This window comes from Lactuca virosa, chromosome 4 (assembly GCF_052849685.1).
Source record: "Lactuca virosa cultivar CGN04683 chromosome 4, Lactuca_virosa_CGN04683_v6, whole genome shotgun sequence".
Taxonomy (NCBI): domain Eukaryota; kingdom Viridiplantae; phylum Streptophyta; class Magnoliopsida; order Asterales; family Asteraceae; genus Lactuca; species Lactuca virosa.
The window spans coordinates 452516372-452588460 of NC_136429.1; the positions used below are offsets into that span (position 1 = coordinate 452516372).

Consider the following 72089-nt stretch of genomic DNA (forward strand, 5'->3'; position numbering starts at 1 on the left):
CGGTGTGGCTGATATGTCGTTGGCTGAGTTTGTTCGACGTTTCGATCTGGAGTTTGCACCGCCTATTGAGGTGCAACGGATGGTGAGGGAGTTTCATGATCTGCAACAGACCACTGAGACTGTGGCGGAGATCACCGCCAAGTTTCGAGAGCGAGCTTTGTTGATTCCTCAGTATGCTACGGATGAGGACATGAGGAGGACCCGATATCATTCTATGCTGAGGGATGATATTCGGGAATTTGTGAGCTTTACAGGGTGCAAAACCCTGAACGAGATAGTGGAGAAGGCCCGTGAGAGGGAGATGGGGTTGGAGTCCCCCACGAAGCGGAAGACTAAGCAGGTACAGGCAGCGGGGGATCAGGCTAAGAAGTATAAGACCTCTGATTCTTCGAGTAAGGGCCAGCAGGGTCGGGGCCGGTGTGCCAAGTGTGGGAGGTTTCATAGTGGGGCTTGTCGGACAGCCGGGACGTCAGGATGCTACTCTTGTGGCCAGCAGGGCCACATGAGTAAGGATTGCCCCAAGAAGGGCTTGATATGTTTTCACTGCAACCAGACAGGCCATAAAAAGGCCGATTGTCCGAAGTTGCAGGGAGGAGGAGGAGGACCGGTGGTGGCGCCCACGCCCGCCACTATGAGGACTACCGATGGCCGCCCTGGCAAGGCGGAAGCCCCAGCGGTGAAGAGCCGCACATTTCAGCTGACTACCGAGGAGGCTCGGGCAACGCCAGACGTCGTGGCTGGTACGTGTTCATTCTTCTCTTTCTTATTTATGTTAAATGCTTATATATGTGCGTATTATGCCTTGTATAGGGACCTTTCTGGTCAATGGTATGTCGGCCCATGTCTTGTTCGATTCGGGAGCTACCCGATCTTTTGTGTCTCTTGCACTTAGCAAGAAGTTTCGAGACGCACCGGAGACTCTGGATATCCTGCTCGAGGTGGAGATTGCAGATGACCGCACTGTGAGTGCTGCGAGGGTATGTCCGGACTGTGTCCTGAATGTGAATGGCGAGAGGTTTCGCGTTGATTTAGTTCCCATACCGTTGCGGGGATTGAAGGTGATTATTGGGATGGACTGGCTGGGGGCCAATGGGGCCATGATCGATTGTGAGCGGCAGTTGGTTCGGGTTCGAACCCCAAGGGGAGGAGAGCTGGTTATCCACGGCGAGAGGGCCTCGCAGGGCCCGACTCTTTGTTCAGCTGCGAGGGCGAGGTGTTTTTTGCAGCAGGGCTGCACAGGATTTTTGGCTTATGTTTCAGATACGCGAGTGGAGGCAGTGACGGATATTGACAGTGTGCCAGTAGTACGGGACTTTCGGGACGTTTTTCCCCAAGATTTATCCGGAGTGCCTCCGGAACGGCAAGTGGAGTTTCGCATCGATTTGGTGCCAGGTGCCGCCCCGATAGCGAAGGCACCATATCGGTTGGCGCCACCCGAGATGCAAGAATTATCTGCACAGCTCCAAGAGCTACTAGACCGAGGGTTCATCCATCCGAGTAGTTCTCCATGGGGGGCTCCGATTCTTTTCGTGAAAAAGAAGGACGGGTTGCACAGGATGTGCATCGATTATAGGGAGTTGAATAAGCTGACGGTGAAGAACCGCTATCCCTTGCCTAGGATCGACGATTTGTTTGAACAGCTTCAGGGTGCATCTTGGTTCTCCAAGATTGATCTTCGGTCCGGGTATCATCAGATGAGGATTCGGGATGAGGATATACCGAAGACAGCTTTCAGGACTCGTTATGGGCATTACGAGTTCGTGGTGATGCCATTCGGGCTCACCAATGCTCCGGCAGCATTCATGGACCTCATGAACCGGGTGTGCAGGCCGATGCTAGATCATTCAGTAATCGTCTTTATTGATGATATCCTGGTTTACTCCAAGACCAGGGAACAGCACGAGCAACATTTAAGAGGGGTGCTGGAGACCTTGAGGACGGAGAAGCTTTATGCGAAGTTCTCCAAGTGTGAATTTTGGTTGCGAGAAGTGCAGTTTTTGGGGCATGTCATCAATCAAGAGGGTATTTCGGTTGACCCAACGAATGTGGAGGTTGTGATGCGATGGGAAGTACCGAGGAATGCCTCAGAGATTCGTAGCTTCTTGGGTTTAGCGGGTTATTATCGGAGATTCATCCAGGATTTCTCCAAGATTGCTGTGCCCTTGACCCGTTTGACCATGAAGAATGTGGCTTTTCGATGGGATGTGGATCAGCAGAGGGCTTTTGAGACCCTGAGGCAGAGGTTATGCGAGGCTCCAATCTTAGTACTGCCCGAGGGGTTGGATGATTTCGTGGTATATTGTACTATATACACGGATGTACTATATACACGGATCACAAGAGTTTGAGGCACATCATGGATCAGCCGAACCTGAATATGAGGCAGCGCAGGTGGCTGGATGTAGTCAAGGACTATGATTGTGAGATCCTTTACCATCCTGGTAAAGCGAATGTGGTTGCGGACGCTTTGAGCCGCAAGTCAGCTGAGTCTTCTACCCCGACAAGGTGTATGAGGATAGCGGTGGATTCCCCGCTTATGAGCTTGATTAGGGATGCTCAGGTCTAGGGCATGAGACCAGAGAACTGGAAGATGGAGCGGATTAAGGGCGAGAACGCCCGGTTTGTTCAGGATAGCCGCAGATTATTGACCCGACACGGTCGGGTTTGGGTCCCGATGTCCGGAGGAATCCAGCAGACAGTGATGGATGAGGCTCATAAGTCTCACTTTTCTATACACCCGGGGGCCACCAAGATGTACCAGGATTTGAGTTTGAGCTACTAGTGGCCGTGCATGAAGCGAGAAATCGCTTGGTACGTTGAGAGGTGCTTGACTTGTAGGATGGTCAAGGTCGAGCATCAGAGGCCGCATGGTAAACTGCAGCCCCTGGAGATTCCCATGTGGAATCGGAACAGATCATGATGGACTTTATTACCAAGTTGCCGAGAACGGCGAAGGGGATTGATGCTATATGGGTCATCGTGGATCGATTGACCAAGAGTGCCCATTTCTTGGCCATACGGGAGAGTTCGTCGGCTGAGAAATTGGCCGATATGTACGTCAGCGAGATTGTCTCTCACCATGGGGTTCCAGTCTCCATTGTCTTCGATCGGGATGTCAGGTTTACTTCCCGTTTTTGGCAGAAGTTCCACGAGGAACTGGGTACGCGGCTGCACTTTAGTACGGCTTTCCATCCGCAGACCGACGGTCAGAGCGAGCGGACCATTCAGACCCTCGAGGATATGTTGAGGGCGTGTGTTATTGATTTCGGTGGGAGCTGGGATTCTCACCTACCGCTGGCAGAGTTTGCCTACAACAACAGCTATCATTCCAGTATTAGCGCCGCGCCTTTTGAGCTGTTGTATGGTCGGAGATGTAGAACCCCGGTCTGTTGGGGTGAAGTTGGACACAAAGTGATGGGTCGAACAGAGGTAGTCTTGCATACTACCGAAAAGATCCAGCAGATCAGACAGCGGTTGCAGACCGCTCAGAGTCGGCAAAAAGAGTTACGCTGATAGACGCCGATCGGATTTAGAGTTTCAGGTTGGTGACATGGTACTTCTGAAGGTTTCGCCCTGGAAGGGTGTGATCCGTTTCAGGAAGAGGGGAAAATTGGGTCCCCGTTATATTGGGCCATTCAGGATTATTGCCAGGGTTGGCAAGGTGGCTTATAGGCTTGAGCTATCGGAGGAGCTCGGCCGAATTCATAGCACATTCCATGTTTCTCAATTGCGGAAGTGTATTATGGACCAGGAGGCAGTAGTATCGATGGATGATATCCAGGTCGATGAGCGCCTGAATTACGTGGAGAGGCCGGTAGCCATCTTGGAAAGGAAGAAGAAGATTTTGCAGAATAAAGAGGTACCTTTGGTAAAAGTGCAGTGGGAGCATCGGAGAGGATCCGAGTGGACGTGGGAGCCGGAGGCGGAAATGCGGGAGCATTACCCGGCATTGTTTAGTCCTACGGACTTCGAGGGCGAAGTCTAGTTCAAGTGAAGGAGAATTGTAACGCCCCAATTCCCAGGTATTGTTTAAATAAGAATTTAATTGGTTTCAAAGCCTACTCGATGAGTTGGTTGCCCTACTCGTCGAGTAGCAACAGGTTTGATACGCGTGTTTAGTGACCTACTCGCCGGGTCCATGAAGGGAATCGACGAGTAGGAGCTGGCAGAGGAAATCCTAAATCCCAAGGTTTTGCACCCTATTTAAGGAAGCATAAGCCTCCTTTGGCCTCTTTGCAGTTCTAGAGAGCTCTTGAGAAACCCTAATTCGTGTGGTGCTCTTTTGTGTGTATATTAAGCTTGGGAGGAAGATCTTTGGGGAAGAGGAACTTGGAAGGCAAGGGAATTGGAGCAAGGAAAGTGTGGGGATCAGAATCTACCTCAGTTAGCATCTTCCAGAGGTATCAAGTCGCCACCTTTACTTCTTTTCCCTTCTAGATCTCTTTTTGGTTAAGTTTGGGGCTTTTATGGATCTTTGAGTTGATAAGGTGGACTATGGGCTAGATCTGAAGTTGTAACTTCAGATCTGGACCCTTCCTAAGTCCTAGAGTCATAAAGTTTCTGGTTTGGGCGTGAATGAAACCTCTTTGAACATGAAACCCCCCATTGTAAGCTTGGATTTGACATTAAGAGCCTTTGTAGCTATGCATGCATGTAAAGTTTGCAACTTTACGTGAAAAGCATGCCTTAGAAGCTTAGATCTGTAGTTTGGAGCCGCTGCATGGCTCAAATGAGTCTGTATGGCAAAAAGGACTGAAGGGACTCGATGAGTCGCATGGTCGACTTGGCGAGTCATATGAAGATAGCCATTAACTCGGCGAGTTGGAAGAACAACTCGGCGAGTCCAATGAATATTGTCGTAGACTCGACGAGTGGACGAACAACTCGGCGAGTCGGATGAGGTTACCCCAACTTATGTATGCGCGGGTAACTGTCGAGTTGCAAGAAGGAAGCTCGACGAGTGGCCTTGAATTTCGATCAAACTTTAGCCATGCATGCACGTAAAGTTTGCAACTTTACGTGAAAAGTATGCCTTAAAAGCTTGGATCTGTAATTTGGAGCCACTGCATGGCTTAAAAGAGTCTGTATGGCTTAAGGACTGTGGGGACTCGGCGAGTCATATGAAGATAGGCCTGGACTCGACGAGTTGGATGAACAACTCAACGGGTCCGATGAAGATTGTCGTAGACTCGACGAGTTGCAGGAACAACTCGGCGAGTCGGTTAAAGTTTTCCCCATCTGAGGATGCATGTGATCTTGTCGAGTTGCAAGGAGGGAAAACTCGACTGGTGGTCTTGAATTTCGATCAAACCTTAGGAACTCGACGAGTCACCTCGGTGACTCGGCGAGTGGGCAATATTCCGAGAAACTCGGCGAGTCACTAGAAGTACTCGGCGAGTTAGGGTCAACATGGACTGTTGACTTGACCTTGACTGAGGTTGACTGTAACGCCCCGATTCCCAGGTATTGCCCTACTCGTCGCGTAGCAACGGGTTTGATACGCGTGTTTAGTGACCTACTCGCCGAGTCCATGAAGGGACTCGACGAGTAGGAGCTGGCAGAGGAAACCCTAAATCCTGGGGTTTTGCACCCTATTTAAGGAAGCATAAGCCTCCTTTGGCCTCTTTGCAGTTCTAGAGAGCTCTTGAGAAACCCTAATTCGTGTGGTGCTCTTTTGTGTGTATATTAAGCTTGGGAGGAAGATCTTTGGGGAAGAGGAACTTGGAAGGCAAGGGATATGGAGCAAGGAAAGTGTGGGAATCAGAATCTACCTCAGATAGCATCTTCCAGAGGTATCAAGTCGCCAACTTTACTTCTTTTCCCTTCTAGGTCTATTTTTGGTTAAGTTTGGGGCTTTTATGGATCTTTGAGTTGATAAGGTGGACTATGGGCTAGATCTGAAGTTGTAACTTCAGATCTGGACCCTTCCTAAGTCCTAGAGTCAAAAGTTTCTGGTTTGGGCGTGAATGAAACCTCTTTGAACATGAAACCCCCCATTGTAAGCTTGGATTTGACATTAAGAGCCTTTGTAGCTATGCATGCACGTAAAGTTTGCAACTTTACGTGAAAAGCATGCCTTAGAAGCTTAGATCTGTAGTTTGGAGCCGCTGCATGGCTCAAATGAGTCTGTATGGCAAAAAGGACTGAAGGGACTCGATGAGTCGCATGGTCGACTTGGCGAGTCATATGAAGATAGCCATTAACTCGGCGAGTTGGAAGAACAACTCGGCGAGTCCAATGAATATTGTCGTAGACTCGACGAGTGGACGAACAACTCGGCGAGTCGGATGAGGTTACCCCAACTTATGTATGCGCGGGTAACTGTCGAGTTGCAAGAAGGAAGCTCGACGAGTGGCCTTAGGGTCTCGATCGTAAACCAAAGGAACTCGACGAGTCACTCAGGTGACTCGGCGAGTGGGTTAGTACTTCAAGGAACTCAGCGAGTAGCCGGGGGTACTCGGCGAGTCAAGGTCAACATGGACTGTTGACCTTGACTGATGACTTTGACTTTGACCAGGGTTTGATTAGTTGGCTTAAGGGGTACCTTGAAGGGTTGGGAACTTATGGGTATGATTATACTATGGTAATAGGTGGTGGAGTTTGTGGCAGTGATCCGAGGGTTGAGGTTTATCTACCGAGTCGACATCTGCAAGGTGAGTTATCCTCACTATACCGATAGGGTCTAAGGCACCAAGGCCGGCCCTTTTAGTTGTTATCGTCATGGTATGCTACATGTGGATATGATCTGTTAGATCGGAATCAGGATAGACAGTATGTTATGCTCTTATGATCCGTACGGATTGATATGTTAGTGACCTACTAGGTCAGTGCTCTAGTTATGAGAGATTGCTATGTTTGGTAATCAGTGAGATAGATATGCTCGATGTTTGTATATGCCAGTAAATGTTAGTTATGCGCACATGGTTATTTGCTTGTTGCTTGGGTTGAGGCGGTCCTGCTTTGTGCTGAAGGCCAACACACCCTATGAGCGGTCCTGGAAGACTGTAGGCCCACGTGGCGGTCCAGTCATGCCGAAGGCTCGGTATAGATTCAGTTGGACTGTAGGCCCTGTAGGGCGGTCCAGTCAGGCCGATGGCTCAGTATGCATGTTGATTGATTGATTATTACAGATATGGTATTATCAGTGTGGTATTGGTATTTTGGGGGTAGCTCACTAAGCCCTCGGGCTTACAGTTTTCAGTCTATTGTTTCAGGTACTTCAGGAGTTCATGGCAAGGCGAAGGCGTGACCGTACCGCTCCTCATCCTTATGATCTGGCTTTTGGGACACTCTGATTGAATAATGAGTTGAAAACACTTTTGTACACAATTACTATTTGGTTTTATTTATGCTTGAAAAGTTTAAATTTGGCGTAAAATTTATGGATGTTACATTGACCAGGGTTGACTTTGGGGGTAATGACTGGTTATTGTATGGCACTTTTAGGCAGTTGAGTTGGAGCAGCACGTGGGGCATATTTGGTCGCAAAGTGTCAGTTCAGCATTCGTGACAGGTGAGTCTTCTCACCATGCCTATGGGTCTAAGGCACCAAGGCCGGCTCATTATGTGATTATGTTATATGTGCTAGTCCTTCTGTGATTTGATATGATTTGTGATTGTATGTTTTGCATGAAAGACCTCGGGGGAGCCCGTGGCATTGGATATAAGACCATGTGGGGTAGCCCATGGCATTCCTAGATGAAGACCATCTGGGGTAGCCCATGGCATTGGACATAAGACCATGTGGGGTAGCCCATGGCAGTCCTAGGTAAAGACCATGTGGGGGTAGCCCATGACATTCTTGTTGAATCGTATTACATGATATATGTGGTATGTTCATAGCTTTATCTGCTATCAGAATATGTGTATATGATTGTGTGTGGTATGCTCTGGGAAACTCACTAAGCATTTCGCTTACAGGCTGTTGATTTGTTTCAGGTACTTCTGAGCCCAAGGGCAAGGGCAAGGCGTGATGACGTGGCGTACACTCTATCTCTTTTTTGATTGTTTGGGACCCTCTGATGTTTTCAAAAAAAGAAAAGCAATGATGTAATAAATGTGATTTGGAAAACAAATGTTTTGGGAATCTATGGTTTATGAGGATGGTTTGGTTAATTGAAAATGAAAAAAAAATTCTTTGTAAAAATTGGGTCGTTACAAGTCAAGGAGTCAACTCGTCGAGTCCAGGGAGGAACTGGACGAGTAGGAGCGAGTTTCCGTGTCGCGGATTAAGTGGCCGACTCGGCGAGTCGGGGGACTGACTCGGCGAGTCTGGTCTGGATTGGGAAACCCTAAAATCGGGAGTTGGTACCCTATTTAAGCATCTCATTCTCATTCTATCAGCCTCATTTGTAGCCTTCATTGTCTAGATCCTAACCCACGAAACCCTAATGCATCTTATGAGTGTTTGAGCCATTTTTGGGGTGGATTGTGTACTCTTGAAGAGGAAGAAGGTGAAGAAGGAAGTTGGAGGTGCAAGAAGGAGGAAGTAGATCCAGAAGATACACTCATTTGGCTGCATTTATTGGTAATCGAGTCTTCATCTTGACTTCTAGTTTGTTTGATCTCTTTATGGCCCCTTTTTATGAAGTTTATGGACCAAGAATGATTTCTTGTGGGATTTGGACGTCCCCATGCTAGATCCTTTCAGATCTGGGAGTATTTGGAGTAGGTAAGGCATAAAGGTGGAAGATTTATGCCAATAGAACTCGCCATGCAAAGTTTAAGAGGTTGTTATGGCCTTTTGAGCAAAAAGGTCCATGCATGGACACAAAGGTATTAGCTTTGCATGTTATTCCGACCCTAGGAGGCTAGATCTGGGTCTTGGATGCCTTGTGCTTGACTAAAATCGTCTGAATAGAGTTGGACATAGAGGGACTCGGCGAGTCAGGCCATTTTCTTGCCCCAAAACCCTTCTGTTAAGGGTATGAGTTGAGTTGGTAAGGTCTCAGCCAGTTTGGGTCCATAGTGGACACGAAGTTCACCGTACTCGACGAGTTCAAGGAGGAACTCGGCGAGTCCAAGGCAATCTCCAAACCCATGAAGATGAACTCGACGAGTTGTTCATACAACTCGGCGAGTCACAGACTGGACACATTTATTTGAGGAAGATGAACTCGACGAGTTCAAGGATGAACTCCGCGAGTCGGTTGAAGATGGTCCCGATTGTATGGTTGAAGGAGGACCCGTCGAGTCCTTGCTAGACTCGACGAGTAGAGTCGGGGGTTGTATTGGGTAGTAGGAGTATGGACTCGACGAGTTGGCAGACCAACTCGGCGAGTCAAGTCAACTGGAGGTTGACTTTGACCAAGCTTGACCAGTGTTGACTTTTGGATTATTATGGTCTAAATGTTATTTTGGGTATTGATAGTTCGGGAAGCCGAAGGGTCAGCGGTTCAGAAGTTGTCAGTTAGCAGTCAGAAGTATTCAGCTAGTCTTCAGCAGTGTGAGGTGAGTCTCCTCACTGTGTGCATGGGTCTACGGCCACAATGTCGGCCCATTATGTTTATGTTTATGTTTACGTATAGGAGGAAGACCCGGGGTTAGCCCTAGGCAATTATTGTTACATGTTCTGGGTTATGACCTGTGCTGGGCGAGGTTCGAGGAATGTAGTATGCTAAAGGTGGTTGTAATTCTCGTATGTGTCAGATTTGATAGGTTTCGGACCAAGGTCCGATGCCGGGGAAAGCCTAAGGAAGGTTTATATGTTGAATGTTAGATTATACTTGTTGTCTTTGTGACACTTGTATGTGCCTGGTAGGGAGGTGAGTGTGGGCGAGGTCCCGTATCTCATCATAGCCGAGTATGGACGGGGTTCCGCATCTCATTAGTAGCAGAGCAGGGGTGAGGCCCGAGTTAGGAAGGAGGTGAGTGTGGGCGGGGGCCCGTATCTCACTATCAGCAGGAGCGTGGACGGGGTTCCATGACTCATCAGTAGCAGGACAGGGGCGAGGCCCAAGTTAGGCGAGGCCTTAGATCAAGAGTATGGTAGAGTATGTTTAGCTATTTGTTATGTGTGATGTTTGTATGTGTTTAGCGGGCGAGGCCCAGAGACAGGCGGGGCCTAAGAGAAACAGATCTGTATACCGAGCGGGGCTCGATGCTAGGCGGGGCCTGATGTCGGACGGGGTCCGATGCCGGGCGAGGCCCGATGCGTCGGGCGGGGGCCCAGTATGTGGTTATGTGTTCAGGGTTATGTATGGCATGTATGGATCAGTTGATATGTATGGTATGTGGTAGGTTGGGGAACTCACTAAGCTTCGTGCTTACGGTTTTCAGTTTTGGTTTCAGGTACTTCCGGTAGCAGAGGGAAGAGCTCGAGATGATCGCATGGCACACAACAAAGAAGTTTAGCATGGGATGTTTACTCTGATAAAATGAACAAGTGTCTTGAAAAGATACTCTGATTTGTTATAGAACCCTTTTAGTATGTTTGAAATGATTTAATACTGTGGTTTAGTAATGTTTTAAAAAGAAATTTTTGGTCATGATTTTTGGGATGTTACATGACCTAAATCTCGACTTCGCTGCCGACAACCCTAACTTGAAGGCTTTTTGTTATCGTCGATTTCATTGATCAAAACAAGTTATTTACTTTTTGTGTTGATTTCATGGATTGTTAACAGTTAACAATGGAAAAAATGCTTACGTTGGATGGGTCCATTGAAAATGAATCAGAGATAGAGTATGTGTGTTATGGATGTTCTTTCTTCGGAATCAATAGGATCCCCTGGACTCGATTTGCTTTCAGCAAACTAACTTACCATCTGCTTTTCGTATCCGGTAGGTTTTAATTTTGTCTATTTTCAGCCTTATTGGATGTTTATAGAGTGAATTTTGAGTTTTTATGAAATATTTATGCTGTTTTGAGAGGAATTTTTAATTTAATCATACAAGACAGAAATAATTGATTTGTGGTTGTAGAACATATCCTGGTCAGATTCAATTCATTTGGATTTGCATTGGCTATTGTTTTTCTATTGAATTGTATATGTGAGGTTTGATTAAATTGAGATAATTAAACATAGTAGAAAAAAAAGACTGAATTAACATAAACACTTTGATTTTCTTGTTCCTAAACTAACATTGAGCTTCCAATTCAGAATGTATCTGATTTAGTGTTGGAATTAATGGAAAGCAATTAAGTAAAATTTGTTTTGTGAGCAATCTTGGATTGGATCAGATTATGATAGCAGGTTAAGTGTGTTTTTGTATGTGTAGTTTCTATATGTTTAATGTGTTTTGTGTGTGTAGTTTAAATTCATCAACTATTTTCCTTTCTATGTTAGTACCTTCTTTGTTTCTGTACACAGGGCTTTGCTTTAACTCTTGATGTCATTTATCTACATCTAGAATGTAGATGGCTATCTATCAGTTTGTTAATATTCTAGATATTTTTTTGTTTCAGGCTGTGATACAGCAATTCAGTGTGTGGGTTAGTGTGGGAAGCTGAGACCGAAAATTACATATTCTGCAAGGGTGCATTTCTGCATTTCTGACAACAATTCTGCCGGAATGGAATCTCAAATTCCAATTCCGTCAGAATGGAAGAACTATTCGTCGTTATATTCTGATAGAATAGTCTACAACAGAATGATAGGACTATATGTAATAATATACTCCGCTAGAATATTCAGGTGGAATAATATACATGTTTTTGTTTGTCATAGAATATTATATAAAGTTTTTATTTTTTAAGAAGGTAATGAAAAATTTAAGTTGTATCCAAAAATTTGTTATTAGTCAGTGTTGACATTCTCATAGAATTTCATTATATACAGAAATATGTATCCTGACATTCCTAGAGAATATGATTCTAACAGAATGTTATTCCGACAGAATAAAATCAGGTTTAATTAAAAATTAAAAATTATGTTATAGTTAAAATTGAATTAATTAAAAAAATCAGAATTTTAAAATCAAGAGAATTAATTATCCCGATAAATATGGAAATTTCATTTTTTTAAATTGATCTCAATTGTCTAAAATACCCTTATAGTGAAAATACATGCTATTTTTTTTATTATTTTTAATTTAATAATGTGTATTAATCACTTTCTTAAAATAAGTAAAATGATAGGCTCAGAATCAATCCTACATCCACACAATAGTTAGTTAGAATAGAATAACCTAAGCCTATATATATATATATATATATATATATATATATATATATATATATATATATATATATATATATATATATATACACTCTAAATTTAAACAAACATATTTTCAATCCTTCTTTCAAACAAACTTTCAAATATAAATATGAATAATTTTGCGGGTTCGATTTCTTCTTCATCCGATGATGATGATTCTGATGATGACTTGGTGTTGCACACGTTGTTGTTTGCGGCACGCGAAAGGGTGCGACAGAGAAGCGAAAGTTCAAATGTGGAGAAGAAGCATAGAATTTCAATAAATCGGGATCATATCGCGACACACGAGCTTTTGGTACGTGATTACTTTGCCCCTGATAGTTTGTACGACCTATCAAAATTTGAAGACCGATTCCGTATTTGTAGAAATTTATTTTTACGTATAGCTAGAGATTTGGAAAACAATTATGAGTTTTTCCAACTGAGATGAGATGCTAGAGGTAAACGTGGTTTTAGCATAATACATAAATGCACAGCAGCTCTTAGGCAATTGGCATACGGTATAGCCGCAGACGCGTCAGATGAGTATTTGAAAATGTCTGAGATGACTGGTCGAGAATGTGCTTATCTTTTTTGTGAGTATGTTATAGAGCTTTATGGTGACATATACTTGTGACGTCCAACTAGAAATGATGTCGAACAGTTGTATGTTGCACATGAAGCTAAACATGGCTTTCTAGGAATGCTTGGCAACATTGATTGTACGCATTGGGAGTGGGTCAATTATCCTAATGCATTGCAAGGTCAATTCACACGAGGTGATCATGGTGTGTCAACTATTATACTAGAGGCCGTTGTTTCACATGCCCTATGGGTTTGGCATGCATTCTTTGGTATGGCGGCCATTAACAGGTGTTTGGGTCAAGGGATGATGTTTGGGTCATGATGTCGGCCAATAATCTAAGGGTCTAGAATATAGGATTGAAATGCAATCAATGGCTCTGATTTCTTAAGTGTAGAATTAATTGGGTTCGCTTTTAATAATATTTAGAGATATGTGAGTTTGTCATATTTATGGTAAAAAAAATAATTTAAGGAAAATTTTATGTTATAATGGTCGTTTAAAACGATTGAATTTTATGAAATTCGAACATGAAACCCTTATATTTTAAAATGTTTAAATTACAAATATCTTCATGTATATATATTAAAGATGATCAAAGTTAGGAATAGTAAAGTTGTATGTTTTTTTGTCAATTTTACCCCTTCTTTTTTTGCTATTTTGACACTTTTGGTCCTTCCAATCAAAATTTTTACATTTTTTTGGAACTTTTTAAAAATTAAAGTTTGGCCACAAAACTTTAAGGAATTGACAACTTTGGTCCCTTTTCTAAAAACTTGCTAATTCCAACCCCTTTAATTCTTTAGCCATTTTGACACTTTTGGTCCTTACAGTCAAAACTTTTACATCATGTTTTTTTGTCAACTTTGCCCCTCAATCTTTAGCCATTTTGACACTTTTGGTCCTTGCAATCAAAATTTTTACATTTTTAGAAATTTTTAATATTCAAAGTTTGGCTACAAAACTTTAAGGAATTGAAAACTTTGGTTCCTTTTCTAAAAACTTGCTAATTCCAACCCCTTTAATTCTTTAGCAATTTTGACACGTTTGGTCCTTGCAGTCAAAACTTTTACATTTTTTCATAAAAAACACAAAAAATGGTCTGGGGCAAAGCCCGGGTTTTTTCGCTAAAAGAGTCAACAACGAGTTAGGAATAGCGAAACTCACGTTTTTTTGACTATTTTCATCCTTGCATTTTCCGTGTCTGTCATTTTCTTCTTTTTGTATATTTTTTGTATATTGGTTCTCGTATTTAACTTTTTTTTCCTGTCTTCTATCTATCCATCTGCGACTGTTTATCCGTATGAAAATAATCCAAAGTCAATTAAAAGAATCAATAACGACGCCTATTAATCTATAAACAAAAAGGACATTCAAATCAGACGCACACGACCCATACGGTGCATGGGCAACATATCTAGTTACACATTATATGTATCTTTAAGCAGTGGATTTAATGACAAGAGTGAGAATTATTTTTTCATTGTTTGGGTTTAAAAATTGGATCAATTAATTACTTTAGTTGGCCCTTAAGCTCATGTTAGTCTAAAATAGAAAAAAGAACAACCCAAATCCACTAATATAGTAATATCTATAATTATTTACTTTATGTTTGAAGGTTTTTTAATTAATATCATGGTTGCAGAAATCGGGATTAATCGGCGATTAATCGTGGATTAATCGTTTGACGTTCTCCAACCGTCGAGGATTAGGGTATTAATCGGAAATTTATGATTAATCGAGTTTGGCGGGATTAATTGGTCTTGGTTGGATTAATCGGTCAACAAAAATCAAAAAAATCGAAAAAAGTCAAAAAAAATAATAATAAGGTCTAAAAAATTTTAAAATTTAAAAAAAAAAATCAAAAAATCAACTTTTTTTTACTCCAAAAATTTCAAAATTTCAAATATTACACCGAAATGTTCATATTTTTGTATTTTCAGATTTTAAAATTACAAAATTTCTTATTTTCTAATTTTGAAGTACTTCTTTTTCTTAAGATATATTAATATTTGGTTAATTTTAATATTTTTTTAATAATCTATGGTTCCCGATTAATCAACGCCAAGACCAATTAATCATTTAACACCAGTCGACTGTCGAACTACCGTTGAACGATTTTTACAACCTTGATTAATACTAATTAACTGTGAGTTTGAATTTTAAATCTGTGAGTTTTTCAAATTTTATTTGGAACACGATAACATATTAGTTTATAAATTGATTTATTTTTTATTTTTTAGTTTATTATTTGTTAGATACCTAATTTTATGTAGTTTGTTAATGTTTAATTAGTTGACTAGTTATACACTCATGCAATGTAACGGGACAGAAATTCTTATGTAAATAATTATGTTGATATGGCATGTACTTGTCATTAGTCATGCATGGTGTTAACGGATTGAGATATTTGTTAATCTACCGTAAAAACAAACCAGATGCATTTGTTGTTAGTGGAATTTTAAAACAATATATTGGAAAAAACATAGTTCTTTTTTTAATTTATTTATTAGTAATCATATTAAGAAAACTATAGTGTTTAGAGAACTTGATTCTCTATTAGTATATATTGTTAACATATATGCGTTGATTTTCTATTTATAAGGTTTTTGCGGTATGGGTTGGAGGTGGCTACGCGTAGAGCCTACGTGGCAAGGCCACCTACGCGTTAACACCTCCCCAGGTGTGTGCAGGTGCCTTGTGGCATGGGTGCGGCTACGGGCGAAGACGTGTGTTTCGATTGGTTAATTCATTTTTTGACCGTTTCCTATTTCCTTTTGACCGTTGCGAAAATAAATAAAAAAATCCAAACCAAATGTTAACACACACACACACACACACACACACACATATATATATATATATATATATATATATATATATATATATATATATATATATATATATATATATATATATACTCTAAATTTAAAAAAACATATTTTCAATCCCTCTTTCAAACAAACTTTCAAATATAAATATGAATAATTTTGCGGGTTCAATTTCTTCTTCATCCGATGATGATGATTCTGATGATGACTTGGTGTTGCACACGTTGTTGTCTGTGGCACGGGAAATGGTTCGACAAAGAGGTGAAAGTTCAAATGTGGAGAAAAAGCATAGAATTTCGATAAATCGGGATCGTATCGCGGCACATGAGCTTTTGGTACGTGATTACTTTGCCCCTGATAGTTTGTACGACCTATCAAAATTTGAAGAACGATTATGTATTAGTAGAAATTTATTTTTACGTATAGCTAGAGATTTGGAAAACAATTATGATTTTTTCCAACTGAGATGGGATGCTAGAGGTAAACGTGGTTTTAGCATAATACAAAAATGCACATCAACTCTTAGGCAATTGGCATACGGCATAGCCGCAGACGCGTCAGATGAGTATTTGAAAATGTTTGAGATGACTGGTCGAGAATGTGCTTATCTTTCTTGTGAGTATGTTATAGAGCTTTATGGTGACATATACTTGTGACGTCCAACTAGAAATGATGTCGAACAATTGTATGTTGCACATGAAGCTAAACATGGCTTTCCAGGAATGCTTGGCAGCATTGATTGTACACATTGGGAGCGGGCCAATTGTCCTAATGCATGGCGAGATCAATTCACACGAGGTGACCATGGTGTGCCGACTATTATACTAGAGGTCGTTGTTTCACATGACCTATGGTTTTGGCATGCATTCTTTGCTTTGTTGGGGTCAAACAATGACCTGAATGTGCTTGGAGCGTCTCCGATATTTAACTATATTTTGCAGGGTAAAGCACCAAACATGTCGTTCATTGTGAATGAACATCAATATAATTATGGGTATTACCTTGGTTATATGATATATCCAAAGTATGCTACGTTTTTCAAGTCGTACTCATTTCCAGCCGATGAAAAACGAAAATTGTTCAAGTTAGCACAAGAATCGGCAAGGAAGGATGTGGAACAGGCGTTTGGGGTCCTCAAACAAAAGTGGCACATTATCAAACATCCGACACGGTCATGGGATAATTGACGAAGGTGTTGACTGCTTGTGTTATTTTACATAACATGATAATAGAAGAAGAGGGTAGGGCTATTTGTATGTATACTCCGGAAGATATTCTTAACCCACCTGCAGTCAAGGTTGTAGAACTCGTTACTCGGTATCTGTTCAGCCGATTACCGAGTAGCGAGTACCCGGGAGTACTCGGGGAGTACTCGGATTTGGTAATTCATGTAGAAATATTTTTAGGGAAATTATATATGTCAAAATCATAAGTTGATTGAAATATATAACAAAAATAGATACATGTGAATACACAAAAGCTAAAAAACACATAATGGTTTCACTTTGTGAATAATTACTGAAAGTTTAAAATATATATACATATATATATATATATATATATATATATATATATATATATATATATATATATAGTAATAATCACATGTGTGTGTTAAATAATAAATCATTCAGTATATTATACATATTAACCACCGAGTTGACCGTGTTTTACAACACTACTCAGTTTAGTAACGGACGGACTGATCAAGGAGTACTCGGGATTCTGTAACTCGCATCGGTAAGTTGCCGAGTAGCGAGTACTCGGAGGAGTAATCGGCCAACTCGACGAGTTTTACAACACTGCCTGCAGTAATACAAGTCGGCAGCCCTGCATACTTCACACGATTTTTGGAAATACAAAACAATGAAACACATCACAATCTACGTTATGATTTGACTGAACATATATGGCAAAAGCCATTCCAGCAACACAGTGGCAATGACGACGACGAGGAGGACGACGAGTAATATTTTCTATGTTTTTTTTAGTAATTTAGATTTTAAATGATTATGTTTTTTTAAGTAATTTAGATTTTAAATTTATGTTTTTTAAATTAATGTAAAATGTTTTAATTAATATTTATGTTTTTATTTTTGTTTAATAATTATTTTTTAAATCATTCTAATGTAAAAAAAATAAAAAAAGAAAAAGAAAAAATGATGTGGAGTGGTAACCATTTACAATGGTTGGTGGGTTGGTAGTAGGTTTGTAGTGGAGCTTACATGGCGATGAGGTGACATCACTTTTTCGGTAGGTTTGATGTGACCATACCCCTTAGCCTAAGTAATAACCAATCATGTTCATGTTCATATTAAGCTGTAATTATTTGTTTTTCGTTGTTTTGATTCTCCTCCTTATTTTGATAACAATATATTTATGTTTTAGCTCTCAAAAAAGTTCTACTTACAAATGAAATTTTATGTGTTTGCCTTTAACCGTATAAGATGCATGATAAGTGTTTAGATTTAGATTTTTATCAATTATGTAACTTTTAGATCTCTAGTTTTATTAAGTTAATGGGAAGCTTCTAGATTTTGGATTACAATTATTTATTAATGATGTCAAATTTTGGATTACAATTAGTTATTAATGATACATCGAAGAGTGGGAGTGAAACTATAGCTACACAAACATTACACTTACCATTACATATATGTGGAAACAACAAAATGTAGTGAGCTTGCTTTGTGTTTGAATGAAATTGCTATGATTTGGTAGATTTTCTCAGTGTAATGTTGTAATGTCATGGAATGAAAGTTTGACGTTAAATTAAACAAATCAATGAACAAAAGTTGCTTTAATTTGTCACATTGGATGATTGCATGGTTAAATATTTGATGTACTCACGTTTCACCCTTGAGAATTAATAACGACTTCACGAAAACCAAATTTTCCATCTATTGTCTTGTAACCAATAACATAGCATTATAAATAGTATATTGTTAGCAATGAATTATGCACGTGCAATGCAAAAAAATCACTAACACTAGCTAAGTTTGCAATAACATTCAACATAATATGTGCAACATGTATAACCTATAGTTTTTATGAAAAAAAAAATTATTGTATGTACTTTTTCCTAAATAAGGATAAATGGCAAATCCAGAATAGAAATATCTAAAATAAACAACAAATCTATTGATTCACGTGAGAAACTAAATACAACAAAGAGGGTCAAAGAAATATAAGAGTCCATGAGAATCATCAAGGGACTTCATGTCCATCAGGCACAAACGAACTCCAAATATATATATATATATATATATATATATATATATATATATATATATATATATATATATATATATATATATATGAATACAAAAACAATTATTTTCACTTTTTCAGGAATAACCACATCACTTATGTGCATAAATAACTGACCTCATAATTTTGTCTATTTGTCTTCACCGCATATGCAGAACAGGAAAATGTATCTTAGTTATTATTTTGTTTATTTATAAAAATGTTAGTAAATAAATAATTTTCTAAACTACGATGTGAGTGTGGTTTTGAATTCTAAACATTATGCTAAAAAGTATCATTATTTTTATTTTATATGTTCAACCAATATCATTTTGATTTCTAGAAATATATTTTTAAAATATTCCCTCGTCTAATTTTAGATGACACATATTTATTTCTTTTAAAATAAATATAATAACTTATTTTGATTATCTAAAACAAATACAACTTTTTATCTTTTTGTGTAGAGCTTTAGTATTATGCTATTACTTTGTTCCATTAGATAAATCTTGAACATTATGTCATTTAAAAAATAAAAATTAGTAAAATGATGTTTTTATATTTTATTCTTTTAGATGAAAAATAAAAAACAAAAATAGATGTATTGTAGTTTGAATATTTTATATAAAGTTTGGACAACAAAATAAATAAATATATATATATATATATATATATATATATATATATATATATATATATATATATATATATATATTAAATAAAGTATATTTTACATGATCATTCAAATATGTAAGTTTTAATTTTTTTATTTATATAAATACTATATTTTCTATGTTTTAATTTTTTTTACTTGTTATTTAATTTATAGTAATTAATATTATATTTAATAGACTTCTTTAAAAATTTTACAAATGTTCCTTAGACAAAGTTTCACGAAATGACAGAAATAAATGATATTTATCCAAATTTCTTTCAACTTAACGGATTAATTGTAATGGACATCCATCTGAATGACCATTTGTGCGAAAGATTTGCTCCGTAGGACTATCTATACCAAAAAAAAATCATAAAACTATTTTAAGAACAAAATTAAAGGCTTAAAGACCATTTATAAAAAAAAAATTGTAAAAATGAGCCAAAATTTGATTGTAAATTTTTGAGACGTATGCCTAAACCGTGAGACGGTGAGAAGAGGGGAGAGCAACCCATAATTTCCTTTTTCCCATCATTTTTCTGTTATTCACAAAGAATTAAAAAGATGGAAATTGAATCCGACTTTTTTTTTTTGTATCAATGTCAAACAAACAAGGAAACAGGAAAATGGAAACAAGTCTGTTTCCTATTTTATATATACCAAACATGCCATAAGGGAATTCATTCGTTTTGCCCAAATCCGTAACCCTAGATTCATAAATCAATACCATCGATCTCGTGCAATTTCTGTGTGTGGTAATAAGAATCGATGATCGTAAAAATGTGTTGTGGAAGGTTATTTCTAGGGACCATGGTTTGTATACGGATGTAGAAGAAACGTTAAAGGCGTTTGGTCAATGGATATGTGCTAATTGTATAAATATTCATGTATTGAGTCGCTATTGCCACCACCCTAATGGCCTTGTACAATTTACTGGTGGGGTCGACTGCATGAGTGGACACATTATTGGCATTTCAAAGCCATCTTCCATAGGGCATGAAACCATAGTACTTAAAGGGATGGCTTTGGATGTTGTGCTGCTTGATCATGTTTTCAAGTCACCTATCCCGATCGTCAAAAGTATCCCTCATAGTTGTCGTATGGCTTTCTCTCAAGCGTTGCAAACAGCTCTTAACAAGGTGGTCGCTCACCCTGGTTCTGTTGAATCATGGGTTAGGCTATTGCTGCTCCTCCGATGTACTTTGCAGGTGTTCAGGCTTAAGAACAGACAAGAACGTAGGTCTGGGAACAGGAAATCGTCACAAAATCATTGTATTTTGAATTCTTTAACTACATGGGGGAAAGAGGACGGTATTGTCACATTAATTGAAAATATGTTCGACAATGCATGTCTTGGCTCATCGGGCCAAAGTGCTTATCACTTTCAGGATGGAAGAACAAAGGGAAAATCCAATGTCAGACAATGTCTCCGTAAGGTTGCTGATAGGCATTTTACAGCAGCAGTGAAAGTGTTATGCTCATCGGGTGTTGCTTCACATGACAGTGACACTATCAAAGCTTTAGAGGCTAAGCATCCATACAAGCCACCCCCATCCATGTCGAGCACCATTTATTCTGAGCCTACCCTTATTGTAGATATTGGCAATGTCCTTGGCTGTATTAAATCGTTTCCTAAAGGAACTTCGTGTGGGAGAGACGGCTTGAGAGCTCAATACATTTTGGATGCTTTATGCGGGGAGGGGTCTGCTATAGCCACAAATCTCTTACATGCCATCACCGCAGTGGTTAACCTGTGGCTAGGGGAAGATGTTTGTCATGTCTGGCAGAATTTGTAGCGTCTGCACCTCTTACTCCGCTCCTAAAACCTGAAAATGGAATCTGTCCTATTGCTGTGGGCACTATATAGAGGCGTTTGGTATCAAAGGTTGTTATGAAAGGAGTTGGTAAAGAAATGGCACAATACCTTAGTGACTTTCAATTTGGAGTAGGTGTCGGGTGGTGCTGAAGTTGTACTTCATAGTATCAATAGGGTGTTGAGTGCACGTCATGATGATGGATCTCTTGCAATGCTTACTGTGGATTTCTCAAATGCCTTCAATTTAGTGGATAGATCTACCTTACTTCACGAGGTCAGGATGAGGTGCCCTTCCATTTCCTTATGGGTCGAATTCTTATATGGCCATGCAGCAAGGTTGTATTTGGGAGATAAGCATATTTGGTCCACTACTGGGGTCCAGCAAGGCGACCCTTTGGGACCACTTCTTTTTGCTCTTGTATTGCACCCACTTATACATCAAATTAGAGACAATTGTAAGCTTCTTCTTCGTGCTTGGTACCTTGATGATAGGACAATCATTGGAGATTCAGAGGAGGTGGCCAGAGTATTGGACATCATTAGGGTGGCAGGCCCAGGATTGGGGCTTGAGCTGAATATCAAGAAAACTGAGCTATTTTGGTCTTCATGCGATTGTAGGAAGCTTCATTCAGGTTTATTCCCTGCTGACATTGGGCGACCGTCAGTGAGGGTGAAGCTTCTTGGGGGGATGCTAGTAGAGATGCGAGTTTTATTAGTGGGTTAGCCATAAAGAGGGATGCCAAAGCTGTTGACTTGATGCGCCTTCCACCACAGTTACATGACCCCCAGAGTGAGCTCATTTTGCTTTGATCTTGCATGGGCATCGCCAAACTTTTCTTTGGCCTGAGAACGTGCCAACCCGTTCACATGGAAGAGGCTGCTTTGTGTTTTGATAAACGGTTATGTGGGTCGATTGAAGACATTGTGGTTTGCGGGGGTCCTTTCTTTGGGGACCTTCAATGGCGACTGGCTTCGTTACCAATTAGGTTTGGTGGTTTGGGGTTGTACTCAGCAGTAGAGGCTTCCTCCTATGCTTTTGTGGCCTCGCGAGCTCAATCGTAGGTGTTACAAGACCACATCTTACAAAATAGAGGCATATGTGGTATGGATTCAGATTATGTTTGTGCTTTGGCATGTCTTCGTGATACGATTCTGGGTTTTGACTTCAGCGGTTTCACTAATAAGGACACCGTCCCTCCAAAAGCCCAACATTCATTGGCGAGTGCCATTTTCAGTAAAATTGTCCAAGACATGGAAGTTCACTTCGACATGACGATTAGGCAGAAAATAATTTTTGAGTGTCCAAGGGCCCCACATGCTCAGGATTTTCTTATGACTATTCCTATTGACGGTCTTGGCTAGTATATGTCGCCAGTGAAGTATCGGGTCATCCTCAAGTATCGCCTTATGATCCCTTTATTTCCAGCTGACGAGACTTGCCCTGTTTGTCACAAGGTGTGCTTGGACTCCTTTGGGGAGCATGCAGTTCATTGTAAAGAGCTCTCGGGTTTCAAGTACCGACACGATCTAGTTAGGGATGTTCTTTTCGACATATTTAGGTGCGTTGGGATTTCTGCCAAGAAAGAGGCCCCTGTGAACTTTCTGACTGACCCATTGGAAGGAAGATCAATACTTAGACCAGCTGATGTTTTAGTATTTGGATGGTCTGGAGGAAAACATGCATGCGTGGATCTAACAGGGGTTTCCCCTCTTGTGGGCTCGGGGAGTGGTGTTTTCACCGTGGGGCAAGCTGCTTTAAAAGCTGCATCAAGCAAAGTGGCAAAACATGAGAAAGCGTGCATGAAAAATCAACACATGTTTATACCCTTTGCATTTGATACTTTCGGTTTCCTTATGCCAGAAGCTGTGGAGCTACTCAATAGAGTCCAACGGGTCATGCATAGTAATGTTATGACTCCAAGATCTATAGATGTTGTTTTTAAAAGAATTAGTTTTGTCATCCAAAAAGGGGTTGCGGCACAGCTTGTTGCTCGTTTACCCGCAACGTCTATGTAAATCTTTCTTATGAATTTGGTAATGAAAAATAGTATTTTGAAGATCTTGATATGTTCTTCATTCCTTTTCGATTTGATAATCCCAAAATCTTCGTTCTGTTTCATATGTATTTGATTATCCCTAATTCTTCGTTTTCTCACATTTACTTGGTGGATCTGATTTGTTGTGTGTCTCAAACTTCCGATCAATCTTTTGATCAGAAGTTTCACGAATTCTTTTGATGATCCCTTCTACTTGCATAATTCCCTGATAGTCCTGCTGCAATTTTTGTTAATTACGCCTGGTGGTCTCGATCCATGACTGTCTTTCAGTCAAGAACAAGCATGAATTTGTTGATGGATCTTGAATTCAATTTCAAAAGATTTTTTTTAATATGTTGCATTGAATATTGAAAATAATATATACAAGACTAAGAAATAAGAATATGTTGTCTCTACACTATCATACGCCTAATTACTTGAGTGAACTCACTCAAAAAGCACTACCTATGAATAACAATATAAATATAATTATTTTTATTTATTATTTTATTTTTGCAGAGTCATGATTTTGATGGACGCTAGCGATTTCTGGGACGTAATGGACACCAATGAAGTTAGTAGAGAGGAGATTGTGTTGTGAGTCATTTAATTTTTACAAATTTACTTTTGTATTTTGCATATCAGTTACTTGTTTAATTTGTGATTTTGACATTATTTTGATTTATTTTTTTAGGGTGACAAGCTACCTTGTTGCTCAGTGGAGGAGACTTGGATTTAATATACTTGCTGATACTTTTCTCGAGGAAGCAAAAAGTTGTGAAAGTAAAAGGTATTTTATATATATATATATATATATATATATATATATATATATATATATATATATATATATATATATATATATATATATTGCATCCAAGAAAGTTGATATACAAACTCTTTTTTTGTTATTTTATTAAAATATATAGTTATACATACTAATTTTTGGTTTTTGTTTTTTTATTTAATAGAGCTTGATTTTGGATCAGACGTGACGTATGAGGATGTGTTTAAGAAAGGTGAAACGGGTATGGATCGTTGGACCTTTTTCTGTCATGAAAAGTTAATGCTGGAGAGGCTCAAAGCAAAAGACACTTTAAAGCTGGAGAGACTCAAACTAGAAGACACTTCTCATGTTGATGAAGAATTGAAGATAAATACCTCTTTCCCTTTCCAAAAATAGATACATTATTCAAGTCAGTCTTATTATTATTATTGCATAAAAAATAAATATAATACTTGGTTTTGAAGTTTAAATGGATATGAATGAAAATGGTAATTAGTTATTATGTGATTTTGTTTTTGACAGGTTGGCAAGATACGTTTCTCAATACACCTCGGCAAAAATCCATTTATATTATGAGCGTGTTCGGCAAAACTAGCTGGTAGCGAGTAGCGGGTAGCGGTTAGCGGGTAGCTGGTAGCAGGTAGTGTTTGATTTTGGAGCGTTTTGTTTAGGTTAAAAGTTAAACGCTCCTGTCGCCGAACGAGATTTTTTCTTTTTTACTAGCGTTTTCTTAAAAACTAGAAGCCAGAAGCTACCAAACGTTGTGTGCCGAACACACTCTATGGCTGAGAGTTTTGTTGTAAATGGAGTCCGCCCATTGGCATATATCTTGACACATTTTTTTATAATTAATTAATTATTGGTCTTTTTGGGTTGGTTTATTATGAATTTGCAATTTTAGGAAGTATCAGTTTTTTTAACCTTGTATTTTATTTTCAGTTGGATAAAGAAAAGATAAAAAAACATCCCACCGATCAACCTGACAGAAATCTACAAAAGCAAGCCAAGCTCTTCACACTTCCTCCTGTCGTCAAAACCAATCAAGGGCTCTTCAAAACTGTTTCAAACAATTATGTTCATGTTATTATTGTTCGAGTCTTGTGTTTTTTTATCTAAAATTTGAACATTTTTTAATGTTCTTGATTGAATGAATTCTTGAGTACTAGATTTTGGGATTTCGTTCATTTGGTTATATACAACATCCCGCTTTTGTTTATTCCTATTAGTTTAGTACAACGTTTTAGTTTGAAATTTATCTAATTGTAGCAATGTTGTAGTCATCTTCATTGATATAACTGTGTATATTTTTTTGTGGAAATATATAGGAAAATAATAATTTTGCGAAAATTTTGATAAAGTTCTAAAAAAAATTGAACAGAAAAGTCCCTTTATTTTTATTTTAATTGGAAATGATAGATTATCGTGTAAAATTAAATAATCGTGACTTTTCTGTTCAAATTTTTTTTAGAACTTTATCAAAAATTTTCCTAAAATAATAAGACTTTTTAGTATATTTCTTATATATTTTTAGAAAATGCAATACCTTAATTAGTAATACAAAAATAAAGTTAGCTTTTTTATTTTGTTTTAATTCTAGTTGAAAAATAAGAAGTGTCATGTTGTAATAGAAGTTACTAAGGGTAGGATGTTAATATACCAATTGTCATTTTGAGAAATTAAATATCCCTACTTATACTTTTAGACAATGATAAATGTAATAAAAATTTATTAATTTTATTAACTATGAAAAATGATAAATGTCACAGTCTTATGTGTAGAAGATGGTATGAGATAAAAAAAATAAAGGGATATTTGATTTCTCATTTTAAAGTTAAGAAATAAAAATTAGTAATATTTTTAGTATGCTTGAAGCTTTATTATATTCCAAAATCTAAAATTAGGAAAGGAATATATCCCTTCCCCTTTGCTCGCTCCAAGTTACTGATAAAGTTTATGGGGTTTTTTATTAAAAAAAAGGACGAAAATTGAAATGAATATTTATTTGGAGGTTAACTTTTGGGAAACGTTAAAAATTCATTGAAATTTGAAATATTTTGATATATGTGAGTTTGTCATATTTACGGTCAATAAAAAAAATAATTTAAGGAAAATTTTGTATGTTTTTTTTAAATATTTTAAAATGTTTAAATTACAAATACCTTCCTTACGCATATTATATTTTTAAATTATCTTTACCCATGTTTAAATTATCTTTACGCAGTGGATTTAATCACAAGAGTGAGAATTATTTTTCCATTGTTTGGGCTTAAAAATTGGATCAATTATTTACTTTAGTAGTCCCTTAAGATCATGAGTTAGGCTAAAGTAGAAAAAAGAACAACCCAATCCCACTAATATCTATAACTATTTTTCTCATGAGTCATGACATCATGAAAATCCAATATAGCAACAAGATAAAATCAACAAACATATGTTTATGTTTGAGGTACCTTTAATCTATTAATTGTGATTAAAATATTAAATTTGTGAGTTTTTCAGTTTTTATTTGGAGCACGGTGAAATATAAGTTTGTAAAAAGATTTAATTTTTATTTTTTCGTTTGTTATTTGTTAGATACCTAATTTTATGTAGTTTAGTAATGCTTAATTAGTTGATTAATTATTATTGTGTGGATTTTGATTTTGGATCAAAAAATTAAAAGATTCTACAAAAAGGTACATTCTTACAAAAGTTTGGCGATAACGGGTTCGGAGATCTTCTGGATAGACTATGTTTTTTATGAAAAGCATGATATTGAAAAATTGGACAATGTGGAAAATTACGTAAGAAACCAACGACATTAGACTGATATCAACAATGTACATTGTTATAAAGTTGATATATTTTGTAATGTGCATGGAATGATAATAATGAAAGAGTCGACGATATTATCTAGTAGTGTGCATGGAATGATGATACTTCAGCGAAAATGCATGTGTTTGTATCACTTGTTTTATTTATAATCATAAGTACAAGTAGTTCTTGTATCTATGGTTAATTGAACTATTTGGTATGTTATCATGTGGATCTTATTGTTGCCTTGTTTGTATGCATATGATGTCTTTCTTTATTTTAGAAAATCTTTGATATTCTTTTATCGGGTTTGACTCGGTCATATTTAAACCGTTTATTACCATAATTAGATGTTTATGACTCATTTCTATAGTCTCTTACTACGTCTAGTAAGAAGTTGAGTTTGACTCAGTTTTGAGAATGTTTTTTGAACTCTAAAAGTGTTTTTAGATAAAAAAAAAATGTTTATCGCCTTATAGTGATGGTAAAATGAGTTTTTTTAAAAGTGTTTGGATTAACTTTTATGGTGAAAAACCAATAAGTCAATAAGTTAAAAAGTGTTTGCCTTAAAAACTTATTTTGGTTAAAAAGCCAAAAACAGTTTTACATGTTTTTTAAAAAGTGTTTTTTGAAGCTAATGGAAAAACTATTTTGAAAAGTGTTTTTGAGTTTGTGAAACATTTTTTTTGACTTATTAGTTTTTCAAAAAACCAATAAGCTGATTAGAAAAGCAATCCCAAACACCCCCTTATATTAGCTTACAATTATTGTTATAACTAGACGAATTGTCGCGCGTTGCGCAGAGAAGATTAAAAATATATTGGTAAAATATTGAAAAATATATGTTTAAAATGGTTATGTTATTGACATTAACGTTAAGATATTATTTTTACACTATTATATATATATATATATATATATATATATATATATATATATATATATATATATATATATATATATAATCTCAATTATTTTGAAAAATAATATTCATTAACATCAACCCACATTCTTCATTAATAGAATTAAATATAATTATCTATTTAGTATTATTTTTAACAATTATTATAATTGATTAATTATATTTTTACTTATGCGATCATTTTCTAATTTCAGTAATGATGTTAATTTAAAATACAATTTATTTATAGCTAAATGTAATTTATAATTTGATGTTATTATAATTTAAAATTGTTATTCATTAATTTTAAACCACTTATTATTAATAATAAGTTAAAGAAGACTTTTAAGAAACACTTAATATTATTATTAAAATGTGAAACATACACTAAATAATAAAGTGATAAGATACACAATTTGCATTTCAAAAGAGACTTGCATTGATAATATGACATATCCATGTAATTTGATTTTATTATTTATAATTATTGCTTATTAATTTTAAAACCACTTGTTATTATTAATAAGTGAAAAAAACTTTTAAAAAGCACTTATTATTATAGTTAAAATGTTAAACATATACTAAAATATAAAGTGATAAGATTGACAATTTGCATTTTAAAAAAAGCTTACATGGATAATATGGATAATATGACATATCCATGATTTTTAATTAATTATTGTTTTGAAGCAACATGAACATACAAACATGTATACAATAGTTAATTAAATATTATATATATATATATATATATATATATATATATATATATATATATATATATATATATATCACCTTCCATAACATATGATCGATAACATGAATCTAATCTAATTTACATTAAAATTTCAACCACAACATACAATGGTATTCTTAAAAGCATACATAAATCAAGAAAATACAAAAAAAAGAATTAGTATATAACAAACTTACAAATTAAAAACTTCAACATAATAACATGGCTCGAAAAATTGTTCAAAGCCCTCAAACCAACACAAAAAACTTTAAACTTGTTTTCTTTGTGAATTTTGTATGTGATTTGTATTTGTGTGTCTGCTCAAAAAGATTGACCTTTTTATAGTAGAGTATCCATTAATTGTTTATTAAATATATTATATAAGTTATAAAACCTTTGAATTGTTAATAATTATTAAGAGACTTTTGAGTGGTATTCATTAAAATAAGAGGTTTCAAATGCATGAGGTGTTTGTAAATTTTTATGTGGGGTTTCAAATGCATGAGGTTCAAGGAAAAATGCTAGCTTTATAAGTATGTATGATATGATGTATGTCTCACACACTAATGGTGAATGCAAGGAATATTCTACACAATGAATGATGTGTGTAGACCTAGAAGAAGTTTGTCTTTGTAGTTTTTGTTGTATTACAATGTAACAACCGATTTAGATATAGGTTTGTAACAACTATGGGTTGTATAATATGATTTGTACCCTTTTCTTAATATAAAAAATACACCAACTTATGTAAATAATACTTTAGATATGAATATTGTTAATAAAATTTGTATTAGTTTTGTGGGTGTTATAGTTAGCTTGGTCTTTCTAGACTCTAGTTGTGAATTTCACCTAATTATTTATTCTATTGACGACGGTGAGTGGAAAAAACGTCGTCCAAATCCTAGCCGTTCAAACTCCCCAAACTTTCAATCACAGCCGTAATAACTCAACATTTACAGTGGCGGTTCCCTTCGCTTCATGTCGATGACTCCCCTACCTCCCACGTTCCGCTTCTCTGTAACTCCTCCCACGATCTCCCCCTTATTTCTCTCTTAGCTACACGATTGTGTGTGAAGGTTTCTTTGATTGGAGTACAAGAAAGACCCTCAACTCCCTCGATCCTTTTCTTCTCCACGTTCTTCAATCATCTTCATTCACCTTGATTTCCCACGTTCGTCCTTCTTCGACGCTTAACCTAAACCGCAGAAGCCATCATCCGACTACTTCTTCAACCTCCCAGCACGCCATTTACAGTTTTTTTTTTCAGTTATTGGAGCCGCACAGTCGTCTTCAACCTCGCAGCACGTTCTTAACCTCCCACTTCATTGCAGTTTTTTTACATTTACAGTTACCTACATAAAACCCCACGACTCATTTGTCTGCCTTTATTTTTTCTTCCCGCTTCTTCTCTTCACTCTTCATTAATCGGTTTCTTTGGGTTCTTGGAGCACAAATCGACCGAAAACGTTTCTCATCCTTGATCCACATCAATTTTATTGCTTATAAATATGTGAACCTCCACCTACTTGTATTGTTGATCTTGATGGCGATTGTGGGTTGGGAAATTCGACTAAAGGGCAATTCAAATGATCTAATGTGATATCAAGTTAATTTTTAGGGTTCTATGATTAAAATATGTTTGTTTATAGCATCAGTGGAATTGATTTAGTGAATGGAAGTTTTGATTGTGGTTTTTTCTTGTGTTGTTTGTAGCTAACAGTTCCAGCTTTTTCATTGAACTCAAGAACGAACTGGGCACAACCTTTATCTATTTCTCCTGCATCCAATTAGGTATCAATTTCTCTTTTTCTAACATTACGATCAATTTATTCTTCAGCTGACTGATGTGTTCCTTCATCATATCGAAAGCCTCACTCTCTCTTTCTTTCAGTATTGTACTTTATGAACCGATTCCAACTATACACCTGTCACCACCAAATATGAACTTCTCTCAGGTACATACTCCTATTAATAGTTTTTCTTATCACAATGCATTTTGAGTTTTGAGGATGTTTTCAATGGGATTGAAGAGATACAGAGAAGAGTTTGTGTTATATGTGCACTTATTTTGTCCCACCAAGTGTTGGATAAAAATCAATATTCATTTACTTCCTATGATGCTCCATATTAAGCGTTATATTATTTGATTAAATATGCAGTTGGCATATAATTGAAGTTGGGCTATCTTTTTTTTTTTGCATAAAGTGTAAAATCTAAGCTCAATGTTTATTTGTAATGCTGTTACAGGACCAACATCGTTTGCCTACTATCGTTGAAAAAAGTGGTAGCTAATATCATGCATTATTAATTAATGCAGACGGGCGTGTAATTTTTTATTAATTTTGATAATTTATTTTGTTACATATGTCACAATTAATCTTTAATTGTATTTTAAGCTAACAAGAAGTGTTGATACTAAATTTGGTCATTCGAGTTTAGAGGAATAGAGAATTGTACATGCCATTGTTGAAGCAAGGTGATTATATAACAAAGTATTATAATTTATAAGGAGGATGAAAAAGAGCAGCTGGTGTTTGAAGTTTTGTTGATAAATCCTCATTTTATTCTCTCTATCAAGCAGAATACCATTCTCACACTAATTATGGTTCCCTCTTATAGTCCGATGTGATAATTGTTGATGTTAAAGTAAGTAATTGTCTTCCCTGCATTTCTTCTTTTACTTTTGTTATTGATAATTATTCAATTAAATGAGGATATGATCTACTACACACTCATTTTCTCCTTATTCTATACATCTAAAAACAGAATAGATAGCTTTTCAAAGAAGGGATGTCTTTTATGAAAGATGGTTTTGTCGGGGTAATGAATTTCTAATTCATATGTAACAGCCCAATTTTCACGCCCAAAAATTTCATTTTTATAAATTACTTTAATTAAAACATTCGGAGGAAAACATTGTCAAATCATAACATCTCATAAAACTATGTATAATGTCTGAAAATCCAAATCATAAATAGTGATAATGTCAGAGCACAATCCCAAGGAAACTCATAGTGCGGAATCTGGAGTGTGTGTATGATGTGCAGCTACCGCGCCGGCTCCTTCCCCTTCGATGAAGAGGTACCTGAAACAAAACTGAAAATTATAAGCACAAAGCTTAGTGAGCTCCCCCATCGTACCACATACCATACAATCACATAGCATACATACTGCCGGGCAATTCTGGGGTGCCCGACCTACCCGATACGACCATTCTGGGGTGCCGACCTACCCGTGTCAAGCCATTCTGGGGTGCTGACCTACCCATGTCAAGCCATTCTGGGGTGCTGACCTACCCATGTCAAGCCATTCTGGCGTGCTAACCTACCCGTCGGTCCTAACAACCGACCCTCGGGGACTATTCCACCCCCTACTGCTACTATCACATATATCATAACATAAACATACTATCGGGCATATCTGGGGTGTCCGAACTACCCTTCGGTCCTAACAACCGAACTTGGGGACTATTTCCCCTCCTACTACCACTATCACATATAATATATCATGCCAGCATATAAACATATAAGCACATACTGTCAGACATATTTGGGGTGTCTGACCTACCCTTCGGTCCTAACAACCGAACTCTACTACTATCACATATAACATATCATGCCAGCATATAACATATCAGGTCGTAGCAAAACTAGATGATATCACAAAGACAATCATCTATCATACAACTCCTACTGGTGGGCCGGCATTGTGGCCGTAGACCCACCGCTACTGGAAGGTAACTCACCTCAAACGAGTGGCTGCTGATAATCTATGCGGGGAATCTCTGACTACTGCTGCTCCGGAAATCCTCCGGCTATAATTCCCACAAAACACTTAATCAGAATATGATACCTACCCTTAGGGTAAAATGACTATTTTACCCCAGACCAAGTCTAAGTCAAAGTCAAAGTCAAAGTCAACTTCCAGTTGACCCGACTCGCCGAGTTGGGTCGTCAACTCGTCGAGTCCCTATCTCTTCAACTGTTCCTCCTCCACGTCCCTACTCGTCGAGTTTAGCAACGACTCGACGAGTTCTCCTTCTCACACAACCTCAGATGAATCTTCATCCGACTCGCCGAGCGGTATGAACACTCGTCGAGTCCATCTTCATCCTAAGAACACGTCATGTCCTCGACTTGCCGAGTTGTATGAACAACTCGTCGAGTTCATCTTCAAGGGTGGGAGATTGCCTTGGACTCGCCGAGTCTGTTCTAGCACTCGCCGAGTCCTATGAACTCCAGGTCTAAAACTAAGTCCAATGCGTTGGGTCACTCTTACTGTCCTGCTACAACCCTTCTAACATCCAACTGAGTTCTTTTGACCCTTAACAGATATGTACAATTCATGACCAAAAGATAGATCTAGGCTCCTACAATCATTCTAGCACGTAAAGTTACAAACTTTACGTGCATACATGGGACTTTGAGTCCAAAAGGTCCTAAAACAAGCTCTTGGGTTGCATGGAGTCTTTCTTGGGTGTAAAAGCACCCACTTTCTGCCTTGTGACCCCTCAAAGGACCTAGATCCGAAGCCTTGTCCCCAACCATGCTTGCATTCATGGTTGGCTACCTAAAATGGCTTATAAAAGCCCTAAATCTCCACAAAATGGGATCTAGCAAATAAACAAGCAAGTTAGCAACTTTATACCTTCTGAGGACTGAAAATGAAGCACAAACTCGAACCCCTCTGGTCTCCTCTTGTTTCCTCAAGCTCTTCTCCTTCCTTCTTAAGACTACCAACACCAAAATCCACCAAAATGACTTAGATTGCTTCAACAACGGCTAGGGTTTTCTATAGAGGGTTTCTGGGAGCATAAAGGGACAATGGAGGTTGTATAAGGTTGTTTAAATAGGGTGCAAACCCTCAGATTAGGGTTTTGTCCAGACAGAGCCTACTCGTCGAGTCCGGGACTCGACTCGACGAGTCCATCACTTAAATCCCGCGTCTCATCCCGCTTCTACTCGGCGAGTTGGGCCTTCAACTCGCCGAGTCCTAAGCCAAAAATGCAATATTGCTTAAATAAAATACATACCAGGAAACAGGTGCTACAAATCTCCCCCACTTATTTTAGACTTCGTCCTCGAAGTCTGCTGCTCGATCCTGGAAAAGCTCCGGATAATGCTCCATCATCTCATCCACCGGCTCCCAAGTCCATTCTGAGCCCTTCCGGTGCTGCCATTGCATCTTCACGAGCTCCACCCTCTTGTTCCTCAGATCCTTCGACTTCCGGTCGAGGATTGCTACAGGTCGCTCGATGTAGTTCAGGCTGTCATCGACCTGAATATCCTCTAAGGGTACCACTGCTGAGTCGTCCACCAGGCACTTCCGCAGCTGGGAGATGTGGAAAGTGTTGTGGATCTGGCTGAGTTCGGCTGGCAGATCCAACCTGTACGCCACCTTGCCCACCCTGGCTAAAACCCTGAAGGGTCCGATATACATGGGGCCCAATTTGCCCCGCTTCCTGAATCGGATGACGCCCTTCCATGGCGACACCTTCAGAAGGACCATATCCCCGACCTGAAACTCCAGGTCTGATCGGCGCTTGTCGGCATAACTTTTCTGCCGACACTGAGCAGTCTGAAGCCTGCTCCGGACTTGCTGAATCCTCTCCGTCGTCTTGAGCACCACTTCGGTGCTCCCCAGGACCCTCTGGCCAACCTCACCCCAACATATCGGGGTCCTGCACTTCCTCCCGTACAACATCTCTAAGGGAGGACGATCGATACTCGCGTGATAGCTGTTGTTATACGAGAACTCGGCCAATGGGAGGTAAGTATCCCAGCTACCACCGAAGTCTAGCACACATGCCCGCAGCATATCCTCCAAAGTCTGGATAGCCCGCTCGCTCTGACCATCCGTCTGCGGGTGAAACGCGGTGCTAAAGTGCAGACGAGTACCCAAATCGTCATGAAACTTCTTCCAAAACCTGGAAGTGAATCGCACATCCCTGTCTGAAATCACCGAAACTGGCACCCCGTGCCGCGCCACCACCTCCCTGATGTAGATGTCGGCCAACTTCTCGGCCGAGATGCTCTCCTGAATTGGAATAAAATGGGCGCTCTTGGTCAATCGATCGACGATGACCCAAATCGAATCCACTCCCCGCGCGGTCCTGGGAAGCTTTGTGATAAAATCCATCGTGATGTCTTCCCATTTCTACAGCGGGATATCCAACGGCTGCATCTTGCTGTGTGGTCTCTGATGCTCGGCCTTGACCTTCCTGCAGGTCAAGCACCGCTCCACGTACCATGCCACATCTCGCTTCATGCAGGGCCACCAATAATCAGGACGGAGATCCCTATACATCTTCGTCGCTCCGGGATGGATAGAAAATCTAGATTTGTGAGCCTCCTCCATCAGGACCTGGCGCACACCTCCATGATAAGGGACCCACACCCTACGGTGAAGAGTCAATAGCCCTCGGCTATCATAATCGAAGGAAGAAACCTGGCCTACAATCCGCTCACTCTTCCGATGTTCCTCCTTCATGGCCTCCTGCTGGGCCTCTCGAATCTGCTCCAACAGTGGAGTAACCACGGTCATCCTCATGCAGGTATCCTTGATCGGCGCTGCCTTGCGGCTAAGCGCGTCGGCCACAACGTTGGCCTTCCCCGGGTGGTAGAGGATCTCACAATCATAATCATTTACCACATCAAGCCACCGACGCTGCCTCATATTTAGATTTGGCTGGTCCATGAGATACCTCAGGCTCTTATGGTCCGTGTAAATGGTACAACGGACCCCATAGAGGTAATGACGCCAAATCTTGAGGGCGAATACAACAGCCCCCAGCTCCAAATCATGCATCGGGTAATTCGCCTCGCGAGGCTTCAGCTGCCTCGAAGCGTAGGCAATAACGTGCCCTCGCTGCAACAAAACCGCGCCTAAACCCGAAATAGACGCGTCGCAGTATACCACAAAATCCTCTACGCCCTCTGGCAGGGCCAAGATCGGCGCCTCACACAATCTCTGTCTCAGGGTCTCGAATGCGGCCTGCTGCTCAGGCCCCCAACAGAAGACTACAACCTTCTTCGTAAGCCGAGTCAAGGGCACAACTATCTTGGAGAAATCCTGGATGAATCTCCTATAGTAGCCGGCTAATCCCAGGAAACTCCGAATCTCAGATGGAGACTTCGGAACCTCCCATCTCATCACGGCCTCCACCTTGGCCGGGTTGACCAGAATCTCGTTCTGATTGACGAGGTGCCCAAGAAACTGCACCTCGCGCAACCAGAACTCACACTTGGAGAACTTGGCGTACAAGCTCTCCCTCCTCAGAGTATCCAAAACCTCTCGCAGATGCTCCTCATGCTGCTCCTGCGTCTTGGAATAGACCAAGATGTCGTCAATAAATACTATCACGGACCGATCCAGCATCGGTCTACATACGCGGTTCATGAGATCCATGAACGCGGCAGGAGCATTGGTGAGCCCGAAGGGCATCACCACGAACTCATAATGACCATAGCGAGTCCGAAACGCCGTCTTCTGCACATCCTCCTCTCTAACCCTCATCTGATGGTAACCCGAGCGCAAATCAATCTTGGAAAACCAAGATGCTCCCTGTAGCTGGTCAAAGAGGTCGTCAATCCTCGGGAGTGGGTAACGGTTCTTCACTGTTACCTTATTCAGCTCCCGGTAGTCTATGCACATACGGTGCGACCCATCCTTCTTTTTGACAAACAGGATCGGGGCTCCCCAAGGCAAACTACTCAGCCTGATAAATCCCTTGTCTAGCAGCTCCTGCAGCTGCGTAGACAACTCCTGCATCTTGGGAGGAGCCAACCGATACGGCGCCTTGGCAATCGGGGCCGCACCAGGAACCAAATCGATCCTGAACTCCACCTGACGCTCCGGGGGAATCCCAGGAAGCTCCTCCGGGAACACATCTGCGTAGTCTCGCACCACTGGAACATCGCTCACTGACGTCTTACCCGCCTCTCGGGTGTCCATGACATAGGCGACATATCCTACGCAACCCTGCTGAAGGTAACGCCTAGCCCTCGCCGTCGAACATAAAGTTGGTCCTCGCTGTGGCCTCTCGCCCTGAATCACCAGTTCTCCCCCACTTGGGGTCCTGATCCGCACCAACTGCTGCGCGCAGTCGATCACCGCCCCATTGGGGCTTAGCCAATCCATTCTGATAATAACCTTGTTCCCCCGCAAAGGTATGGGAACCAAGTCTACCAGGTAGCGCTCCTCGAATAATCTCAGCACACAATCTCGGAATACCGCTGATGCTCGCACCGATCGATCATCGGCAATCTCTACCTCTAGAGGGCAATCCAACATGCCTGAAGACTCAGGAAACCTCTTGCTGAGTGCAAGAGAAACAAACGATCGGGTAGCACCCGAATCAAATAATACCTGAATTGGGATACCGTTCACATGGAACGATCCTAAACAGAGCACATGTCAATATCATAAACATCATATAAATAAATCAGAGGGAAAGAATCATACCCGTCACCACATCGGGTGCGACGCGTGCCTCCTCGGTCGTCAGCTGGAAAGCCCGGCTCTTCACCACCGGAGCCTCTGCCTTGCCCTGCCGGCCATCAGTAATCCGCAGGGTCGCTGGAGCTGGCGCCTTCACTGGCGCTGCTGCTGTCAACTGGGGGCAACTGGCCTTCTTGTGGCCCCTCTGGTTGCAGTGGAAACACAGCAACTCAGATGTCTGAATAGTGGGTGCAGGGGCGGTACAATCCCTGCTGAAATGCCCCGTCTTGCTGCATTTGTAGCATCCCGACGATCCCAACCTACATGCTCCCTCGTGCGGCCTGCCGCATTTCCTACAGCGGCCCTGTCCTGACTGGCCTTTCGGCCTACCATCTGATCCCTTGGGCTTCTTCCCCGAAGCCCTAATCACCTGCCCCTCCTCTACCTTCCTCTTCCGGATGTGCTCCAGATCAATATCCCTTTCCCTTGCCCTGGCAATCATGGAATCCAGGGTAGGGCAAGTTGAAAAACTAACATGCTCCCGAATGTCAGCTCGCAGCTTGTCATGGTAGCGGGTCCTCCTCATGTCCTCATCCCCCGCATACTGGGGCACTAGCAACGCCCTCTCCCGGAACTTGGTGGTGATCTCCGCCACAGTCTTCGTAGTCTGTCTCATATCTAAGAATTCCCTCGCCAACTGCTCCACTGCTGGTGCAAACTCCGCTCTGAACCGAGTCACAAAGTCCGGCCATGTCATAGCCTCAACCGCCGGGGATCCCAGAGAGTCACCAACCGACTCCCACCAATCCCTGGCCCTATCTCTCAAGCATCCTGTTGCATATCTCACCTTCGACCCCTCATGGCAGAAGCTGGTCAACTATGCAGACTCAATGTCTGCAATCCACCGTCTGGCCACAATGGGGTCCTTCGCCCCATGGAAATCCGGCGCACCACTGCCCCTGAAGTCCTTAAAGGACAGTGTGCGTGATCCCAACTGGTTGGTCGCCATGTCGCTCCTGAACGCCCGGCGGCATTCCTCCATCAACTCCACGATCCCCTCCTTGACCGACCCAAAGATAATCGGGGTCGCATCAAGGATGCCTCTGGTGATCTCTGACGCGATGAACTTGCGTAGTCTCTCATCTACTGGCTCGGTACCTGATCCCGAACCCGACCCCTCTCCTGAACTGCCCATTGTTGGCCTCGAACGTAGTACCACCATTCTGCAATACATAGCGACAATTGTCGGTGATACTGATACATCTAGAGGGATCATTTCTACCACAAGCTCCCTGGTCTAGTCTCGGCCTTCCTTGATTCGAGTACGGATCCTCTGCTTTGAGTAGTACGGGCCCATATTACCTTCCACATCTATCCGTACTTTCCTCAAGTACTGCCTCGACTCCACCAAGTCCCTTCTACTACTACTGCTGATCTCATACTAATCTCATCCTAGGCTTGGCCTAGTAATCACCAACCCACTCTCCGCCATCAGTTGCGTAAGAAGTCCCTGCTTTCTTCCCCTAACTAGCTCGCGAATACTATTACATATTACTCAGACTAGATAATTCTTCGAATGAGAGATCCTACCCTACAACGGTTGGACTCAAACAAGAGCTGCGAAATAGAGCTAGACCCAACCTTCTGAAATTATTTAGTCCTTGCAATATGTAGCTTAACACATTCGTTTACTAGTTAGTGAAAGACAACTAGAACTCCTAAAAGCACAAAGCAAGCAGCATTCGGGCATTGAGTACACATAATCAAGTATATACTACTCTGGCTATCATACTGACTAATCTGTACTAGCATGCAGTTCTCAATAAGCTGGTACACATATAACAGGCACATAAGGCATCCTTCCTAGATCCCTAGTCCTAATCTAGCATGTTGTTCTACTGAAACTGAAACTGATAATCATAACATAAACTTGTGTGGGTACTTTGGGGAATACTCACTTGAGCTCGGCCGATCGCGCACATCACACACTTTGTTCTTTTTCAAATTCTTTATCTTAACTTTTAGAAAAATCATTTTCTTTTGTAAAAATCCTTTAGTCCTCGATTTGAGTCCAGACACTCCCGAAGGTGCGTCCGAATCCCTCAAACCAGGGCTCTGATACCAACTTGTAACAGCCCAATTTTCACGCCCAAAAATTTCATTTTTATAAATTACTTTAATTAAAACATTCGGAGGAAAACATTGTCAAATCATAACATCTCATAAAACTATGTATAATGTCTGAAAATCCAAATCATAAATAGTGATAATGTCAGAGCACAATCCCAAGGAAACTCATAGTGCGGAATCTGGAGTGTGTGTATGATGTGCAGCTACCGTGCCGACTCCTTCCCCTTCGATGAAGAGGTACCTGAAACAAAACTGAAAACTGTAAACACAAAGCTTAGTGAGCTCCCCCATCGTACCACATACTATACAATCACATAGCATACATACTGCCGGGCAATTCTGGGGTGCCCGACCTACCCGATACGGCCATTCTGGGGTGCCGACCTACCCGTGTCAAGCCATTCTGGGGTGCTGACCTACCCATGTCAAGCCATTCTGGGGTGCTGACCTACCCATGTCAAGCCATTCTGGCGTGCTGACCTACCCGTCGGTCCTAACAACCGACCCTCGGGGACTATTCCACCCCCTACTACTACTATCACATATATCATAACATAAACATACTATCGGGCATATATGGGGTGTCCGAACTACCCTTCGGTCCTAACAACCGAACATGGGGACTATTCCCCTCCTACTACCACTATCACATATAATATATCATGCGAGCATATAAACATATCATCACATACTGTCAGACATATCTGGGGTGTCTGACCTACCCTTCGGTCCTAACAACCGAACTCTACTACTATCACATATAACATATCATGCCAGCATATAACATATCAGGTAGTAGCAAAACTAGATGATATCACAAAGACAATCATCTATCATACAACTCCTACTGGTGGGTCGGCATTGTGGTCGTAGACCCACTGCTACTGGAAGGTAACTCACCTCAAACGAGTGGCTGCTGATAATCTGTGCGGGGAATCTCTGACTGCTGCTGCTCCGGAAATCGTCCAGCTATAATTCCCACAAAACACTTAATCAGAATCTGATACCTACCCTTAGGCTAAAATGACTATTTTACCCCAGACCAAGTCTAAGTCAAAGTCAAAGTCAAAGTCAACTTCCAGTTGACCCGACTCGCCGAGTTGGGTCGTCAACTCGTCGAGTCCCTATCTCTTCAATTGTTCCTCCTCAACGTCTCTACTCGTCGAGTTTAGCAACGACTCGACAAGTTCTCCTTCTCACACAACCTTAGATGAATCTTCATCCGACTCGCCGAGCGGTATGAACACTCGTCGAGTCCATCTTCATCCTAAGAACATGTCCAGTCCTCGACTCGCCGAGTTGTATGAACAACTCGTCGAGTTCATCTTCAAGGGTGGGAGATTGCCTTGGACTCGCCGAGTCTGTTCTAGCACTCGCCGAGTCCTATGAACTCCAGGTCTAAAACTAAGTCCAATGCGTTGGGTCACTCTTCCTGTCCTGCTACAACCCTTCTAACACCCAACTGAGTTCTTTTGACCCTTAACAGATATGGGACTCAAAGCCTTGGACTCGTCGAGTCCCAAGAACGGACTCGCCGAGTCGGTGACGTCCACACCCTAAATCCTCGATTTCTGATGTACAATTCATGACCAAAAGATAGATCTAGGCTCCTACAATCATTCTAGCACGTAAAGTTACAAACTTTACGTGCATACATGGGACTTTGAGTCCAAAAGGTCCTAAAACAAGCTCTTGGGTTGCATGGAGTCTTTCTTGGGTGTAAAAGCACCCACTTTCTGCCTTGTGACCCCTCAAAGGACCTAGATCCGAAGCCTTGTCCCCAGCCATGCTTGCATTCATGGTTGGCTACCTAAAATGGCTTATAAAAGCCCTAAATCTCCACAAAATGGGATCTAGCAAATGAACAAGCAAGTTAGCAACTTTATACCTTCTGAGGACTAAAAATGAAGCACAAACTCGAACCCCTCTGGTCTCCTCTTGTTTCCTCAAGCTCTTCTCCTTCCTTCTTAAGACTACAAACACCAAAATCCACCAAAATGACTTAGATTGCTTCAACAACGGCTAGGGTTTTCTATAGAGGGTTTCTGGGAGCATAAAGGGACAATGGAGGCTGTATAAGGTTGTTTAAATAGGGTGCAAACCCTCAGATTAGGGTTTTGTCCAGACATAGCCTACTCGTCGAGTCCGGGACTCGACTCGACGAGTCCATCACTTAAATCCTGCGTCTCATCCCGCCTCTACTCGGCGAGTTGGGCCTTCAACTCGCCGAGTCCCAGGCCAAAAATGCAATATTGCTTAAATAAAATACATACCAGGAAACAGGTGCTACATCATAAGTTCTTTTATTGCTTCAATATCTTTTTTCTTATTAATACTTCAATTATATGCCAAAGCTTCCTTAAAGGGAGTCGTCAATTGATGTGTTTTCCACCTTGTAGGTGAGCTTCTAAAGCTGATCTTAAGTCCTGTTTCAGCCACATCATTTTCTGAATTACTTTATTTACAAAAACAATGGCCCTGATTATCAACATGATGGAAAGATCTCGCAACTTGAGAATGTGTAGATTAATTTCACTTCCATTTTAAGAGTAACAGTATCGTAACAGTAAATGTGAAATGATCATACCATATATGTTCAAGTGATTGGAAGCTATAATTATGGTTACTTCCGGAATGCTCTTAGATAGTTTATTTTTTTAGCTTCTGAATTCTTTTATATATTGTTAGCATTGTTTATAAAATATAAATAATGCAATTTTTTTGGTTTAAGGGTAAAAGTTCAGCACTTGGTGTTGGTCGAAGCCATGTTGTTGGCATGAAAGCTCAGGTAAGCATCACATTTATCTCTGGGAATTTTTTTTATTGATATATGCATGTCATTGGCTATCAAACAGCTTGAAAAAAATGTCATTTTTAATTATTTTTTGTGTACTTCAGTTGGAAAGTAAGGAAACAAATATGTAAAGTTTTATGAAATTGACATTTCATGTGTACTTTTGTTATTTAAAAATGTTAGGAGAGAAGAGAAAGGGTAGTTTTGTCATTTAATAAAATCTTGTGGTTTGTTTTGTGCAGCCATCAATCTCCCAGTCTCTACTCTCGGTGGTGCTGCTTCTTTAGCTGTGGAATTGATTGTTGTTTGTGTTGGACCCTCTATGCTTTGCTTTCTACTCATCGAAATCCTCATGGTAATAAAATACTTATTATCTTCTTCAAAATCCATGTTTTTAAATATACAATTTCTGCAAACCTATAACAAAACTTGAATTTGTTCACAAATTTTACAAAGTTGAGCATGGAATGACTATTGAAATGTAAGGTTTAACATCCATTTTTTGTATGCTATTCAATCAAAAAGGTCATAATATTTTTTTTTCTTTTATTATTTATTTATTTATTTACAGATACACATCATCATTCATTTTAGGGGTAGCTGCATGAGTGGAAATAATGCGTTTTGGAGTATTGCTTGCTTCTTATGGTGAAATCAGCATTAATTGGGTTGGTGTTGTTTATCAAATGTATGGTGTTGTTGGAGAAGCTTTTAAGACTTATATTCATGGAGATTTTGGTTAAAAGAAAAGGTTTAAAACTAAACCCCATTTCAATGATGTACTATGTGAGACCTTGCAAACAAGTACCCTTTTATGGTTTTAATCAAGATGATATTAAGGTGAGATGTTTTGATAATTGAAAGTTTATTATAGCATCACACTTTCATTTCTTATTACAACATTGTATATTTTTTAAAGAACAATGTCTTAATGAGAAAACATTGAAAGTAGAATTTTGTAATAGAAAGAAATGAAAGTAGGATGTTGGTTATAAGAATGTTGACTTTCAGATCTACATTGAATAATATTTCAGTTTTTTAGTCTTAAATTGACTGTGTTGTTTATTTTATCTTATGTGTGCAACATAATTATAGATATTATTTCAAAAGATAGAAAGATAATTGGATATATTTGTCATGTATATAACTAATATAGAAAGGAATGAAAGTAATATGCTATAAAATTAAGATAAATCAATATATTATTTATATATTTGTCAACCTATCCACCGGACAGGTACGACACTAGTTCATAGTTGTTGGCATGTTGGGTACTTGGGAATCTTGCTACTAGACTTTGCTAAGGATTTGAAAAGTAGTGAGCCCAAATTTAAATCCGCTTTCACATTTGGGCCTAAAGTAAAAGGATATTATATTTTTGTTTTGTTTAGCTGACAAGACAACCAACTAAAAATTGAGCTTTATACATATGTTTAAATAAAAATTGTGTCGATTTTTAACTTACCTATTGTGGTTGTTGTTGGACAATATTTTAGTAGTAGGGTTGTAAATGAGGTAAATGAACATGAACAATGGCTTGTTTATATTCGTTCATTTAAGATAACTGAACAAACAAACAAACACCAACAAATAAATGAACATAATTTCTTGTTTGTGTTCGTTCTTATAACAAATTATCTTGTTCATGTTTATTCATTTTTGTTCATTAAGATGATAAACGAACATAAATGAACAAATATAAAAGCATAAATGAACATAAACATTCAAATCAATAATCGTAAAACATTGACTTCAACACTTCTAATTGTTGATTGTATTAACATTTACCAAATTCCATGTTGCAAACCTTGAACCAATTTTAAAAACTTCACTTTCGCTCTAATCAGTTGTATAATATTCTTATAATATAATAATATTATACGAACATAAATGAATTAACATAAACAAAATTAAATGAATGAACGAAACTCTTGTTCGCGTTTATTTGTTTCAAACGATTCACAAATAAATTGTTGAATGTTTAGTTCACTTACAGCTGTATACATAAATATGTCACGGACAAGTTTTGATTTTTTTTTTCAAAATCATAAAATAGAACATACATTTAGTTCTAAGTATGACATTTTATACAACAGAAAACTTTGTTTTAATTTTATTTAATGATGATTTGTTGCTGGCTAAGATTTATAACAAATCTAAATAATTAATCACTTTCGTGCGGTCCACGTGCCACTATCAATGTGGGACAATAAAATAATCATCAGAACGTTAAAATGAAATTTGATGCTTTTAACTATTAGTCAATGTATATCAAACAAGTAAACGATAAATATAGCTAATATTTCAAATTCATTATTGATTATCAAATCAAATAGTAATATATAGATCATTTAGAAATACCTATTTACTCAGATAACTTTACGTGAATAAAGCACATCACATATGAGGTAAAATACTACATCTTTTTGTCATAGTGTCATGGTAATAGATATCTTTTTGCCATAGTGTCATGGTAATAGATATACACGACATAATTGAATATCAAATAATGATAAAATTAAGTTCTATAATGAGATTTGTGTACTATATTTTTGTTTGGTCAGTAAAAATCATTCAAGTTTGACAATCTATCAACGGAAAAGTTTACGAAAATTTATGTAGAGATGGCCAACGGGTATTCAAGATGTTTATAAGCCTATGTTCATTTTTGGCCCAAATAATATTAGGTCAAGGAGTGTATGATCTATTAAACTATCACAAGAGAGTAAACGACCAACGCAAGTGGGAATCATCTGCGGGAATTATAAGCTTATGGGGAAAAATAAACGACACTTTGTTTCCTTCATTATCGTTGATAGTGATTACGATTTAGACATGGTGCAAATTAATGATGGCTAGTGAATAGTCGTTTAGACTCATTGGCAACAACGGTCTCTTTATTTGCTTAAAATCAGAAGAAATCACTCAAATGAGAAATCTTAAATCTTCGAAAATCAAATGAAAATCAGAAGCTTTGAATTTTTACTTCTTTCTTCGTATATCCTCAAAAATTAGCGAATTAAAAGCAAATCAAGAGCTTTGAATCTTGAAACTTCGAAAATCTGAAGTAATTCGAAATCGACATTTAAAATTACTTCTACATCTCTTGCATAGGGAAAAAATGATAGGAATTCATATTTTAAAGATTTTAAAACGTGTTGATTGTTTTCCCGATACATCTATAGAGTTGTGTTGACTATTCGTATTACTGTTGCATCTACAGAAATAAGTTTTTCCAAATTGATGATATTGAAGTCATATTTACGATCTATAATGACTCAAGTACAACTTGTTGGATTAGATTTGATAACGATTAAGAACAACCTTTTGGAGAAAGTTATTTATGAAGACGTTATTAAAAAATTTATTTCAACGAGTATTAGAATGATAGTTCTTTTCGAGTAGAAACAATTTGTTTGTGTATATTTTGAATGAATTTTTAATCTATGTATTTTGCAATGGATAATAAAAATTTATAATTGTTTTGTTTAAACTTTTATATCTTTTAAGTATTAGAACTGGTTTTTTGTTAAATTGTATAGGGCCTTCGAAATCTTACTGTCAAACCTGTTTTAGCGAAACATTTAGTGTAAATTTTTTTTTACTAAAGCCACTAAATATTGAGTATATTTTCTTTTGTAACCATATAGCACGTCATAACAAATCAAAATGGTTGATATAAAAAAAATTATCAATGGTTGTTTTTATTGAGAAAACTAAAATATAATTGTTAAAATATAACAATGATAATAATATAATTTTTTATGTATTTTACCCTAGAAAATAAGCCTTGGAAATTGAATTTTACGAAAAACATAAACCAAAGTGTAGATTTTGAATTTTATATAGTTTTTAACTACATCTATATGAAATAATTACCTTGATGAAAACAATAATGAGTGGATTGTGAGCACATGAAATATTCGGTTGGCGATAATTTTATTTATTGTTTCTTAATCAGGATTTTAGTGTGGCTAAAATCTGTATTGGTTGGCGTCCCTTTGACTGGGAATCAGAATCTACATAATCTTGCTTAGATTTCTTATGTCCAGGATTTTATTTAACAATATTTGAAGTTATTACACCAATTGTTAGTTTTATTTGGGTGACGTTGATCAAAAATCTTTTTCAAATAAATATCCAATGGTTTTTAAGACCACACAATGGCGTGGGTTCCGAGACAATCAATCTTGATCCAACCCTTTTAACAAATTTCAAAATCTGATCCACACCGACTTTGTAACACGTAGGATTTTGAATACTCAAACTCAAACCATTATCCACCAGATATGCGTAGGTTTTCTAAATAATCAAACACATTTATTTAATTCTTAAAATAACATTTCTTAAATAAAACAAATGGTAATTTAGAAAACGCATTACGTACTCAATGATTTTTTATTGAAATTAAAATCATTATTGTAGTAACTTTCGATTGATTTTTTACTCTCAATTGTAGTGGCAGAGAATAATAATTGCAAACTTTCTTTCGGTTTATAAATGACTTTATTGACTTATAAATGAAATTGACGATTCCTTTTATGAAATAAAAATGAAATGACATCATGATTCTTGGTAGAAGACTGGAAGTCTAGAAGTCGACTCCGTAAGTCATATGTAGAAAAACAATATAGTATTTGGTCATTGTCCTTTGGGCTTGTGATTGGAATTAAAATTAAACTTTAGGCTTTATAAACTATAAATATATAATTTTAAAATTTATACGGGGCAAGTTATAAACGGAGCGGATAGGTGATGATCCATATCGGACCCTTTTAATAAAAGGGTTAGCGGGACGGGTCATTAACGGATAAACGAATCAAAAACTATGTGCTGTAACATCCCATTTTCACAACCAAAAATTTTCATTTTATTAAAGTAAAGCTTCCCAATTATAAATCCTTTATGAAGAAAACCATTTATTCCAAATACATTTATTGAAAATCAGAGTAATATTAAAGTGTGGAATCTTCATTGTTGTTGATGAATGTGTACAGTCACGCTTTCACCTTCCCATGACGACCGATGTGACAACCCGAAATTTCTATCTTGAAAAGTCATTCAATTCAATCATCAGTCAGACTTGTTTATGCTATCTTTTAGCTTTGTTAAGGGTCTGTTTGAGTGTTCTAAGCCTAGTACATTCAAGGATTGGGTGTTAGGAAGTATCTACTAGAGTTCATTGTGTAGCATTCAAGGCGGAAAACTCCATCACAAGGAGTTTTTGGCCGCAAACTAGAGTTTACAGCCGTAAACTCTTGTCTGGCCGTGAACTTTCTCCTTAAGTATGATTTTCCTTCATTTTTCTTCACTTCTCACATCTTCAAGTCAAGAACACTCATTTCTCTCTCAAGTATCATCAAGAACACTTCCATTTCTCGTCAAAGTTTTAAGTGATTCTTTCATTATTAGTTGATATCCTTCTTGATCTAGTAAAACCCCATGATTTCATCCGTGAATTCATCTCTTTTTGGGGTTAGATCTTCAAATCATCAAGAACACCAAGAACACACACTAGTTCTATGAGCCGTAAACACCCCTTCAAGCTTCCAAATCGTAAGTATCCTTTCCATATACCTGTTATCCATTAGAAGCACATGATTAGCATCCAAGAATCAACCATTTTAGCATGAACATCAAGATTTTACGGCCGTAAACTCTTCATATGGTCGTAAACCCTTCATGTCATGGCCGTGAACACCCCTTTGGCCGTAAACATACCCTTGTGTGGCCGTGAACACCTTTTATACAATCATTTGTGATTGTAACACTTCATTCCAAGTGTTTCCTAGTCCCTAAGGTTATTCCTTATCATGATTAGTTGTTATATACACTAATTATATACATATATGTGTTATTATATGCTTATTAGGATCTGTTTGTGCTCGGGACTTCACTTGGCATACTTAGCATCCTATATCGATCTTTCATTCGAATCACTCACTACAGGTGAGTTCATACCCCTAACTTATCTTTTAAATGATTTTAAATGCTTTTATGGGGGGGGGGGGGAGGAGGGAATACAAGTTGAAAACAATATAGTTATAACATCAATCATATGTGATTTATAACTGTCAAACAAGAGGATTTCTTATACTTCAAAATTGTATTATCAAACGATCTGTTTCAAATCGTTTTATAAACTGACATCATGTAACATCCCAACTGTCAGGTATCATCATTTTTCCATTTAGATTTCGTGTTTTAAGGTCTACTCGACAAGTTGACACTGTGACTCGTCGAGTAGCAGCGGGTCAGGACACGTCAATTAATGAGTGACTCGTCGAGTCGGCATGGGGGACTCGACGAGTAGGTGCTGGCAGTGAAAACCCTAAATTTCAGGGTTTTTGCACCCTATATATTGGACCATTAGCGCCTCCCACTGTCCTCTATCACCCCTTGAGAGCCAGAAACCCTAATTTCCGTGAGTGAGAGCTTGGAGAGTGTTTTGGAGCTTTGAGAAGTGACTTTTGTAAAGGAAACTTGTAGATCAACAGGCTAGCATCAAGGTTTTGTGTGGATCCAGAGTCTACTTCAGTTTGGGCACATCTTGAAGGTAATAAGCTTTTGCCTTAATCTCTTTTTCATTCTTATGTGAAAACTAGGGCTTCTTTAGTTATTCATGAAGGGATTTTGGTATGGGAGCTAGATTTGAAGTTGAAACTTCAGATCTGAACCTCTTTTGAGTCCTAAGTCCATAAAGTTTCCAGCTCTTGCAAGGATGAGACTCTCCTAAGGTGTAAAGCTCCATTAGAAGCTTAGAATGGTCATTTAGAGCCTTTAGGGCCTTGCATGCGTGTAAAGTTTGCAACTTTACGTGATAATCATGCCTTAGAAGCTTGGATCTGTAATCTGGAACCTTGGCATGGCTTAAAAAGTGTCTGCATGGATGAAGGTCTGCAAGGACTCGGCGAGTTGCCTAGTCAACTCGGCGAGTCATATGAAGATGGTCATGAACTCGTCGAGTTGATGAACAAACTCGACGAGTCTGTTGAAGATTGCCTTGAACTCAGCGAGTCGTTCGAAGACTCGGCGAGTCGGCTAGGGTTTCTCCCAATTCTTGGACATGTATGAACTCGGCGAGTTAAAGGGGAACTCGACGAGCCAATCAAGGATTTCACGACTTCTCGAGTTCAGGAAGGAATCGACGAGTCGGTGAACTACACTCGACGAGTTGAGTCAACATGGACTGTTGACTTTGACTGTGGACTTTGACTTTGACCAATAGTTGACCAGTTGACTTCTGAGGATATTCTGGTAATTTGGAGATTTATGAAAAAGGGCTTTATGGTAACTATAGGTGGTGGAGTCCGTGTTGGTGATCCGAGGGTTGAACTTTCTAGTTTCATTCGACAGTTGCGAGGTGAGTTCTCCTCACTATATCAATAGGGACTACGGCACCAAGGCCGGCCCTTTATGATTTACATCCTGGTTTAGGATGGTTGCTATGTTATTGCTATGATTTCATCCTTGTTTAGGATGGTTTCTATGATAATTGCTATGCTAGATTTCATCCTGGTTTAGGATGGTTGCTATGTTAGATTTCATCCTGGTTTAGGATGGTTGCTCTGCTAGAGATCGGTTAGATCGGTATCCTGGTTATAGGATGGTTTCCATGTTAGTGATCTGTTAGATATGCATGTTTACTTGTTTATATATATATGTACACATGTTTGTTGGTTGGGGGAATGGTTGAGGCAGGTCCTGCTGTGTGCAGTAGGCCAAGACACCCTGGGCGGACCGGGTAGACTGCAGGCCTGGGCCGGGCAAATCTAGTCAGGCCGAAGGCCCAGCGAGCAGTCCGGATAGGCTGAAGGCCCCGAGGAGGGTGGTCCAGACGTGTCGAAGGCTCGGAGTGCGGTCCAGATAGACTGAGGACCAGGATTCGGTCCAGTCAGACTGATGGCTCATTATGCATATTGTATCTGTTTGCTTATATGTAACGATTATGACTGTATGGCGTTGGTATTTTGGGGGTAACTCACTAAGCCTTCAAGCTTACATTTATCGATTATTGTTTCAGGTGATTCTGATGATCGCGGGAAGGCAAAGGCGTGATCGTACCGCTCCTCACATTTTATGTTTTTATGATTTGATTCTGGGATACTCTAACAATATACTATTTTGAAAAACAAGTTTGTAATGATCATATGGTTTGGAACGTTTTAAAAATTTTAAATTGGCTTGCATTTTTATGGGTGTTACAAGTTGGTATCAGAGCCTTGGTTTGAGTGAATTAGAGGAAACACTCATGTGTCTCCAGTCTCAAACTGAGGACAAGCTTATAAAACAATTTTCTTAACATGTTTTCAAAATAATAAAAGGAGGATGCATGTGTACGATCAGCCGGAGCTCGCGGATAGACCCCAAAATACCTTACCGGTTAATTGAGTTATGAGATATGAGTAAAACAGCATGCTAGTACTAGGCTAGGGATCTTTAGGAATTGCATGATAAAATTTCCTGATTATATGATGCCTGATAGCCTAGGGTTTTCCTTATATGAAATTGACATCATTACTGTAGTTGCTTAGTGTATGCATCACGACTGTACACAATTAAGATCTTATAGCCTGAGAATGTTTGGTTTGCCTTTATTTCCTGTTCCTTGTCTGGTTGTGGGCTTAGAGTTGGACCGAGTATTCGAAAGTCTATAGGGTCCAGCGTTATGTATGGTTAGCATACACGAGTGCTGTAGGGTTGGTGGAAGTTTCATGGAGGGGTAGGTTATTTGGGATGAGTCCGCCGATTACGAGATATTTAGCCTTCCTCTAGGATTGAGGCTTGAGTGCTCGCTATGATTATATACATGGTTGGGGCGTTGTGATGATACTTGGGACAAATATGGGTAGGTGTGGAAGGTAGTATGGGCTCGTACGACTGAAAGCACAGGACCCATACGCGTAGCAAGGAAGTCACGACCCCTAGGGTTTTATCGGGAGTTGGTTCCCAGTTCTTTGTATGGATTATCTGATACCTTGTGTTATGTTTCAGAATGGTGATGACCAGGCGCTTTGTGACTGGATCCGGTTCGGGATCAGGATCAGGAGAGGGAGAGGGCGGACAGGGGGCGCCGGCAGCACCCGAGACTATCGGCCAAATGAAGCCAGATGAGATGGATGACAGGATCTGGGAGATCCTGCATGATGAGGTTGCTGCTTTGTTCCGGGCCGAGTTGCCAGAGATGTTCGGGTCTATTAAGACCGCGATGGTGGAGTATTTCGATGATCGCTATGCAGCCCTCACTGAGGCGGCTGCCGCAACAGCTGTATTGGCGGCAGGGATGGGAGCTGGTCGGGCTTTTCGGTATCGGGACTTCGACAACACGAAGCCCCCTACTTTTGATGGGACTCAGGACCCCATAAAATCCACAAGGTGGCTGTCTGATGTGGAGGGATGTTTCTTCACATGCTTATGTCCTACTGACCAGAAGGTCAGATGTGCCCTGAACTTGCTGAGGTCCGGGACAAAGGACTGGTGGAGTTTGATGACTGGGTCGTATTCAGACGAGCAGAGAGCTGCTGTTACTTGGGAGCAGTTGAGGGATATGTTTTGTGCTCGCTACATTCCTCGATTCGAGCGGGAGCGGTTAGCTCAGGAGTTTATGGAGTTGAGACAGGGTCGGGAGACGGTGACGGAGATCACCCGTATGTCCACTGAGAGGGCGATGCTCTGCCCGGAGTTTGCTTCTGAGCAAGCTCAGATGACTCGTTATCTGAGCATGCTCAAGACGGACATTCGACAGTTTTGTGGCGACTCAGCTTTGTGATACGCTTCTGGAGTTACAGGAGGCCGCCAGGCGGCGGGAGCTTGAGATTGAGTTATAACTGAGAGAACAGGGTCGGGCCCCGGCACAGGCGCAGCCGGCACCAAAGCGGTCTAAGACCGCTGATTCCAGGACAGGGGGACATCAGTGCCGAACTTGTGGCAAGTGCGGAAAGGGGCACACGGGGGCTTGTAGGTCTGGTAGCGGGTGCCCCAAATGCGGCCAGGAGGGGCATTATGCGAGGGATTGTTGTCAGATGGCCCCAGTTCAGGATATGAGGAGCTGCTACCACTGTCATTAGGTTGGTCACGTGAAGACCAACTGTCCGCAGCTCGCAGCCAGGCCGGCGCAGGCTCTAGTGCCGGCTACATTGAGGATTACTGACGGGAGTCAGGGTCGAGCAGTGCCCCCGAGAGCCCAGGGACGTGCTTTCCAGCTTACAGCGGAGGAGGCCAGGGCAGCTCCAGATGTGGTTGATGGTATGTTTCTATCCTTTATCTCATTTATTACATATGTTTTATGCTTATCTGTTGTACCTGTGGTTAGGTACGTTCTTAGTGAACTCCTTGCCTTCTTTGGTTTTATTTGACTCAGGGGTGAGTCGGTCTTTTGTATCCCAGTCTTTTAGTAGGGAGTTCAGTGTGCCAGTGGGCGAGTTCGAGTATCCGTTGTGAGTCTCTATCGCCAACGAGCATGGGGTTTCTGCTTCTTCGGTTTATCGAGGGTGTGAGTTGGATATTTTCGGGGTGTCCTTTCCGATAGACTTGATTCCGATCCCTATGGGAGATGTATGCATGATTGTGGGGATGGACTGGCTCAGTCATTTTGGTGTCGTGATTGATTGCGAGGGTCAGCGGGTAGTGGTTCAAACCCCAAGTGGGGGAGAGTTGATCATATATGGCGAGGGCACCAGATCGAGGTCAGGGTTTTGTTCTGCCGCCAGGGCTCGGCAATATATTCAGCACGGGGTGCGGGTTACCTAGCGTATGTATTGGATACGCGAGTCAGGGATCAGATTTCGGTTTCAGATGTACCGGTGGTCAAGGAGTTTGCAGACGTTTTCCGGAGGAGTTGCCGGGGATACCTCCGAAAAGGCAGGTCGAGTTCAGGATCGACCTGGTGCCAGGTGCGGCCCCTATCGCTTAGGCGGCGTACCGATTGGCACCGCCAGAGATGCAGGAGCTGTCATCACAGCTACAGGAACTGCTGGGCAAACAGTTCATTCGACCTAGCAGTTCTCCATGGGGAGCACCGATTCTTTTTGTCCGGAAGAAGGACGGTTTGCACTGGATGTGCATTGACTACCGGGAGTTGAACAAGTTAACGGTGAAGAACCGTTACCCACTCCCGATGATAGACGATCTCTTCGATTAGTTGCAGGGCGCATCATGGTTTTCCAAGATAGACTTGAGGTCTGGGTTTCATCAGGTCAGGGTCAGAGAGGAGGACGTGGAGAAGACCGTGTTCCGAACTCGTTATGGACATTACGAGTTCGTGGTGATGCCGTTGGGGCTCACCAACACGCCAGCGGTGTTCATGGACTTGATGAATCGGGTCTGTAGACTGATGCTCGATCGCTCGGTCATAGTGTTTATAGATGATATATTGGTGTATTCTAAGACACGAGAGCAGCATGAGGAGCACCTGCGGGAGTTGTTGGGAGTTCTGAGACGAGAACAGCTGCACGCCAAGTTCTTGAAGTGTGAGTTTTGGCTACGAGAGGTCCAGTTCCTCGGACATATCCTTAACCAGGAGGGGATTTTGGTCGATCCCGCCAAAATCGAGGCGGTTATACAGTGGGAGGTTCCGAAATCTCCCTTAGACATCAGGAGCTTTTTGGGATTGGCAGGGTACTACCGGAGATTCATACAGGACTTCTCCAAGATTGTGGTACCCCTCACTCGTCTGACGAGGAAGGGGGTGGATTTCCGGTGGGGACCTGAGCAGCAGAGGGCGTTTGAGACCCTCCGACAGCGATTATGCGAGGCCCCAGTCTTGACACTCCCGGAGGGAGTAGAGGATTTTGTAGTGTTCTGTGATGCATCCATCACAGGTTTAGGGGCAGTCCTCATGCAGAGAGGGTGAGTGATAGCTTATGCATCGCGGCAGCTGAAGCCGCATGAGACCAGATACCCTACACATGACTTGGAGCTGGGGGCGGTGGTGTTTGCCCTCAAGATTTGGAGACATTACCTTTATGGGGTCCGCTGTACCATTTACACGGATCACAAGAGTTTGAGACACATCATGGATCAGCCGAACCTGAACATGAGGCAGCGTAGGTGGCTGGACGTAGTCAAGGACTACGACTGCGAGATCCTTTTTACCATCCTGGTAAAGCGAATGTGGTTGCGGATGCTTTGAGCCGCAAGTCAGCTGGGTCTTCCACCCCAGCAGTATGTATGAGGATATCAGTGGACTCTCCGCTTGTGAGTTTGATCAGAGATGCCCAGGTTGAGGGCATGCGATCAGAGAACTGGAAGCTGGAGAGGATCAAGGGTGAGAATAGACGGTTTGAGCAGGGTAGTCGGGGATTATTGACCCGATGCAGTCGGGTTTGGGTACCGATGTCTGGTGGGGTTAGGAAGATGGTTATGGAGGAGGCTCATAAGTCTCATTTCTCTATTCACCCGGGGGCCACCAAGATGTACCGGGATTTGAGTTTGAGCTATTGGTGGTCGTGCATGAAGCGAGAAATCACTTGGTATGTCGAGAGGTGCTTGACCTGTAGGATGGTCAAGGCCGAGCACCAGAGGCCGCATGGAAAGCTGCAGCCTCTAGAGATTCCCATGTGGAAATGGGAACAGATCACGATGGATTTCATTACTAAGCTGTCAAGGACGGCAAAGGGATTTGATGCTATATGGGTCATCGTGGAACGATTGACCAAGAGCGCCCATTTCTTGGCGATTCGGGAGAGTTCGTCGGCCGAGAAGTTGGCCGACATGTATGTTCGCGAGATCGTGTATCGCCATGGGGTTCCCGTCTCCATTGTCTCCGATCGGGATGTCAGGTTTACATCCCGTTTCTGGCAGAAGTTTCACGAGGAGCTGGGCACGCGGTTGCACTTCAGCACAACATTCCATCCGTAGAATGATGGTCAGAGCGAGCGGACCATTCAGACCCTCGAGGATATGTTGAGGGCGTGTGTCATTGATTTCGGTGGGAGCTGGGATTCTCACCTACCGCTTGCGGAGTTCGCCTACAACAACATATATCATTCCAGCATTGGCGCCCCGCCTTTCGAGCTGTTGTATGGGCGGAGATGTCGCACCCCGGTTTGTTGGGGTGAGGTTGGTCACAGGGTGATGGGTCAGACGGAGGTGGTCTTGCAGACTACCGAGAAGATTCAGCAGATTAGGCAGCGGCTGCAGACTGCTCAGAGTCGGCAGAAGAGTTACGCCGACCGGCGCCGATCCGAGTTACAGTTTGAGGTCGGTGACATGGTACTGCTGAAGGTCTCTCCCTGAAAGGGTGTGATCCGCTTCAGGAAGAGGGTAAAATTGGGTCCCCGATACATTGGGTCATTCAGGATTATTTCCAGGGTTGGCAAGGTGGCTTACAGGCTAGAGCTGCCGGAGGAGCTTGGTCGGATCCACAACACTTTCCACGTTTCGCAGTTGCGAAAGTGCATTGTGGAACCGGAGGCAGTGGTGCCACTGGATGACATTCAGGTTGATGAGCGCCTGAATTATATTGAGAATCCGATTGCCGTTTTGGAAAGGAAAGTGAAAGTCCTGCGCAACAAGGAGGTTCCATTGGTGAAGATACAATGGGAGCATCGGAGGGATCCGAGTGGACATGGGAGTCGGAGGCTGAGATGCGGGAGCATTACCCAGAGTTATTCGCTGCAGCAGACTTCGAGGACGAAGTCTAAGTTAAGTGGGGGAGAATTGTAACATCCCAACCGTCAGGTATCATCATTTTTCCATTTAGATTTTGTGTTTTAAGGTCTACTCGACGAGTTGACACTGTGACTCGTCGAGTAGCAGCGGGTCAGGACACGTCAATTAATGAGTGACTCGTCGAGTCGGCATGGGGGACTCGACGAGTAGGTGCTGGCAGTGAAAACCCTAAATTTCAGGGTTTGTGCACCCTATATAATGGACCATTAGCGCCTCCCACTGTCCTCTATCACCCCTTGAGAGCCAGAAACCCTAATTTCCGTGAGTGAGAGCTTAGGGAGAGTGTTTTGGAGATTTGAGAAGTGACTTTTGTGAAGGAAACTTGTAGATCAAGAGGCTAGCCTCAAGGTTTTGTGTGGATCCAGAGTCTACTTCAGTTTGGGCACATCTTGAAGGTAATAAGCTGTTACCTTAACCTCTTTTTCATTCTTATGTGAAAACTAGGACTTCTTTAGTTATTAATGAAGGGATTTTGGTATGGGAGCTAGATCTGAAGTTGAAACTTCAGATCTGAACCTATTTTGAGTCCTAAGTCCATAAAGTTTCCAGCTCTTGCAAGGATGAGACTTTCCTAAGGTGTAAAGCTACATTAGAAGCTTAGAATGGTCATTTAGAGCCTTTAGGGCCTTGCATGCGTGTAAAGTTTGCAACTTTACGTGATAATCATACCTTAGAAGCTTGGATCTGTAATCTGGAACCTTGGCATGGCTTAAAAAGTGTCTTCATGGATGAAGGTCTGCAAGGACTCGGCGAGTTGCATAGTCAACTCGGCGAGTCATATGAAGATGGTCATGAACTCGTCGAGTCATAGGAAGATGGTCATGAACTCGTCGAGTTGATGAACAAACTTGACGAGTCCATTGAAGATTGGCTTGAACTCAGCGAGTCGTTCGAAGACTCGGCGAGTCGGCTAGGGTTTCTCTCAATTCTTGGACACGTATGAACTCGGCGAGTTAAAGGGGAACTCGACGAGCCAATCAAGGATTTCACGACTTCTCGAGTTCAGGAAGGACTCGACGAGTCGGTGAACTACACTCGACGAGTTGAGTCAACATGGACTGTTGACTTTGACTGTGAACTTTGACTTTGACCAATAGTTGATCAGTTAACTTCTGAGGGTATTCTGGTAATTTGGAGATTTATGAAAAAGGGCTTTATGGTAACTATAGGTGGTGGAGTCCGTGTTGGTGATCCGAGGGTTGAACTTTCTAGTTTCATTTGACAGTTGCGAGGTGAGTTCTCCTCACTATATCAACAGGGTCTACGGCACCAAGGCCGACCCTTTATGATTTACATCCTGGTTTAGGATGGTTGCTATGTTATTGCTATGATTTCATCCTGGTTTAGGATGGTTTCTATGATTATTGCTATGCTAGATTTCATCCTGGTTTAGGATGGTTGCTATGTTAGATTTCATCCTGGTTTAGGATGGTTGCTCTGCTAGAGATCGGTTAGATCGGTATCCTGGTTATAGGATGGTTGCCATGTTAGTGATCTGTTAGATCTGCATGTTTACTTGTTTATATATATGTGTACATGTTTGTTGGTTGGGGGAAGGGTTGAGGCAGGTCCTGCTATGTGCAGTAGGCCAAGACACCCTGGGCGGACCGGGTATACTGCAGGTCCGGGCCGGACAAATGTAGTCAGGCCGAAGGCCCAGCGAGTTGTCCGGATAGGCTGAAGGCCCCGAGGAGGGCGGTCCAGACGTGTCGAAGGCTCGGAGAGCGGTCCAGATAGACTGAGGACCAGGATTCGATCCAGTCAGACTGATGGCTCATTATGTATATTGTATCTGTTTGCTTAAATGTAACGATTATGACTGTATGGCGTTGGTATTTTGGGGGTAACTCACTAAGCCTTCGAGCTTACATTTATCGATTATTGTTTCAGGTGCTTCTGATGATCGCGGGAAGGCAAAGGCGTGATCGTACCGCTCCTCATATTTTATGTTTTTATGATTTGATTCTGGGATACTCTAACAATATACTATTTTGAAAAACAAGTTTGTAATGATCATATGGTTTTTAACGTTTTAAAAATTTTAAATTGGCTTGCATTTTTATGGGTGTTACACATCAAGTCATCAATAACCATTCAAATGGTTAAAACTCTTTTATATGTTAAACTCTTTATCCTTTTACAAAACTCTTTTAAACTTACATATTGTCCAAATCATGTCTATATAGATATAGTTATATAAATAAGGTTGAAAGGACTTAGGACTGATAACTCGCTTTATTTCCTGTTCCTTGTTTGGTTGTGGACTTAGGGTATCGGTTGTTTGTCCGAGTGTCGTTTGAATCTTAGTTATATATTATGTATATGTATGTAGATATAAAAGTTCTTCTAATCAATTCAATACCTTTGGGTAGCAAAGGTGTACAAATAGGATCAGTCATTCAAACAACAGTACTAGTAAACTAAAATAGGTATAGTTTAGGAAGTTACTACTTACTATTTCTAGAACAATGAAACTTACAAAGAGACAGTTCATACCTGAGTCAGTTCAAACATACTAATAACTAGAACAGAAGGAACATACTAATAACTAGAACAGTAGGAACATACTATACACTAGAACTGAAGGAACATACTATACACTAGAACAGAAGGAACATACTATACACTAGATCAGAAGGAACATACTACACTAAAACAATAACAACGATAACATTAATGTGAGCCACTACTTCATGGCACGACAATATACTGTTGTGTCACGTTTTGTAACCAGAGTCTCCTGGAGGGAGAGCATGAGTTTGTGTATAGATCTATACGGGATTGACCATCCTACACCTTGCTGCTAGCTACAGTGGGACCTGCAGGTCTACGGGTGACGAATGTCATACCATATCGACGTCTTTGACCGTCGTGTTTACTAGTCAATCAAGTATGGTTATAATCTCATCACATTTTACCTTAATTAAACAAACTGGTTTAAGGTAGTTAGTACATCTGTAGTTACTTATATACAATACTACTATACATCTTCACTTTGCCATTACATTCATATAGTGATCTTCTCACATAAACGGTAATCTAAACTATTTTCTGGTAATGATAGTCATACTTGGGAAAAACACTCATTTTTACAAAAGGATAAAAATACAAAACAGTCGGGTCTTGGTAGAAGACTATTTTAGTAGAAAATATAGGATTTTCTAGGGAGTATACAAAAAGTTTACATCAAACACTTACAAACTTTACATAAAACTCTTACAAACATTTTCATCAAACTTATACAAACAATTGAAACTAAAATACTTATGAACTCACCAACTTAAATGCTGATCTACGCGTTCAAAATAACTTGTATTCTCAGGTCACTAGTAGACAGGTACTAATGACCAGGGTTTGAGAAGACGGAGCATGTTCAAGACTCGTCTTTTATTTTGATTCATATTTTTGTGTCTTTCAAACTATACACAAAACACACTTGTATTAAATTATATTATTAATGAAATGGATGATGTTGTTTCTTGTTTTACTATATATTATGCATTGTTATGATACTGTACATGACGTCATCCGCCCCCGAACGTTTCCGCCATTCTGGTTTGGGGGTGTGACAACCCATGATACCTGAAATAATAAGCAATTGGGTAAACACAAAGCTTAGTGAGTTTCCTCCAAAATACCTCATAAGATAAACATACAAGCATGCACAACGACCCACAATCATCGGATTGGGATGCCCAAGCCCAATCAATTTTCGGACTGGAATGCCAACATGCAACGGATCTAATCAGCCATCGAGATGGAATACCCACGGTTTGATGCCTACCGGCTCAACCCAATCGCTCATCCCAAGCCTCCGTACCTACGGCTTACAGCCGGCCCGCACCGGGTATCTTGACCTACAGCACAAAGCAGGACCTCCTCAACCCACTACCACCATATGTCGACATATAAACATTCAAGGATCAAGCAGGCATATAATAAAGGCAAAACATCAATCATAAAGCTCACTACCGCCTACTAGTCCTCTCATAGCACACTGTCTCACTACCAACTAACCTCCATGAAATGCGTAACCATAAGTAACAAGAGGTGAGATAGCCACCCAAATAGATGATCCTACTCTAGATCCACAGCCAAACAAGGAACAAGCAAGAAAGCCTAAATCAAGAGTTCTCAGGCTATCCTATATGACTACCTACAATCCCTAGGGCACTTCACTAGATGATAACCAGCAAGTACAAGTAGACATACAGATCTACAGATCATTACTGCATAACAACATCCTATATACCAGGATACAAATCTAACATATCACTACAGGATAGCAACATCCTATATACCAAGATACAGATCTAATAGATCACTACTGCATAACAACATACTAAATACCAACAATACAAGGAATACATAACTGTATATACTCAGAGGTGAGATGGACACTCGGACAGGTGATCTTACTCTAGAACCACAACCAAACAAGGAACAGGCAAGAAATCCTAGATCAAGAGTCTGCAGTCTACCCTACATGACTATATACAGTCCTTATGGCATCCCTCTACTAAAAGATAACCAAAACTAGTGGGCCAGCATTGGTTCCTTCGAATCACGTGTACAATGAGGCAAAACTCACCTGAAATGAAGAAACTCGAAAAACTTAGACGCGTTTCCCTTTCTGCACTGCGTTCTCCCGCGAATCTGCTAATCACCAAAACCAAGTAAAACTGTAACGCCTTGTTTCGAATCGTTTCCCATTGCGGGATGATGATCAAGGAGTGGGTATTAGCAGGCTTAGAACCCTTGAAGAATTGAGTTTGGGCTCATTTGGAGGTGGATGATGTAGTTTGTATGATCCAGGTATTCGGTTTGTTTTTTGGAGCCCAAGGGTATCGATAAAGGCGTTGGTTCGGACCTTTTATGAATTTTGGATTTAATTTCGATTAGTTTTCAGACTAAATAAAGTTTATTGAAGTGTAGGTCTTCTCGTTACCTTTATGTGGATATAAAGAACTTCGAAAACGGAAAAGGGATGCAAAAGTTATGATCATTTGAATTTAGAAGGGTTTGGACCAAACTGGGTATGCATGGCGTACAAGGGAGGTACGCATGGCATAAGAGGGAGGTACGCATGGCGTACACGGGAATTTAGACGCATGAGCATTTAGGATCGCCCTGCGTTCCCCAGGGGAACGCGTTGTGTTCGTCAGGCCAGATTAAAACCCTAATTTAGGGTCTTGGACCCAATTTAAAGACCTTAACTCACCTCCAACCTTCATTTCCTTCAGCCTCCATCTTCTCTAACCCTAAGAACGAAACCCTAGCCCCCATTTGTCTATTTCTTGAGCTTCATGGTGATTTTTGTGTGTTTTCGTGATTGAAAAGAAAGAAGGAACTTCTTGAAGAGTCAATGCTCTACTTAGAGCTTTTGGATCCAATCTTTGCTCACCTAGATCTAGCTCAACCTTGACAACCCTTTCATGTAGATCTAGCTAGTTGGTTTTGGTTATGGTTTTGGTCCCTTTGTGGTGGTTCTTGTGAGTAGAAGTTACTCCAGAACCTTTGAGCTTCATATTTGGTCCTTGTTGGGGTTATGAAGTCTTAAAGTTTAGATCTTAATGAGGATAAACCTTTCATGCATGTTTTGGTGAAGTTTGGGAATTAGGGTTTTGATTTGGGTCCCATTAAGTCTTGCTAAGTCATAATGTCATGAACTTTATGACTTAAGAAGTCCCTTTGAATCAGATCTAGAATTTTGGACTAAGGTCTTAAGGTAAAAGCTTGCATCTTGGCCTCTTTGTGGAGTTAGAATGCTTGAAATCATGATTGGGTCCTTTTGGACCATGCAAAGGTGCCAAGTTGACAACTTTATGGGTTAAGTGAATAATATGAAGCTATTTTGAGGATTAGGACATTGGACTTAAGGTATTAAGTCATTGGTGCAATTTTTGGACATTGGTCGGGAACGCCGCGCTTTCGAGTCATCAGTGGACTCTTTCGGCTTTTTGCTTTGGACTTGATTTTGGGGTTAGACTTTTTGTTTTGAGCCATGTTCGGACTTATCTGGTTGGATAGCCCAGTTTGGGCCTAAGGAGTTTGGGTTGGGCCTTAGTGGGCCTAACTTGGGTTTGGGCCTTAGTATGCCCAATTGGTTTGGTTCACTAGTGGGCCAGGTTAGATTGGTCCATCGTTGGGCCTATGTTTTGGGTTTGTCCCTGAATATTAATTTAGATCAGTTTGGCTTGGCTTAGTGTGTGGAGCCGGTTCGCAGCAGCAGCAAGCGAAGGATTTTGTTATCAGTCGATCAAGGTGAGTCTTCTCACTATATCCATGGGTTGAAGGCACCAATGCCAACCCATTACGTGTTATGTGGTATGCTAGTTGTCTCTGTAATGCTTGCATGGAAGACCATGGGGGAGCACATGGCACTTGGATACCAGACCATGGGGGGAGCCCATGTCATTCCAGGTAAAGACCATGGGGGAGCCCATGGCATTCCACGTAAAAGACCATGGGGGGAGCCCTTGGCAACTATATGTATGTCGCATGATATTATGTGGATTGTATGTTATGTGGTATTTTGGGGAATTCACTAAGCTATGTACTTACGGTTTTCAGTTTATGTTTTAGGTACTCTGGTTTTCAATTGGGAGGGCTTGGGATGATTGTAGAGCACACACCACATGTTTCCGCATTTTGTGAATTACTCTGATTTAAGATGTTTAGCTAAAGCTTGTTTACTTTGGTCTTATGGGAAGGATATGTATTAATGATTTATTAACCTAAAAACAAAAAAAATTATGTCTTGATTTTGGGATGTTACAAGTTGGTATCAGAGCCTTGGTTTGAGGGATTCAGACATACTCTCGGTTGTGTCTGAACTCAAACTGAGGATTGGTAAAGTTTACAAAAGAAAAGTATTTTCAAGAAAAGAGTTTTGAAAGATAAGAGAAGGGTGTAGTGCATGCAATCAGCCAACCTCAACTAACTTTTCCCATAATACTCATACATGTTATCTGTTATGTTTTGATTTATGAATCTATGAATTGTATGCTAGTTAGGGCTAAGGATCTGCTCAGTTCTTGCATGATAGAATGCTAGGAGAGATGCCTTTGTATATATATCGTATGAGCTGGTAGACTTGCATGCTAGTGCTGATTAGTTGGTGGTAGTTTGGCCTGATATGTGATACCTTGTTGCATTGGGTGTATTGGATGCTATGCTGAGATGGGAATATCTATTGGAATCAGTAATTGCTAAGTGTATGCTTTAAAAATTGAATAGGGTTAGGATCTTATAGCCATAGAATAATTGATTTGGCCTTATTTCATGTTCGTTGTTTGGTTGTGGTTCTATGGATTGGAGTGTTACTGCACGAATGTTGCTTGCTTTGTGCTTTGTGGAACTCTTAGATGATGGGAGTCAGCTACTAAGTGAATATGATAGTATTCATTAGGTGGATTTGATGGGTTTTTGAGCATTCTAACACTTCCTAAGTGTACATGCAACCCTAATAACCTTGAATCTATGTTTTCTCTATATACATGCAAATTTCTTTTCAAGGTTATTTCCTAACTAGCATGGCATGGGGATTACATATAACATAAAACTAGTAGAAATACATACCTTGTTGTTGCTTGGATTCCTTCAAGACTTTGTGAGCCTAGCACCCCAAATGTTGTGCCTCAAATGCTTCACACAACACCACAAGACTTGGAATAACTTGAGAGAATACTTCTAGCACTCAAAATCGGTTATGCCCTCTCTAGTAACACTAGGTCACGATTTTGCTAGCCATAGGGTTCCTTTTATAGTGTTGTCACAATTAGGTTTTACACATGAATGCCCTTAATTGTCATGACTCTTGATTTCTCATGACCCATGGGTTTGTAACTCCCATGGACTATCCATGGAGCTCCATATGGTTATAACCAAACCCATAAACCATGGATCATTAATCCACCATAAAAGAATTGATGATTGTCATAATCAACCCTATATATTTAATTAGTCTCACTTTGATCACCAAATTAATACTAGATTAATACTTGATCAATACTAATTAAATAATACTATTATTAATATATTAGAACTTATAATATATTAATAATCATAAGTGCCTTATTCTCTCATCTAGTCTATCCAAGTATTGCAATGCCATGCAACCCAAATGGACCATGCCGGGTCGGGTCAAGTACATACCAAATAAAGTTATGGACTTAGACACTATATCCAACAGTCTCCCACTTGGATAAGTCTAATAACTATATTTGCAAATATGACTTCAAAATCCGACTAGCAATCGTAGCTCTTTCAAAGTCTCTCGGAACTGAGATGATGATGATACGCCATTTAAGATAAGTGATCATATAATCCTCTGTTCTCATGATATCAGCCGGACAAACACATGGAACATGGTCTTACTTATTGTCCAGCATTTGTTTCTCGATCTCTGATTTGTTTCGACATAGAACTAAATTGAACACATCAATTAGGTTCTGACCGGGCCCGGTACATAAGTCAAAACCAAATCATCGAGGGGCCCAGATATCGCTTCTATTTCTAGAAGGAACAGATAAACTTCGACTGATATGCTTGTACTAACTACTTGTTGAATTATTCACAAAGGCACGTTTTATGACATCGAGTTACCAATGCGTTTTCGTGCAATCAATGAATAACCAACTCATAGTCAACAACTTATATCTCTAGGTTTGAAGATTTATATGATATTACCGTCTCACGATCACTCGAGATAAATTCCATGAAGTGATGCAAGTGAGCGTGGGTTGGATCCAATACTCAGCCCTTATGAGTACTCATGAATGTTGTAGCAACCATTGCATTGTCCAAAGCACTTTTAGACAAATCATACAAGCCAAATTCATGACAGTCTTAAATCAATACTTACTTCCAAAGTTTGACTGACTGTGGATGGTTTGAATAATAACATAATTATTCTGGAAGTAAAAACATGCAAAGTGAAACACAAGAAGAATACTAATCTTATATGGCCCCAACACTTTGAGTGTAAATAAAACACCTTTTATTTAAGCACCATATTGATTACTCATTATTTATGTTTCGATTAATCAACTTTATGCTTGAATTAAAACATTAGTTGTCCCATGCTCCAAGCATGTACACTATGGTTTTTCCAAACAACAATTATGCCATACTCCAAGTATGCATACTATGTTTACATATGGTCCTCTCTTTGTGAAATAGATCAATTGACAATATTCCAATGATGCTCATTTCACAATTCCAATCCTTGTTGTAAATGAAAGAATACCAAACTCTTGCCATTTACTGTAATCTGTTAGATTCTAAACTTATATGCAATGATCCCCTTGTAATGACTATGCACAGAAGTCACAAAGACTTGACAACAGACATTATAGGATATTTCAATGGAAAGCAATTCCATGAAGTCTCAAATTCAAAGTACATTCCTTTGAACATGCTTCTTGCATTAAGTTCTCTAATCTTACACATATTCAAAAAGTAACTTCCACCTATGGAAACAATTCCATATTCCTTCTTGCATTAAGTTCTCTAATCTTACACAGATTCAAAGAGTAACTTCCAATTGTCCATGAGTAACCAATCTTTGGTAAACCTCAAACTGTCCTCGACAATTTTGCTTAATCATTTTAGTCATTTCCAGTTCTATTCCTTTTTTCCAACTTAATGCCCTAGGCATTTGGAAAATTTAGAATGGATGAATATTATAGCACATGTAATCAAACTTATACGCAAAGCATATGGGACATGATTTATGCTATAAAAATTTTTATTGCCATGTTTTCATAATTCGAACTATGAAGAGGGATGCCGTAATCATAATCGAATTTTGAGAACGCAACATATATAGAAATTCCTTATGTTGAACAATTCCAACATAACATTCACATATATCCTTGACTAAAGTTGATAAAACTCAATCTAAACTGGTAGAATTGGAATGAAGTATAAAATCCTCTCCCTTAATTATAGCAAACAACTTTTCAAAGCAAATTGAAACTTTTGTTTTCTATAATTAACATTGCTAACCTGCAATATTTAACATAATCGTCATGCTCCCACAAGCATAATGATTACCAGCATAACACTTTATGCTCCCACTAGCTTTGACATGTACTCAGAAGTCAACTGGACTTCTAGAAATCAATACTTTATTGACTTTCTTACCAAAGTTCATATTTCTGTTACTAGATTGCTTTGATAAGACTTTATCAAAAAAATACACCTTTCCTTAGATAGCTCACATGTTTGTCTAGACCTTTTGCAATTCTCACTAGTTAGTGTGCCGGTTAACCACACACGCTCTACTAACTATATGAGAATGCAAATATCACAACCGCTATCTACTTAAAATCTTCTTAGTGGAAGCGTTTCCTCACCATCATTTTCATGAATCGAAGAGAAACCTTATGACACTTAGATTTTATGGTGTATGTGTTCTTATCCATGTGAATTTGTCATAACCATAATCACAGGACTAGGTTAGTGACACTTCCAAATTCATATGGACTGAACTTGTGTAATCTTAATTTCTTGCCACCTGGTAGCACAATGCCCACCATTGCTTCCGGGTTGTTATGCAAACAATTGAGAACTCATAGAACTCACAAGCATAATCAACTTTCAACTGGAATAGACACAGAAACAAGAATATGTCAACACGATAGGTTACAAACCTCAAGTCGTGGGCTAGTGATTAACAAAACTCTTGATTTAGTTCTTGAAACTATTTCAGAGTCATTTAGACTCCCACTATCCTCTTGACATATAAGACTTCTCTTTGTCAAGAACCATTCCTTGACAATACAAATATTCAAGAGCTAGTGCGGATTCTTATCAAGTTAAACACTTCTCACTATTGGTCTTAGCTGGTCTTTGTTTTATCCAAAACATCACAACTTACCAATCTCAAATGTACAAGAATAGGAAACATCTTACTCTACATTTGACAAGTGTTATGAACTTTCTAAAGACTATGTCACTCAAGTTACAATCTTGGAGTATAACTCCAGGATTTGTTTTTGGCACGAAGTATGAATTATCTTTTGATTTAACCATTTCAACAATTTACGATTCCTCTCCTCAGGCAACAAACACACTAAGGTGTCCTTAGAGGATCAATTGTGATATGGTTCCATAATCACTAAGATAATCATAAAACAAAATACACAAGTACTCTCCCATCTCTTCAGATTGGAGAAAATTTTATCTTTCTGCCTTATTTGATTCTTCTTATTCATTCTGCCATACATTGAAACTTTTCCAACGTTTCAGAATTACACTTAAACTCGTAAGCATAACCATATTTACTAAAATTTAGTAAATCATAACGAATAATCTTATCTACCTTTGTGGTGGACCTGACCAGCACACAACCAAGTGTACCCAATCATTTAGTCCTTCACTTCACTCACATGTACATGTGAACAAGGAATTAGTCTTAATTTCCCAAAGACGAAAACTTCTCATTCATCATACAATACAAGTTGCATGATTCCAGGTTTCTATCTAACTGAAACTTGGGCGATGAGAATCTTTCCTTATTTGGTAAATTATGATACTACCACAAATGAAAGAATCAAATCCATTTTCAAATATTGCTATTAATGGAAACATATAATCAACAATTTTTCACAAATGCCATTGTAAGGATACTTAAAATAAATAAAATCAAAACTTTTCTTTATTTTAAAACTTTGCGGAAAACTTATCCTTACAACCCATATGAAAACCTTGTTGTTATCTATTCCTAAGCAATATGTCTCAACTCTTAAGTAATAGCTCAAAATTCTGATCACCGAACCATGCGATCAAAATCCCTCTTCGCGATCAGAATCAGCATATACTTCCTTTAAGTTTCTTCACTTTTCTTTGATTCTTAAAACATCAACATGTGACCCAGTCACCTCATGCAATAAGAATCTCAGAATAGAAACTTAATAGAGTTAGACAATGGACTTTACCTGAAGTAGAGTCAAACATTTGACTTTACTATCCTTATGGACTTTTAGGTAAATTTGGCAGCTTCGCAACCAATGCCCTTCCTTTGGCAACATAAACATATGGACTCTTTGGAAACGGTACACGGGACTATCACAGACTTAGCCTTTCTCTTTACCATTTGGTCAACCGAGTTGACTATGGCCAATCCCTTTCAATTGGGAAGAGAAAGTTTTTCTAGACTTCCAATGTTACCATTGTCAATGTCCATGGAAGTTTGGGAAGTTGATCTTCCAATCAAATTTTGCTTTACCAATGCTCCAAATCATTGCTGATTCAGCATCATCAAGCAAATAGGTAAGATCATTAAGGGTCATGTCGTGATCTGTTATCAGGGAGTGACCAAGTCAATGGCCAGCTACCTTGAGACTTCGACACCCGACTCTCCCGGCTTGTCAATATGTGACTTAATCTCCAAGACCTAAGCACATATAGACTTTGTTTACCAATAGGGATTGAGTGACTTAGAACTTATCATGTCTTGAAACTTGTGGGATAGGGAGATTTATTGGAGTAGGTGGAGGAAGTGAAGTATGATTTTCAGTCCCACTAATGCATAACAAAGGGATTGATCTTTCACCTTGATTGCCATTCGGGATATCATCTTCATTAGAAAACTTCTTCCTAAAGATTTGGGAAGACCATAACTGTCTAAACTAGACATCTATAATGGGAGAAATTCAAGTTAGTTGATTTAAAGTCCTTAATATAACACCCAATATGAAATATTAAGGCTAAGACCCAATAACCTATTTATAACTGGAAGAGGGATGTCGTAATCCAAATTATAAAATAGTTAAAGGTAGGTAAATGACGATTTACCAATTTCCACCATGAAAAACAAAATATAATTAAGTTTTAATTGGATTTGAAACTCCTAGATCTTTTGAGATACATTGAACTTTCAATGGCATGTTTGAATCTCGATTGTGCCCTCTCAAGTTTGTGACTGGGATGCCGAGGATCACAAACAAGGTGTGAATAACCATACAAATTGACTTGGTACCCTCAACAATATTACCTAATCGATGTGCCGGTTAACCACACACGCTCCACCGATCTATAATAAAGTCAAGTTACCCTTTGCCACTCTTACTAGTCCATGTTAGTGTGTCGGTTAACCACACACGCTCCACTAACGACTTGGTAAGGTACAAAGTGTAATTTTATGGGCTAGCACCAATTTCACATTTTCCTAAAGTAACTAAGATTGGGAATTTATAATGTATAGTTACTTTATAATTCATTATACTTTTAATGAGAATTTAAAGTCGCATCCTACCCGTTCGGCTAACGACCCTCCACCGATCAAGGAAGCGGTGGGTGAGAGTGGACACCCATTAAGTCACCATTTTATAGGCAACAACCTTATACCCCCTTTATAGACCGGCTTCGTGAATGAGGCCTACTAACTGTAAGAAAGACATATTCTTATACATATCTATATAATAAAATTATAATAATAGTATAAGTGTTGATTTTTAAACTTTTTACAAATCTAAGGTTTAATTTGGAATTAAAGTATTAAAGTGTAAGACTTTTCAAATTCCAAAACTTGAGGGCAAGATTTGAAACTATTCCAAGTCTCTTCAATTTGTAACTTATGTGTTTTAATGGTTCATAAAAAATGAAGACTCTTCATTTTATGAAACCTCTTTAGTTCTTTAATTACAATTTAAAGAAGTGACTTTTGGTTATCCATAACTTGAGGACAAGTTATGGACACCATCATTGCCATTAAGATCATGAATTAAACACACATGGAGGATACACATAATTCCTATGATCTTCTAAAAACTCATAAGAACACAAATTCATGTCAAGCAATTTCAAGAAATCATATAAACATATACAATACTTGAAAAATGATAAAAGCCATGTAAAATGGGTTAACATAATCATTATCATTTTGAAAAACAGATTTTACAAGTCCAAAACAGATTGGGATAATGATTTTAATCCATTTCCAGCAACAAAACACGAAAAGCTGCCCAGCACGATCCTACTCGGCGAGTGTATTATTCTACTCGCCGAGTAGGATGAATTTGTTCATGGACTCGGCTAGTCCTCCCCATGAACTCGGCGAGTCCAGTCGTCAGAGTGCAGAATTTTCGATTTTTAAGCAGTTTTGCAACAAGTATACAGAAAACAATCCTAGGCTCTGATACCACTGATGGGTTTTTGAGCATTCTAACACTTCCTAAGTGTACATGCAACCCTAATAACCTTGAATCTATGTTTTCTCTATATACATGCAAATTTCTTTTCAAGGTTATTTCCTAACTAGCATGGCATGGGGATTACATATAACATAAAACTAGTAGAAATACATACCTTGTTGTTGCTTGGATTCCTTCAAGACTTTATGAGCCTAGCACCCCAAATGTTGTGCCTCAAATGCTTCACACAACACCACAAGACTTGGAATAACTTGAGAGAATACTTCTAGCACTCAAAATCGGTTATGCCCTCTCTAGTAACACTAGGTCACGATTTTGCTAGCCATAGGGTTCCTTTTATAGTGTTGTCACAATTAGGGTTTACACATGAATGCCCTTAATTGTCATGACTCTTGATTTCTCATGACCCATGGGTTTGTAACTCCCATGGACTATCCATGGAGCTCCATATGGTTATAACCAAACCCATAAACCATGGATCATTAATCCACCATAAAAGAATTGATGATTGTCATAATCAACCCTATATATTTAATTAGTCTCACTTTGATCACCAAATTAATACTAGATTAATACTTGATCAATACTAATTAAATAATACTATTATTAATATATTAGAACTTATAATATATTAATAATCATAAGTGCCTTATTCTCTCATCTAGTCTATCCAAGTATTGCAATGCCATGCAACCCAAATGGACCATGCCGGGTCGGGTCAAGTACATACCAAATAAAGTTATGGACTTAGACACTATATCCAACAGGATTACTGGCATTATGGGTAGTTCTCTAGCAGCTGATGGCAGAGTGAGGTCGGGAACCTATGTGATCCTAGGGAATCATGTAGCGGTTGTAGTCGCGTTGTTTAGTGAGCTTTGGTGCATCAGTTTGAGAAGGCGACCTTGAGGATTCAGGATGATTCTTGAGGAAAGTATGGATAGGTGTGGAAAGTAGTATTGGGCCCGTACTACTGAAAGCACAGGATCCATACTCGAACCGGGGAGAGTCTTGGAGAATCTAAGAAGCCTGTGGAAGAGGATTCTTGGGTATGTTCTGATCATTGGATTTTGGTATTTCAGTTTGGTGATGAGCACTCATGGAGGAGGTTCCGGTTTCGGTTCCGGATCAGGTGTAGGTACTGAGCCGATTAGCGAGTAGATGCGAAAATTCATCTCGTCGGAGATTAACCGCGATATTTTGGAGCAGACTCCTGTGATTTTTGGCGCTGTCAAGGAAGGGATCTTGGAGATCTTGGATGAGTGATTGGGTGCGATCCGTGCTGAGGTTATGTTGGAGCTTGCACACTATCATTCCGTGAGTGGGAGATTGATTTGGAGCACATGGGAAGGAGGGGGACAGATCAGGTGCATGTGGTGGAGGGTCCCGGGAAGAGACCCAAGACTTCTGATCAGTGTTTGAGAAGCCAGCAGGGCCGGAGTCAGTTCATCACGTGCGGGAAACTACACGATGGAGCTTGTCGTTCCAGAGGTATGGGTTGCTGCGAGTGTAGCAAGATTGATCATGTCAGCAGGGATTGTCCTAAAGGGGGAAGCCCGTTAAGTTTTCTCTGCAACCAAGTGGGCCACAAGAGGGCCATCTGTCCGATGAGGAGGGGAGGAGCAGTGAGTTCACCTGCTCCGGCTACCTTGTGGATCTCTGAGTGTCGTGAGGGTTAGGGTAGGAGTCGGTTATTGTAGTGTCAGGGGAGGCTGTGCTCCGGCAGTTGCTTTTGTGGGCATGTTATCTTTTGTGTTCTTTTCGGTTGTTATCAGTTTTCATGTTGCTTGGAATTTTATATTGATCTGGGTAAGCGTTATCTTCGGTTTATTGCTCTGTTATCATTGGGTTATATCTTCGAGAATTGTTTTATGTCTTTTGCATTCCATGAATCATTGGTGGGTTATTGAGAGGTTGTATCTCGTGTAGCGGGTTCCAATGTGTTCGATTATTATTCTGGATTTGGTCGAGGTCGGTTCAGGGTTTTGTGTGGAAGGTCTATGGTTGGGATTCAGCGAGTTGGTTCTCCAGTAATCATCAGGGTTCAACGGTTTTAATATTTGTTTCGGTAAGAGCGACAGTTGCCTATAGGAGAACTGTTGGGTTCAAGTACTGCTGTTGCTAGGAGGAGAGCGGTAGCAGGAAGATGGTAGTGTCAGTTACATGAGTTGTTTTGGCCATCAGAAATTTCAAGGGAGTTTTATATTTGCATGGGTAGTAGTCAGTTAGAATTCAATAATTCTTTGAGAATGGAAGTTGGGATAAAAATTCGTCGGTTCAGGGCAAGGGTTATAGTTTTAGTCGCCAACATAAGAACTCGGGAATGGTGTCATGGGAGGTGATCTGGATCATCAGGTTGGTTAAGA

General features: G+C 39.8%; 1 long non-coding RNA gene across 1 annotated transcript; it reads left to right on the forward strand.

Annotated features, from left to right (window-relative positions):
- The first annotated feature begins 30233 nt into the window (after nucleotides 1-30233).
- On the forward strand, nucleotides 30234-30955 carry LOC145104021 (uncharacterized). The gene is made up of 3 exons (XR_013706979.1): nucleotides 30234-30318; nucleotides 30419-30482; nucleotides 30924-30955. It is a non-coding gene; the product is annotated as an uncharacterized LOC145104021 (long non-coding RNA).
- The last annotated feature ends 41134 nt before the right edge of the window (nucleotides 30956-72089 follow it).